The 72,089-nt window shown below is 42.5% G+C and overlaps 1 protein-coding gene across 1 annotated transcript; it reads left to right on the top strand.

Annotated features, from left to right (window-relative positions):
• Positions 1-34,560: 34,560 nt before the first annotated feature.
• LOC149432750 (B-cell receptor CD22-like) lies at positions 34,561-56,916 on the top strand. Its single transcript, XM_089665035.1, has 7 exons — positions 34,561-34,633; positions 36,170-36,523; positions 39,996-40,289; positions 42,288-42,551; positions 47,753-47,858; positions 52,461-52,560; positions 56,815-56,916. The coding sequence occupies exons 1-7, from the start codon at positions 34,576-34,578 to the stop codon at positions 56,914-56,916; spliced, it is 1,278 nt and encodes a 425-aa protein (XP_089521161.1). The 5' UTR covers positions 34,561-34,575.
• The last annotated feature ends 15,173 nt before the right edge of the window (positions 56,917-72,089 follow it).

Here is a 72,089-nt window from a genome sequence, read left to right as displayed (position 1 = left end):
TTGGAGCGAACGTGAGGACCAAAACTTGGTACTAACCCACAGCAAAACCCATCTCCACCTTCAGGAGCTCTGGTCAACACCGGTTATTGCTTAGACTCCTCACCTCAGGTAGCCTGCATCATCCACCAGGGTGGCCTGATGCTGCACTTATCCAGCTGGTTGGTGGGAGCCTCTCTACTGCTATAGCTACTGGTCTCCGAGCTGGACCACTGACCGTGGCACTTACCCTTCGGCTGCTTCAACAGATTCTATGAATCTTCCCAGTCCTGAGATTCGATAAATCTCAGGACTGGATGGACATATTTTAAAATCTTTAAAAAAAAAGCTCCCTTTTATGCATTTTATCTGTGTATTTAGGCGTTTGTCAGGAGATGACCTTTAAACTAGAGTATGAAAGTGAGACAATGACGTTTCTGACTCACTTTAGCACATTTTTTTTGGTATTCCATAAAGTGACGTTTTTATCTTTGCTTTAGATCTTCTCTACCCATATGGATCCGCTATCGACACTGTCAATCCAAAGATAGATGATGGAGGATCTTCAATGACATATTCTTTTAGAGAAATCCCACTTTTCGGAAGAAACTACTCCTACTTTTATGTGAGCATCTTGCTTGAATTTTTATGCATACATTCTCAAGCTAATTTCTAGAACGTGCTTCTAATTATGTAAAAAAAATACTCGTACCGTGTTGAAAGGAGGCTTCGTTCTTATTACATCCTGTTTTATTATGTACTGTGCATTGCTGTGGGTACAAAAAAAATCAAAATGTTCTCCTTCACAGGTGAATAATAACGGTCTGTTATCATTTGCATCACCGATCAGTGAATTTACACCACAAGCTCTTTCTGTTGCATTTGGGAACCCGTTCCTGGCTGTCTTCTGGTCTGATGTAGATAATAGCTTGGCGGGTGATATATATTACCGTCAGAGCACCGATCCCGCTCTTCTGTCCCGGGCCACCTCAGATATCAAGACTTACTTCCATGGAATAAATTTCACAGCTCAATGGGTGTTAGTAGCCACATGGCACCAAGTTGCGTATTTTGGATCCCAAACAAACAAGGTGAAGGAGCAAACAAAAAACATTTTTCTTAAATAGATTCAAGAACTTTTTTTTTGTGACTACTGATAATGTCTGCTGTCTACTTAGTTAGACCCTAAATGATCATTTTCCGTATTTACAGGTGGACACATTCCAGGCTGTTTTGACCACCGATGGCACTCAGACCTTCCTTCTGTACAACTATGCAGATATTCAATGGCCGAGTATGCAAGGAACTGGTTCCTACCAGGAGGGAAGTACAGCCCTGGTGAGTTTTTAATTCTTAATGATTAAACAAAAAATTCTTCAATGAGAACATTGAGAAATGACACAATAAAATGCTTGAACATAGTTGAGTAAATTTCCCTTGGCAGCAGAAACTAGTACCAGGTTCTTACTATGATGGACATTTGGCATTGGTGAGAAAAGCAGTCTGTGAATTATACATTTTTTAATTTTTAATGATTAAAAAAAGATTTCCTTACTGAGATCATTAACCCCTTGACACCAACATAACACAAAAAATTATGTAACTGTCATTCTGCTGGGAGAGCGCCACATGGCGTGCTTCCAGCACAAAGACCGCGGTGTCACTGAGAGACCCAAGTCCCGTTCTAACGATCAGGACCCAGGACTCCCGATTCCGGGTCACATGATTGCTGTGATAGCCTCTGACTGGCTATCACAGTGATCAGTCACTGTACAGCCCGACCCTCTTGTTTTTTTTTTTTCTCTCTATGAATGGAGGAGAGAGATACATTGTATATATCTTACTCCTGACAGAGAGGGGGAAAAATGTTTGAATAACAAAAAAAGAAAAGAAAGATAAATAAAGAAATATTAAAAAATAAAAGAAAAAATAAAGAAAAAATGCCTAGATCACGGTTTGGTCTAGTTCAGTGCCAGGGTAAGTGTTTGGGTCAAGGTCAGGGTCAAAAGGTTAAGGTCAAAGGTCAGTATTTAAAAAAAATTGGTGTTGGTGTCAGTGTGTTTTCGGTAAAAAAAAACAAAACAAAAAACAAAATGTGCACTATTGTTTCTGGGCTGTACTACAGGTACAAACAACAAATAACATACACATATATCGTATCGCTGCGATCATCAAGAGCTGGAAAATGTATTTTTGGTTGTTCTTTGGTGGTAGGTTATGGTAGTAACAAGAAACACACAGCTAAATTTTAAAAAATTACTTTTGTTTACTATTTTGGGGCAGTTTTCCTTCGATAATAAAAATAATCAGATGATATCCATTACCATTTACCACCAAATGAAAGCCCAATTTGTCCTGTAAAAAACGCGGTATAATTCACCTGGATGTACAAAGTAAGTGTGATGATATTTACGGTGATACTAACACAGGTCAAGGTTGCAAAATTTTGTTTAGGCATTTAGATTTGTTTTACCCTCAGGAGTGAAGGGGTTAAGGAAAGACGCAATAAAATGTGTATAGGGTATAGGAGGAGCTAAATACCCTCCCAATATCCAGCATCAGGTGGAATATAATTACTGGGATCTGCTGGATGCTGGGAGACACTCACTGGTGGGCACCGGAACTACAACATCTTCACAGTAAGAGCTGTTAAAATGTGGAATAGACTCTTTCAAGAGTTGGTTGTGGCCAGCTCAGTAGATTACTTAAAAAAAAGTCCTGGATTCTTTCTTGGATACACAGAATATAACATTTATAGGTAAAGTTGATCCAGGGAATATCCGATCGCCTCTCGAGATCAGGAATGCATTTTTTTCCCCTGCAGAAGCAAATTGGATCGTGCTTTGCTGGGTTTTTTTTGCCTTCCTCTGGATCAACTGTGGGTGTAGGATTATAAATTTTTTTTTTTTTTTAATGGTTGAACTGGATGGACTTTTGTCTTTTTTTCAACCCGACTAACTATGTAACTATAGACAACCTTCCACCCTGGGCAGCAAAGTGCTACCAGCAGGTGATCCAGGTCCTGACAATTTAAGATGACACTGCACAGAGTGCAGGACAGAGGGCTGTACTAGATTTCTGGCAGGATCAACTGATTTGATTTTTTTTTACACTTATCGAACAGATAAAAGAAAGCACTGAGTAATTTAACAGACCAAAAAGGAGCAAATTAGAAATGTCCATTGTTAGAGCATTCAGACACTTTAAACAGATAAGTGAATGACTGAGAGGAGTGACTTCTGCCTTAATGGATAGCATCCTCTGATATTTCAATCAGACAAATCGAGCCAAAAGTCAGGCAGTGTGCTGTCTCATTAGTTGGCCCACGGTGCTCTGGGATTTGTCTCATATAGTCCTAGTGCCTTGTGTGCTGGTAAAGCAAAGTTAAAATTACTTTTTTTGAAGCTCGCTAATTATTTTACCTTTGATAGTGTGATGAGGGTGGACAATGTGAACTGCTGATGGTTGGACGGTTGTCACCTATACAGGTTCTCAGCTATTAAACTGTATGTATAACAAATCTTTTCTTTTTAGGTTTTTCATAGAGTAGGGGGGACTTAGAACATGGAATAGTATTTGCTGTAAATGTCCTGCTGGGGAGATTCTGGAGATGCAATAGAAATCTCTCTAACACGAGGGATATTCTCATCTTAGAAAGTTACCACCAGAGCAGGGGCGGACTGACCATTTGGAAACTCAGGCACTGCCTGAGGGCCCGGGGTCAGTGGGAGGCCCTGTCAGAGCCTGGGATCAAACCTGGTCCTTCTGCAGTGGGAGGCAATGTCTCTTCTCACTGAGCTATCTGGAATGCTGGACAGCTCCCTTGACAATTCTTGGATAATCCTGCCTTGTGCCTTGATTTCTCTTGAACCTTGAACTCCTTGCTCCTCTCATGAACTTCCTTATAAAAGCCATGTCCATGCACTTCCTCCTTGCCAGATTATTGTGGTTTTCCAGCCAATATCCCGCTTATTGTTCCGGCTGCTGTCTTCATCTACGTTACCAACCTTTGGCTTGCTACTGACTACGATTCTGCCTCATTCTATCTACTACCATTGGTGACCGACCCTTGGCTTGTGACTGACTCCGCTTCTGTTTGATCCCTGAACTGTTTGATCCGCTTTTGGTTTCCAGCCTACTCATTCACTGGTGGGGTGATCCTGAGATCTGCGTCCTGGCATTCACACGCAGCCAAATCCATCTCTACCATTAGGAGCTCTGGGGAAGACCGGTGGATGCTTAGACCCTGCACCTCAGGTGAGCCTGCGTCATTCCCAGGGTGGGCAGCTGGTGTACCAATCCTGCTGGTTTCAGGTAAGCCTTGCAACTGCTGTAGCAACTGGTCTCTGAACCTGACCTTATATCGTGACCGGCCCCATGAGATGCCCCTGGTACCTTTTTCATAGGCTTTTTTGAGTTTGGACAAGGACACAGGGGCCCCATGATCCCCTATTGCCTGAGGGCCCCATGAGTTGTCAATCCGCCCCTGCACCAGAGCATGTGTCCCCATTGAAAGATTTCTCCTCACACTTCTTGTTATAATATAATGTGTCCTTATGTTTCACAGGCTGGACTGAACAATGGATATGACACAGAATACTACACACTGCCCGGGTCCCTTTCATTAGGCATTGCCAATTTAGCCAACACAAGTAACGTCAACTTTACTGGACGCTGGGCATTTAAGGTGGACCAACTACATCCCGAAGATGCCAGTGGAAATATTGGTAAGGGGTCAATTCTGCTTGGAATTGTCTGGTAGATTATGTTATAATAATTCATTATCATCAATGATATAGCAGGTTCATCACCACCATTGTTTTGGACCATTACCCTTCCTTGACTCAGTTGTTTAATTTTCATCAAGTAATGAACCCAAACTTGTCATACTTTTGTGCCCAGCTTTCATAATCTTTGCAACAAATATTACAAATAAACAAAAAATATATATTAAAAAACTGAAGACCATGACTTACAAAGTCAATGTGGTTGATTTACTATGGACAAATAGGCTGTTCACTTTGCAAGGGAAGTTTCATATTTCAAGGGAAATTTCCTAGAGCTTAGTGAATGAAGTGAAGCTCTGTTGACTTCCATTGTCTGATCATGTGCAAGCAAAAATTCATTTTTTTTTTAATTTTCCTTGCATGTGAAGTGCAACTTCCCTTGCAAAGTAAGAACCCAATTTACCTTTAGTAAATCAACCCCAATGTGATCACTTCTTACTTTCAATCAAGGTAGACTGGCTACTTCCCAAAGATGCCAAGGCAATATTGTTGGGTGGATATTCTGCACATAATTATCTAGTACATTATATAACAATAGCTTTTCATAGTCAATGATGCAGCTGGCTCATTAGCACCACTGGCTTTGACAGTCATCCTTCCTGTGCCTCAATTATTTATTTTGATAAACCAAAACTGCCCAATGTCTGATGCCTGCTGTCATTACCCATATGGAAGAAAAATATATTTGAAATATATTTTCAATATATTCTTCCCAAATATATTGCCATAAATTTGAAATGCTACAATTTTGGCCATATTCAATATATGTTAAAAAATCTGAAGAATATATTTGCAAAAAATATATTTTAAAAAATATATTCTTCAGATTTTTTTTAACATATTAAAAAGTCATTTTAACATAGTTTTACATATATCTGTAAATGCATTCCAAAAAATGTAGATTTGTATTTTTAAAGACTTACAGCATATTTCAAATGTATTTTTAAAAATATTTTTCATTTCAACGTGTGTGTATATATATGTATATGTGTATATGTGTGTGTGTGTGTGTGTGTGTTTGTGTGTGTGTGTGTGTGTGTGTATATATATATATATATATATATATATATATATATATATATATATATATATATATATATTTATTGAAATATATTGAATATGCCCAAAATTGTAGCATTTCAAATATATGGCAATATATTTGGGAAGAATATTTTTCAAATATATTTCAAATATATTTTTCTTACATATGATTAACTTTGCAACAAATATTATAAATGAACAAATATTGAATTAGCAAATCTTCAGTTTATGAATTAGAAGGTCAATATGGCCACTTAACTGATTTCCAAATTATCATTTAGTAAAATCAAAACAGTGAGACACTGGAGTTAATTTATTAAGGAGTGGAGAATGTTCATCTTTAACATGAATGCTCTCCAAGCTTGGTTAATAAGGCGACACTATATTCATGTTGCATATATCAGCCATGTGCAAGGGAAATGATATATCATTTATATGTAATAACTCCATAGATTCTTAATCCCCGGAATCATTAGCTTTATAACCTCTGGGTCAACTGTGACCTTAGGGCTCTGTAGAGTTTTCAATTTTTTTTATTTGTCTTTTGGTTGAACCTGATGGGAGTATATTTTTTTTGTTCAACTCAACGTACTATGTTACTTTGTATAAGTGAACCGTGTCTACCTCTGAGATTGGACCATTTGGAATCCTTTGGGTGAGTCTAATGAATGGCTGGACTTATGTGGGTCTGGGTGATTTTCCGATACCGCTTTTGCCCATGATCACCAATGATACATCAACAAACTATAATCCTAACAAATATCCATTATTTTAGGAAACACTGTAGAGCCATCTCTTTGATCTTTGAATTCCCAAGTACCTTTTATAATAGGAGAAGGGTTAGCTTATGTCAGTCTTTCTCAACCTTTTCGTGACAGAGGAACCCCTAAGATAACTTTCAAGCGTCAGGGAACTCCGGCTAAAAATGACTATATCTACAACTCATGGTACATTATCTACAACTCATGATACATTAGTGTGATGGTCAGCGGGAAGAATGCTCCTTACACTTGTGGTTACTGGGAAGAATTACCCCCATACAGATAGCTAAAAAAGATCAATGGTGTCAGTGGGAACTTATCTGAGAGGCAGAAATTACTCATTGCTCAAGGAACCCCTAGCAACCTCTGGAGGAACCCTAGGGTTCCACGGAATCCTGGTTAAGAAACCCTGGCTTATGTAGTTTCCTTATTTTTTCAGCTGCCTCAAATGAAACGGCAACAAACTGGACCACGGCTACACCAAACAACACAGCTGGACCTCCAACCACTTCTTCAGGTGCTAATAAAATGCTACAATTCGCCAATGCAATCTGCAATAGTAAAAAGCCAAAATATATGGAGGGAGTTAAAAATACACCAAAAATTGGGAGCTTGACAAATAAATATGCAGATTGCAGAAGACATTAAATATCTACCAGAATCCCTAGAACACAGTTGGGTAGAGTCCAGACTGATTGATAGTTCTGATTGATAGTTCTGCAACTGTCCACACAAATCAAAACCAGGCTTAGTGCTAAAAGAATATGTTGAGTTATGTGGACTCAGCCAGCGCCATATCTCAGTGCAGCCCACTCCATATCTCAGTTGATCCCACTCCATTTCTCAGTGGATCCCACTTCATTTCTCAGTGGATCCCACTCCATTTCTCAGTGGATCCCACTCCATATCTCAGTGGATCCCACTCCATATCTCAGTGGAGCCCACTCCATATCTCAGTGGAGCCCACTCCATATCTCAGTGGAGCCCACTCCATATCTCAGTGGAGCCCACTCCATATCTCAGTGGAGCCCACTCTATATCTCAGTGGAGCCCACTCCATTTTTAGTAGATCTCACTCCATATCTCTGTAGATACCACTCCATTTCTTAGTATCAAGCTTACAATCTAGGAGGGAGGGGATGGTGGTACAGGAGGAAGTGGCTGTGGGGGATGGAGTGGTAAGAGGAGTGGAGGAGATTGGCTGTTAGGTGAGGGTGGGGTAGGCTTCCCTGAAGAGATGGGTTTTCAGGGTGCGCCTAAAGGTGAGGAGGGTAGGTGACAGTCTGATGGATTGGGGTAGTGAGTTCCAGAGGATGTGGGAAGTCCTGGAGAAGTCCTGCTGTTGGGCGTGGGAGATGGAGACCAGGGAACTAGAAAGTAGGAGGTCTTGTGAGGAGTGAAGATTATGGGTAGGGTGGTATTTTGGTATCAGGCCGGTGAGGTAGTTTGGGGCAGCGTTATGAATGGCTTTGTATGTCTGTGTTAGTAGTTTGAATTTAATGCGTTAGGCAATCGGGAGCCAGTGGAGGGAATGACAGAGGGGGGAGGTGGATACGGAGCGGTTGGTAAGGTGGATGAGTCTGGCTGCTGAGTTCAGGATAGACTGAAGCGGGGATAGTCTGTGATGAGGTAGGCCGGTGAGAAGGGAGTTGCAGTAGTCCAGACGTGAGATAATAAGGGAGTGAATGAGTAGTTTAGTAGTGTCTGGGGTTAGGAACGTACGTATTTTGGAGATGTTGCGGAGGTGGAGCCTGCATGAGTTTGCCAGCGATTGGAGATGGGGTTGGAAGGACAGGTTTGAGTCTAGAGTGACACCTAGGAGTTTGGCTTGCGGGGTGGGACTGATGGTGGCATTGTTGGTCGTGATGGAGAGGGTGGGTGGGTGGGGGGGGCACAGGCTGGGGGGAAAATCAGGAGCTCGGTTTTGGGAAAGGTTCAATTTGAGGAAATGGAGAGACATCCAGTCTGATATGTCGTTCAGTAGGTGGGTGATATAAATATTGGTTTACTGGCATTTTTCCTTTCTGCCTGGAGTTCGCCATTAAGATTCACAGCTTTGACATACATCATTTGCTTAATTCAGGAAGCATTCCATTAGTGTGAAAGTATTTAAGCTATATACAAATGTCCGGAAGTACGTACACTGTGCTGGTTTCACTTCTAGACTGCAGATTGCTCACCATTAATCAGAAAAGAGAGGATGTGTGCAGTGGAAGGTCAAAGTGGTTTGCATTTATGACATCTAATACAAGTCTGTCTACATTTTCACATGGAAGTGATACCAGTCAGCACTCTTTTTCACACCATTTACTGATGGTTTACAGTGAGCTTTGAAAATTCAAAGCTTGTGAATGTACAATATATGATGGTGTGTTAAAGTTAAACATTATATTAGAATGGTATTTAAAAAATGAGCAAGGACAAACACTAGACCATGTTCAGTTTGCTCCACAGATACAAAGTATTTCAAAATAGACCAAGAAGAGCAGTTGTTTGGCCCAGCTGTACAGGGCTTGACAATGGATCGCTCATACCGTAGGCACCAGATCTTTCCCATGTGAAGCTTAAAATAAAAGAGAAGCCATAGAAATGCACACAGTTTCTAATTTTAGGCAGAGGTTGTTTAACACACTGTATGGATGGTGGGAAAAAAGCATGGACTGTCACGTAGAACCCACTCCATTTCTCAGTAGATCCCACTCCATTTTTTTTTGGATCCCACTTCATATCTCTGTGGAGCCCACTCTATTTCTCAGTAGAGCCCACTCCTTTTCTCAGTGGAGCTCACTCTATATCACAGTTGAGCCCCCTCCATTTCTCAGTAGAGCCCACTCCATTTCTCCGTGGATCCCACTCCATTTCTCCGTGGATCCCACTCCATTTCTCCGTGGATCCCACTCCATTTCTCAGTGGATCCCACTCCATTTCTCAGTGGATCCCACTCCAAATCTCAGTGGATCTCACTCCAAATCTCAGTGGATCTCACTCCAAATCTCAGTGGATCTCACTCCAAATCTCAGTGGATCTCACTCCAAATCTCAGTGGAGCCCACCTCATTTCTCAGTAAATCCAACTCTATTTCTCAGTAGATCATACTCTATTTCTCAGTGGATTCCACTCCATTTCTCAGTAGAGCCCACTCAATTTCTCAGTAGTTACCACTCCATTTCTCAGTGGAGCCCACACCATTTCTTAGTGGATCCCACTCCGTATCTCAGTGGAGCCCACTTCATTTCTCAGGAGATCCCACTGTATTTCTCAGTGGATCCCACTCCATTTCTCAGTGGATCCCACTCCATTTCTCAGTGGATCCCACTCCATTTCTCAGTGGAGACCACTTAATTTCTCAGTAGACCCCACTCCATACCTCAGTGGAGCCCACTCTTTCTCAGTGGAGCCTCCTCCATATCTCAGTGGAGCCCACTCCATATCTCAGTGGAGCCCACTCCATTTCTCAGTGGATCCCATCCCATTTCTCAGTAGAGCCGTCCGGGGAGACCAGATATAGTGAATGCAGGGTCCTGGGAGACCGGATATAGTGAATGCAGGGTCCAGGGAGAGTGTATATAGTGAATGCAGGGTCCTGGGAGACCAGATGTAGTGAATGCAGGGTCCTGGGAGACCAGATATAGTGAATGCAGGGTCCGGGGAGACCAGATATAGTGAATGCAGGGTCCGGGGAGACCGGATATAGTGAATGCAGGGTCCGGGGAGACTGGATTTAGTGAATGCGGGGTCCGGGTAGAGCGGATATAGTGAATGTGGGGTTTGGGGAGACTGGATATAGTGAATGCAGGGTCCAGGGAGAGCGGATATAGTGAATGCAGGGTCCTGGGAGAGCGGATATAGTGAATGCAGGGTCCTGGGAGAGCGGATATAGTGAATGCAGGGTCCTGGGAGAGCGGATATAGTGAATGCAGGGTCCTGGGAGAGCGGATATAGTGAATGCAGGGTCCTGGGAGAGCGGATATAGTGAATGCAGGGTCCGGGGAGACCGGATATAGTGAATGCAGGGTCCGGGGAGACCGGATATAGTGAATGCGGGGTCCGGGGAGACCGGATATAGTGAATGCGGGGTCCTGGGAGAGCGGATATAGTGAATGCGGGGTCCGGGGAGAGCGGATATTGTGAATGCAGGGTCCAGGGAGACCGGATATTGTGAATGCGGGGTCCAGGGAGACCGGATATTGTGAATGCGGGGTGCGGGGAGACCAGAGATAGTGAATGCGGGGAGACCGGAGATAGTGAATGCGGGGAGACCGGAGATAGTGAATGCGGGGTCCGGGGAGACTGGATATTGTGAATGCAGGGTCCTGGGTTTAATAAACTCAAAAATGTTTTCTTATCTTCACCACAGTGCAACTTTCCACCATTGGAGAGAGTACAAGTCCTCAAGCAAGGAACTCAACGTCTGCGGTGACAAATGCAACTTCTCAACCTATACCTCCTGGCAAGTATCTTCTCAATTTACTTTTCTTTAACAAAATAAATGGTTTATGTATTACTATGGCCTAGTGTAGAGGTCTCCAAACTTTCTCAACAAATGGCCAGTATATTGTCCTTCAAAGTTTAGGGAGCCCGGACAGTGGCCAGCAGGAGTGGAAATTTTTCTGGCATCGGTGGGAGTAAATATCACCACATTAGATTTTAGGAGGAAAAATAGTGCCCCATTGTTGTTGCCACAATAGTGTCTTGTATCATTGGGAGGAATAAAGCCACCCTCCTGCTCCCACCAGTGCCCAACAATGTCACCCACCTGTGCTCAGCAGTGCCCCCAGCAGTGCCCATCAGCCCCCCCAGCAGTGCCACCCATCAGTGCCGCCTATCAGTGCCCATCATTGCTGCATATCAGTGCAGCATCATCAGTGCCACCTCATCAGTGCCTGTCAGTGCTACCTATCCGTGCCACCTCATCAGTGCTGCCTATCAGTGCCCATCAGTGCTGCCAACGCACATCAGTGAAGAAGAAAAATTACCTGTTTGCAAAATTTTATAATAGAAACAAGGAAAAACTTTTTTTTTTTCAAATTTTTTTGCTCTTTTATTGCTTATAGCGCAAAAAATAAACACCCAGAGGCAATTAAAGACCACCAAATAAAAGCTCAATTTCTGTGAAAAAAATGCTAAACATTTCATATGGGTACAATGTTGCATGATCGCGCAATTATCATTCAAAGTGCAACAATGCTGAAAATTGGCTTGGGCAGGAAGGGGGTATAAGTCCCCAGTAGGCAAGGGGTTAAATAAGGTACATCTGCATTAAAATATTATTGCGCAATAGATGAAAATCTTTTTGTAAATAAAGCAAATTATGAAAAAAAGGCAAGCTGACTTGTGAACGCTACTGCATATCGATATACAATCTATACGATAGTCACATAATAATCCATGTATAAATTCTGCTTTTCCAAATATCTGACAACACATAATAATGGGTACATCCTTTGGCTCAATGCGTTTTGCGCCAATCTCATCTGCTCCTGAAGAAGCGAGAGTATTGTCACGAAACGCATAGAGCCATTATTATGTTTTGTCAAATACTTGGAAAAATTGAATTTCTACATGTTTGATTATGTGACTATCGTATAGATTGTATACCGATATATGGTAGTGTTCACAAATCAGCTTTGCCCACTCCATTTCTCAGTAGATACCACTCCATATCTCAGTGGAGCCCACTCCATATCTCAGTGGATCCCCTTCATTTCTAAGTGGAGACCACTTCATTTCTCAGTAGAGCCTGTAAGGGTGTGGGGCGTGGATAAATACTGATGTGCAATGTTAAACTGCAATATGCTGTTTGGTCAGTAGATGGCAGCAAAGTACAATAATCGATTTTGCATTGAGGTTTACTAAGACAAAAAACTAATCCTTATTTACCTTATAAAGTTTAATGAATGCTAATTTAGGGGCTGAGTAGGACCCTCAGAAGGGTCATAGTGAACTGAAAATGTAGGTTTGAGGCTGCAATTAGGAAATTACTTACTGCATCACAAACTCTCTGGGAAGGGGAGGAGTTCTGGTGCAGAGCAGGAAGTGACAGGGAGTCTGTGCCTGGCTGGGGTATGCTGAGGATGTCTGGAGAATCTGTGTGGAGCCTGGAAGAGGATTTACGGCTCACAGTGGAGTCTGGCGACGGCACCTAGGGAAGATTCACCACAACGAGACCGGGAAACAAGTGACTGTATGGTCCGGTTCTGGAGTGGACCAATGGATCAGGAAAAAGCACCAAGAGCCTGCCAAAGAACTGTAAGTGCGGCTTGTGTTCAATGACATTTTGGATATACCAGAAAGCTACAAGAGATATACTCCACTTTCTTTTGGATTACAAATAGTATTGCGCAATACTTAGGGTGCACCCCAACGTTATATTTTGCTCAGGAACATTCAGGCGCAGCCAGGCTGCTTTCTGGACATTGGGGGAAAGTCCGCAAGTACGGGGTTAGTGTTAGACAGTATTATTCTTACTGTATGGTTTGCGCTGTTATCATTCTGTTTATATATGCTCAACTACTTGTTCACTATAACTGTTCAGTAAACGTAATTGTTGTAAAAGAACCGCTGTCTGTGTCTGTGTGGCATTGTGTACCCTCTGAATCTGTGGGCCCAGCCCTTGGTTCTCTTTCAAGCCCATTCCATTTCTCAGTAGATACCACTCCATTTCTCAGTAGATACCACTCCATTTCTCAGTGGAGCCCACTCCATATCTCAGTGGAGCCCACTCCATATCACAGTAGATACCACTCCATTTCTCAGTGGAGCCCACTCCATATCACAGTAGATACCACTCCATTTCTCAGTGGAGCCCACTCCATATCACAGTAGATACCACTCCATTTCTCAGTGGAGCCCACTCCATATCTCAGTGGAGCCCACTCCATTTCCAGTGGTAATAATCTCATCTGCTCCTGAAGAAGCGAGAGTATTGTCACGAAATGCATTAAGCCATTATTATGTTTTGACAAATACTTGGAAAAATGGAATTTCTACATGTTTGTGACTATCGTATAGATTGTATACCGATATATGGTAGTGTTTACAAATCAGCTTGCCTTTTTTTTTTATAAATTGTTTTATTTATGTACAGAAAGATTTTCATCTATTGTGCAATACATTTTTTTTGCAAATGTTGTACCTCAATAAAGTCCCATCAAATATTTTCCTGCTCTTTGCTCTATGCAAGTGCAGAAAAATGTGTGTTGATCCTGATGGAAATCTAATGTCCTCTCAAATCTCAAACAATGTTATCAGATTTCTCAGATATTTTTGTGTAGATGTAGATTTGGTGTAGATTCGCTTTAATTTATTTAACTCTAAAATATTTTCTATTTTTGGCACAGTGCCGCATTCTACCACCAGAGTGAGCACAAGTCCTCCCAGCAGCACAAGTCCTCCCAGCAGCACAAGTCCTCCCAGCAGCACAAGTCCTCCCATCAGCACAAGTCCTCCCATCAGCACAAGTCCTCCCATCAGCACAAGTCCTCCCATCAGCACAAGTTCTCCCATCAGCACAAGTCCTCCCATCAGCACAAGTCCTCCCATCAGCACAAGTCCTCCCATCAGCACAAGTCTTCCCATCAGCACAAGTCCTCCCAGCAGCACAAGTCTTCCCATCAGCACAAGTCCTCCCAGCACAAGTCCTCCAACAGAGAACTTAACGTTTGCCGTGACGGATGTGACTTCTCCACCTACAATTCTTGGTGAGCACCTTCTCAAAATATACTTTTCTTTAACAGAAACGTAGTTTACTATAGCTTAGGAGTACTCGTTGCTCCATGTGTTGCTGAACAGTTGGAGCATCTAGTGTCCGGTGTCTATAGACCCGAACGGTGAACTCCTCTTTTTGCTCCTTTTCAATCTGTTAAATTTAGCATTGGAAGCATTTTGTTATCTGTCATCTGTGTGCAAAGAGATACCTGTTGGTCTTGCCAAAAAATTATAGCTGTCCTTTCTCTTCTGCATTTCTTCTCTTCATTTCTCCGTAGAGCCCACTCCATATCACAGAGGAGCCCACTCCATTTCTTAGTGGATCCCACTTCATATCTCAGTGGAGCCCACTCCATCTCACAGTGGATCCCACTCCATTTCTCTGTGGATTCCACTTCATATCTCAGTGGAGCCCACTCCATTTCTCAGTGGATCCCACTCCATATCTCAGTGGATCCCACTCCATATCTCAGTGGATCCCACTCCATATCTCAGTGGATCCCACTCCATATCTCAGTGGATCCCACTCCATTTCTCAGTGGATCCCACTCCATTTCTCAGTGGATCCCACTCCATTTCTCAGTGGATCCCACTCCATTTCTCAGTGGATCCCACTCCATATCTCAGTGGATCCCACTCCATATCTCAGTGGATCCCACTCCATATCTCAGTGGATCCCACTCCATATCTCAGTGGATCCCACTCCATATCTCAGTGGATCCCACTCCATATCTCAGTGGATCCCACTCCATTTCTCAGTGGATCCCACTCCATTTCTCAGTGGATCCCACTCCATTTCTCAGTGGATCCCACTCTATTTCTCAGTGGAGCCCACTCTATATCTCAGTGGATCCCACTCCATATCTCAGTGGATCCCACTCCATTTCTCAGTGGATCCCACTCTATATCTCAGTGGAGCCCACTCCGTTTCTCAGTAGAGCCCACTCCATTTCTCAGTGGATCCCACTCTATATCTGAGTGGATCCCATTCCATATCTCAGTGGAGCCCAGCTGATTTCTCAGTAGATCCCACTCTATTTCTCAGTAGCTCCCACTCTGTTAGTGGAGCCCACTCTATTTCTCAGTGGAGCCCACTCTATTTCTCAGTGGAGCCCACTCCATTTCTTAATGAAGCCCACACCATTTCTCAGTAGACCCCACTCCATATCTTAGAGGCGTCCACTTCATTTCTCAGTAGATCCCACTATATCTCTCAGTGGATCCCACTCCATTTCTCAGTGGATCCCACTCCATTTCTCAGTGGATCCCACTCCATTTCTCAGTAGATACCACTCCATTTCTCAGTGAAGCCCACACCATTTCTCAGTAGATCCCACTATATCTCTCAGTAGAGCCCACTCCATTTCTCAGTAGATACCACTCCATTTTTCAGTGGAGCCCACTCCATTTTTCAGTGGAGCCCACTCCATTTTTCAGTGGAGCCCACTCCATATCTCAGTGGAACCCACTCCATTTCTCAGTAAAGCCCACTCCATATCTCAGTGGAGCCCACTTCATATCACAGTGGATCCCACTCCATTTCTCAGTAAAGCCCACTCCATATCTCAGTGGAGCCCACTTCATATCACAGTGGATCCCTTTCCATTTCTCAGTGGATCCCACTCCATTTCTCAGTGGATCCCACTTCATATCTCAGTGGATCCCACTTCATATCTCAGTGGATCCCACTCCATATCTCAGTGGATCCCACTCCATATCTCAGTGGATCCCACTCCATATCTCAGTGGAGCCCACTCCATATCACAGTTGAGCCCACTCCATTTCTCAGTGGATCCCACTCCATTTCTCAGTGGATCCCACTCCATTTCTCAGTGGATCCCACTCCATTTCTCAGTGGATCCCACTCCATTTCTCAGTGGATCCCACTCCATTTCTCAGTGGATCCCACTCCATATCTCAGTGGAGCCCACTCCATATCTCAGTGGAGCCCACTCCATATCACAGTTGAGCCCACTCCATTTCTCAGTGGATCCCACTCCATTTCTCAGTAGAGCCCACTCCATTTCTCAGTGGATCCCACTTCATTTCTCAATATATCCCCCTCCATATCTCAGTGGAGCCCACTCCATTTCTTAGTAGATACCACTCCATTTCTCAGTGGATCCCATTCCATATCTCAGTTGGACTAAAATTCATACTCCTTTGTTTTAAAACTCAATAAGATGTACACTCCAAGCGCTGTTCAAAGTTTGAGTTGCATAATCCCAGAGATGTATCTATGCTATTCATACTACATGGACGATACACAGAGCTAATTGTTAGAATAAAGGGACTTTTTTTCTTTTAGGTCTGTCATCTGCAAAAACAGAGTCCACCGTGGCTCCTGGTACGACAAGTGCCACAACGAACGGGTCGTCCACTGTCCCCAGCGGTGAGACTTCAAGGACAATGTCTACAGCGTCCAAGCTTTCAACAGCTGGATTCTTTTTTTATTTGTTTTACTGCTTTTGTTGTATTGTTCTAAGTTGGATGTAATCAGATCATCAATTTTAAGAAAATCTTTCTATTTTCTAAATCACAGTGTGAAACTTATACTTTTATAAATATACAAAAAATGCAGCGCAATACTATATATTCAAATAATAAATATACAAAAATCTTGCTCCGTGACAATTATAAAATACCGTATATACTAAATCATATCACCTTATAATAAGCATCTAAACATGCTCCATCCCATAATAATGTCCATAATATCCATGCGTTTTCTGAAAGATATTCACTGTGTGTTTATATATTAACAATGTCCCGATAACAATGAATACTTCTTAATCAACCATCCCTTTAAGACTCAGTGCTCCAGGTGATAGTGTGCAATCTCTCCTCAATATATATATATATACATCCGGTGATTTCTTGTGACCCCCAGTGTTATATCCTCCTCCTTTCTCCACTTCATATGTCATGTCAGCTGGTACAACTAAGACTTTGTGTTCAAAAGTCTTTTCTTGTGGACTTCATCTCTTAACCACTTCCAGACCGGACACTTTTACCCCCTTCCTGACCAGGGCAATTTTCAGCTTTCAGCGTTATCACACTTTGAATGACAATTGCGCGGTCATGCCACACTGTACCCAAATGAATTTTTTACCATTTTTTTGAGACAGATAAAGCTTTATTTTGGTGGTATTTATTCACTGCTGGGATTTTTATTTTTTTTGCTATGTAAATGATAAAGTCCAAAAATTTTGAAAGTGTTTTTTTTTTTAATTTTGCAAATAAATAATATTTCATCATAAATCTTGGCCAAAATTTATTCCGTTATCTTTTTAGTACAAAAAAAAATCCAAATTAGTTTATAACCAAAACTTATAATTTTTAATTTTTTTTTACATTTTTATTTTATTTTTTTATATTATTTTTTATTTTTTTTTTTTTTTTCTACATACTGTCACCCTAGCAGTACAGTGTCACCATGGTGACACTGTACTACTTGTGGGGGGTGATGAAGATTTTTTTTTTTTTTTTTAACACTGATTGCTTTTACACCCATATAGGATGTAAAAGCAATCATTTCTCTCTCTCTCTGTCTGCATTCTTGCAGTCATTGAGAAATACAAAGTGAGCTGTGATTGGTCACAGCTTGTCACATGGTACAAGGCTGTTGTGAATAGCCTTGTACCATGTGACCTCTGTGATCATTCACAGATTTCACACGTAGTAAGCAATGATGTCACAAGTGACATCTTGCTTGCTACTTTGCATGTGATCACTGATTGGCCAATCAGTGACCACATGATCGGGACCTCGTACAGAGGTCCCGTCCGACGATCGGTGTTTCTCTGTGTCCGGAGGACACAGCGGGCACCGGATCGCGGTGCTGCGCGCTCCCAGGGAGCGCGCACAAGCAGGGTGTGGGAAGGCCGTTTATAAACGGCCACCGACCCTGCAGTGCCACCGCCCTGCCGTTTATATACAACGGCCAGTCGGGAAGGGAACTACTTACAAGCAATATGAGACATTACTAATATATTACATGGATGTCTATGTATAAACCAGTCATAATGTATGTTTTTGTATCATTTATTTTAAAAAAATGTCATTTTTAACTGTACTACTTTCTTGCTACTACATTTTTTGTGAATGTGCCTTGAAAAGTGCCTGCTACACATATGCCTGTTGAGGTCATTGATTGTTCGGGATGTTGACACTTGAATTCCTAGATTACACATCTAGGCCTAATATTCCTGCTTGTTACCTCTAATTTTTGCAAAACTGTAAAATAATTCCAATAAAGAAGTGTGAAATGTAGAAAGGTTGTCCTTCATCACTGGTTCTTGCTGCGGTGGAAAATGAAAGTCGATTTTACCTTGGGAATTGAACAATCATTCATGAAAGGATAGTTTTTGAAGCAACTTTTTCTGGTACATGGCCGGCTTTATTTGATAGATTTTTCCAGGTCTGACGCTAACCCGCCGCTGGAGAATCGGAGGGACCGCAAACTATGCAGCGATAATTTACCTCTGTTTAGTAAACTGATCTTTTACTGTAATCTCGCAAGATTATAGTAAAATCAGCCATTTGCAGCGTTTGGCGACCGTTCTCCCTTCGTTCGGAGAACTGCTTCATAAAAGGCATTCACAGGACAACTGTGTTCTCCGAGCATGCCGGACAACTGAGCAGCGATCTATTACTGCTGGTTCATAAACGGACACCAAAATCCATTGGACCAGAACTTTTCAAGTGTTCCATAAGAGCAGCTCAAGTAGGCAGACTTTTCCGTTGCAGACATCTCACACAACGGCGGCAATAGTCCACAACAGCTTCTCTCATTCGTGGCCAAAAGAAACGATCCCTGCATTCACTATATCTGGTCTCCCCGGACCCTGCATTCACTATATCTGGTCTCCCCGGACCCTGCATTCACTATAAATCATATAAATGCTGCGCTACATTCAAAACTTAAAGTGAATGTGGAATCCAATGACATAAATCAATATATTGACAATAAAAACCATATAAATGCTGCGCTACATTCAGACTAATTAAAGTGAATGTGAAATAAAATAGCTCAAATAAAATAATAACAGTAATGATAAATAAAAGATGTGCTAAGTGATAACACAAAAATGATGGCAAAACACAAACTTAAATCAATACGCATATGCATGAAAATTTAAATCAATACGCATGTGCATGAAAAATGCACATACATATATTACATCACACGTGCAAAAAAGTGAAGTGAAATTACATCTAAATAATACACGCAAACTCAAAGTCCAATAATGGAATCTTAAGGTGAAAAAAGTCCAATAATGGAATTATAAAGGTGAAAGAAAAAAAATTTTTTTGTTTTGGTAAACTGTGTTTCCAATAGGCTGTAAAGTGACCACAAGTGAAGCAAAACGTGCAGGTATCTGGGTGTAGATAACTTGTGAATCCAACCACCTTCTGGATTAGCCTCTCACCTCATCTCTTCGACCCTTGCGGGTCAAAGAGCAGTATGGATCCCTCTCACAGATCCTCCAGGCACCAAAGCACTCCAAAGCCACTTCTCAGGATACAATATTCCCACTCAGCTCTTCTCCAAGTGTAGATGAAATATTACTTTCCCAGAATAAAACAAAGGGATCCTCCCATAGTGTAGTAAGTTTATTATACCATAGGAACATCAAATGTATAATAAAAAAGCACTCACGTAGCAGCCAGTCCACATTAAACCCTCATGCTCTCAAATGAGGATATGTGTATGTAAGTTGGGTGTACAGCTGAATCCACAGGTGTACCAAGATGGCCGCCACGCCGGAAATACGTCACCGCGCTACGCCGACGCGTTACGTCACAATATCACGTGACTTCATCAGGGCTGTCAATCACAGTGACGATAGCTCTTTATATACCCGGCCAGGATAGAAGTAACCACCCACATCAAACCATTCAGCCTAATCGCAACGATACTTCCTGCAGCCATTAAACTGAAGACCACTGGGGACTATTTTGCAAGGATGCCAGACTTACATCTACAATGGGCACATTTACACAGAAAAACGAAGAGTGTATAATGATGCACCAGAGAAACATAACAAAAATATATATACCGATTCTGCAGCAGGCACATTTACACAGGGAAAAATATAATAATGTACCAACCTGCAATGTAAGTAATATTAAACAAAAACAACCTAATGCCCATTCCCTTTTGAAAATATTTTAATTGTTATTAAAAAATGAAAATAAAAATATATAAAAAGGACCATATCTCACATAATTATAGACCAAAATATAATGATCTCTAACCATGTATGCCAATAAAGCCCATACCTATTATTGTATAAATATAATTGTCACAAAACGGAAATTATACATATACTTCTGCGTATAAGGACGCATACGTATATATATAATCCTACAAATTAAATAATCATAAAAAATTAAAATTAAATTAAAAGAAATATTTTAATATTTCATTAATGAGAATATTTTAATAGTTTTTTGAAATATTTATATATATAGAACAGAGAATATTGCTTTTAGTTGGTAACTACATCCTTCACCAGCTCATAAAGGACAACTCCGAATAAACTCACACACAAATATACTATCTGAAAGCATGAGTTTACATAATCAAAATTAAAAATTAAAAAATTAAAAATCTATACCCATAGCACCATCTCAAATTGCCTCAGAAATCAGAAATAAAACAATTTACATCAAACTCGATATTCAAACCATTAGGGAAATAAGTATGCATACTATAAATCCACTTGGATTCTAATTGGCTCAGAGTACGCACCTTATGACTGCCTCGCCAATGTCTCTTGTATTTTGTAATACCCCAAAATTTTAATTCACTAGGGTCTTTGTTATGACACTTGGCAAAATGCTTAGAGACGCTATGCTTCGGGAACCCCTTCTTAATATTTTGTACGTGTTCCCGGAGCCTGACCCAAAGTGGTCGTTTAGTTCTCCCTATATATTGCATTCCGCAACTACATTGCAGCGCGTACACAACTCCCTCTGTCCTACAAGTAATACATTCTTCAATTTTAAATTCTTTCTTGCTCGCAGATGAAGAAAAAGTCATCAATTTCTTATTCTTGCCTTTTGTAGCTTTGCACGCATAACAGGTTCTACATGGAAAAAACCCCTTTATATCCAGAAAGGTGACATTCTTTTTATTAGGTGGATCAAGAACGTTTTTAACGATTTTATCTCTTAATGAAGGGGCTTTTCTATATCTGAAACTGGGGAAATCTGATATTAACTCTTTCAGGGCCGGATCAGCTTTCAATAATGACCAATTTTTTCTAAAGATAGTTTCCACTTTCTTATAATGGACATTGAAGTCTAAACATATTACAAGCTGATCTTTCTGTTCCTCATTTTTCTCATGATCTACCAGCAACACGTCTCTATTAGTGTTCCCAACTTCTTGGATCGTGTTACTAATAGAATCTTGCTGATAACCTTTGGCTTTAAACCTCTGACCTAAATTCTGTGCTTGACTCATAAAGTCCTCCTGCATCGTACAGTTTCTCCTGAGTCTGATCATTTTACCTTTAGGTATGTTTAATAACCACGGCGGGAAGTGGCAACTGTCTCGAGGAATGTATCCATTCCTATCAACACTCTTAAAGAATGTCTTAGTGATAATTTTGTTTTGTATGATGTTAATATCTAAATCTAGGAAGCTAATCCGCTCACGGCTATGTTCCCATGTAAGAACAATATTTTTATCATTCCTATTTAAATTCTCACAGAAACATAATAAATCCTCTTCTCTTCCCTTCCATATTAATATGATATCATCTATATATCTTTTAAACAAAATAAGTTCTTTCGGAGGACTCAAATAAACTGCCATCTCTTCCCAATGTGCCATGAACATGTTTGCCACACTGGGAGCAAAACGGGCTCCCATGGCCACACCCTTAATTTGATTATAAAACATGTTCATATGCCAAAAGTAATTATGTTTTAAACAAAATTCTAAACAGTCCAAAATATATTTTCTCTGCCCTCTTTTCAGATTTCCATATTTTCTTAAACCCCATTCCGTAGCTTCCATCCCTTCTGTATGACCAATGATCATGTATAACGATGAGACGTCAGCTGTTGCCAAGATCACATCATTACCATCTACATTCTCCAACAATTGGATTAGGTGCTTGGTATCTCTCAGATACGACCTAGTCAATCTCACCAATCAATTAGGATGGCAGGGACCACGGTATGAAGGGAGGAGTCCCATCCCGGTTTATAATAGATATGAACCATTGGACTATGATTACCAACAGAGGAATTTTTTAGGGAAGGAGGGTGGGGAGAGAAGTCCCCGGAAAGAAGTATGTGCCAATTCAAGTCCCGGAAGACAAGAGGATGTAGAGCAGGACGGAAGGTCCAAGCGAAAAAGAGAGTAGTAGGAGAGGGTATTTTTAATATTAGTGGTACTACACTCACCAAGGAAGAAATTCTCGTATTGGATAAGGGATTGAAGTTTGCCCCTCCAAAACCAGCTAACAAATTTGATATTTTCATAGACTTACAGAAATTCATCAGAAAGGTTAACATCAAAAAGTACTTTATGGGTCTGTCTAGTACTAAGAATGTGACTAAAAATGCACCAGTTAGTGATATTCAACATACTCGATTAAGGAATAAATCCTTATTTAACCCTCAGATCAGCAATAATTGTCAAATAGAATCTTTTAAAAAAATGGTAAGCCAAGATTTGGAATCCCTCAAACTCCCTAGTTTTCGGCCTAATATAGACATGCAAAAAGGAATTAAGATGTTAACACAAAGAAATGACATAGTGGTCAGGCCGGCAGATAAGGGAGGGGGTATTGTGGTCATGTCAAAGAATTATTATTTGGAAGAACTGGGTACCCAATTAAGTGATAATAATACCTACGAAGTAATTAAGAAGGACCCCACGGTTAAATACAAGAAAGATCTAGAAAGGTTGATCAAAAGAGGATGTGAGAAGGAGTATCTGAGTAAAAAAGAAGCCAGATATCTTGTTCCTGAAATGTGTAGAATTCCCATTATCTATACTATCCCGAAAATCCATAAAAATAGTATTTGCCCTCCGGGACGTCCTATAGTTAATGGGATTGGATCTTTAATGGCACGATTAGGGCAATACGTGGATATGTTTCTCCAACCATTGGTGAGATTGACTAGGTCGTATCTGAGAGATACCAAGCACCTAATCCAATTGTTGGAGAATGTAGATGGTAATGATGTGATCTTGGCAACAGCTGACGTCTCATCGTTATACACGATCATTGGTCATACAGAAGGGATGGAAGCTACGGAATGGGGTTTAAGAAAATATGGAAATCTGAAAAGAGGGCAGAGAAAATATATTTTGGACTGTTTAGAATTTTGTTTAAAACATAATTACTTTTGGCATATGAACATGTTTTATAATCAAATTAAGGGTGTGGCCATGGGAGCCCGTTTTGCTCCCAGTGTGGCAAACATGTTCATGGCACATTGGGAAGAGATGGCAGTTTATTTGAGTCCTCCGAAAGAACTTATTTTGTTTAAAAGATATATAGATGATATCATATTAATATGGAAGGGAAGAGAAGAGGATTTATTATGTTTCTGTGAGAATTTAAATAGGAATGATAAAAATATTGTTCTTACATGGGAACATAGCCGTGAGCGGATTAGCTTCCTAGATTTAGATATTAACATCATACAAAACAAAATTATCACTAAGACATTCTTTAAGAGTGTTGATAGGAATGGATACATTCCTCGAGACAGTTGCCACTTCCCGCCGTGGTTATTAAACATACCTAAAGGTCAAATGATCAGACTCAGGAGAAACTGTACGATGCAGGAGGACTTTATGAGTCAAGCACAGAATTTAGGTCAGAGGTTTAAAGCCAAAGGTTATCAGCAAGATTCTATTAGTAACACGATCCAAGAAGTTGGGAACACTAATAGAGACGTGTTGCTGGTAGATCATGAGAAAAATGAGGAACAGAAAGATCAGCTTGTAATATGTTTAGACTTCAATGTCCATTATAAGAAAGTGGAAACTATCTTTAGAAAAAATTGGTCATTATTGAAAGCTGATCCGGCCCTGAAAGAGTTAATATCAGATTTCCCCAGTTTCAGATATAGAAAAGCCCCTTCATTAAGAGATAAAATCGTTAAAAACGTTCTTGATCCACCTAATAAAAAGAATGTCACCTTTCTGGATATAAAGGGGTTTTTTCCATGTAGAACCTGTTATGCGTGCAAAGCTACAAAAGGCAAGAATAAGAAATTGATGACTTTTTCTTCATCTGCGAGCAAGAAAGAATTTAAAATTGAAGAATGTATTACTTGTAGGACAGAGGGAGTTGTGTACGCGCTGCAATGTAGTTGCGGAATGCAATATATAGGGAGAACTAAACGACCACTTTGGGTCAGGCTCCGGGAACACGTACAAAATATTAAGAAGGGGTTCCCGAAGCATAGCGTCTCTAAGCATTTTGCCAAGTGTCATAACAAAGACCCTAGTGAATTAAAATTTTGGGGTATTACAAAATACAAGAGACATTGGCGAGGCAGTCATAAGGTGCGTACTCTGAGCCAATTAGAATCCAAGTGGATTTATAGTATGCATACTTATTTCCCTAATGGTTTGAATATCGAGTTTGATGTAAATTGTTTTATTTCTGATTTCTGAGGCAATTTGAGATGGTGCTATGGGTATAGATTTTTAATTTTTTAATTTTTAATTTTGATTATGTAAACTCATGCTTTCAGATAGTATATTTGTGTGTGAGTTTATTCGGAGTTGTCCTTTATGAGCTGGTGAAGGATGTAGTTACCAACTAAAAGCAATATTCTCTGTTCTATATATATAAATATTTCAAAAAACTATTAAAATATTCTCATTAATGAAATATTAAAATATTTCTTTTAATTTAATTTTAATTTTTTATGATTATTTAATTTGTAGGATTATATATATACGTATGCGTCCTTATACGCAGAAGTATATGTATAATTTCCGTTTTGTGACAATTATATTTATACAATAATAGGTATGGGCTTTATTGGCATACATGGTTAGAGATCATTATATTTTGGTCTATAATTATGTGAGATATGGTCCTTTTTATATATTTTTATTTTCATTTTTTAATAACAATTAAAATATTTTCAAAAGGGAATGGGCATTAGGTTGTTTTTGTTTAATATTACTTACATTGCAGGTTGGTACATTATTATATTTTTCCCTGTGTAAATGTGCCTGCTGCAGAATCGGTATATATATTTTTGTTATGTTTCTCTGGTGCATCATTATACACTCTTCGTTTTTCTGTGTAAATGTGCCCATTGTAGATGTAAGTCTGGCATCCTTGCAAAATAGTCCCCAGTGGTCTTCAGTTTAATGGCTGCAGGAAGTATCGTTGCGATTAGGCTGAATGGTTTGATGTGGGTGGTTACTTCTATCCTGGCCGGGTATATAAAGAGCTATCGTCACTGTGATTGACAGCCCTGATGAAGTCACGTGATATTGTGACGTAACGCGTCGGCGTAGCGCGGTGACGTATTTCCGGCGTGGCGGCCATCTTGGTACACCTGTGGATTCAGCTGTACACCCAACTTTCATACACATATCCTCATTTGAGAGCATGAGGGTTTAATGTGGACTGGCTGCTACGTGAGTGCTTTTTTATTATACATTTGATGTTCCTATGGTATAATAAACTTACTACACTATGGGAGGATCCCTTTGTTTTATTCTGGGAAAGTAATATTTCATCTACACTTGGAGAAGAGCTGAGTGGGAATATTGTATCCTGAGAAGTGGCTTTGGAGTGCTTTGGTGCCTGGAGGATCTGTGAGAGGGATCCATACTGCTCTTTGACCCGCAAGGGTCGAAGAGATGAGGTGAGAGGCTAATCCAGAAGGTGGTTGGATTCACAAGTTATCTACACCCAGATACCTGCACGTTTTGCTTCACTTGTGGTCACTTTACAGCCTATTGGAAACACAGTTTACCAAAACAAAAAAATTTTTTTTCTTTCACCTTTATAATTCCATTATTGGACTTTTTTCACCTTAAGATTCCATTATTGGACTTTGAGTTTGCGTGTATTATTTAGATGTAATTTCACTTCACTTTTTTGCACGTGTGATGTAATATATGTATGTGCATTTTTCATGCACATGCGTATTGATTTAAATTTTCATGCATATGCGTATTGATTTAAGTTTGTGTTTTGCCATCATTTTTGTGTTATCACTTAGCACATCTTTTATTTATCATTACTGTTATTATTTTATTTGAGCTATTTTATTTCACATTCACTTTAATTAGTCTGAATGTAGCGCAGCATTTATATGGTTTTTATTGTCAATATATTGATTTATGTCATTGGATTCCACATTCACTTTAAGTTTTGAATGTAGCGCAGCATTTATATGATTTATATTCACTTGATCACTGGTATATGATTTAATGCTAGCAGCTGTTTGGGGTTCATATATTTTATTTGTTAATTGTTTAAAACACAATATTTGGAGCGCAGGAGGGTCACACCACACCTGCATTCACTATATCCGCTCTCCCCGGACCCTGCATTCACTATATCCGCTCTCCCCGGACCCCGCATTCACTATATCTGGTCTCCCCGGACCCTGCATTCACTATATCTGGTCTCCCCGGACCCTGCATTCACTATATCCACTCTCCCAGGACCCTGCATTCACTATATCCACTCTCCCAGGACCCTGCATTCATTATATCTGCTCTCCCCAGACCCTAACAATACACACCAAACTGAGCATGTGCAGAGTGACTGCACACCAGGGCTCTTTTGCTCTCGGGGATCGTGGGGGAGCGCAGTTCCACCCCCTCCTGCACTGGATGTATATAATGGCAAGAGGTGCTGGGGGTCTATTGATGCTTGCTGCTAGGGGGTGTATTGTTGCTGGTGGGGGATCTGTTGTTGCTAGACAGGATCCTTTTTTTCTGGGGGTCATTTGTTGCTGCTGGGGGTCCTATCTTTCTGGGGGTCATTTGTTGCTGCTAGGGAGGTCCTATCTTTCTGGGGGTCATTTGTTGCTCCTAGGGGGGTCCTATCTTTCTGGGGGTCATTTGTTGTCGCTAGGGGGGTCCTATCTTTCTGGGGGTCATTTGTTGCTGCTGGGGGGATGTCATATCGTTCTGGGGGTCATTTGTTGCTGCTAAGGGGGTTCTATCTTTCTGGGGGTCATTTGTTGCTCTTAGGGGGGTCCTATCTTTCTGGGGGTCATTTGTTGCTGCTGGGGGTCCTATCTTTCTGGGGGTCATTTGTTGCTGCTAGGGAGGTCCTATCTTTCTGGGGGTCATTTGTTGCTCCTAGGGGGGTCCTATCTTTCTGGGGGTCATTTGTTGTCGCTAGGGGGGTCCAATCTTTCTGGGGGTCATTTGTTGCTGCTGGGGGGATGTCATATCGTTCTGGGGGTCATTTGTTGCTGCTAAGGGGGTTCTATCTTTCTGGGGGTCATTTGTTGCTCTTAGGGGGGTCCTATCTTTCTGGGGGTCATTTGTTGCTGCTAGGGGGTACTATCTTTCTGGGGGTCATTTGTTGCTCCTTGGGGGTCCTATCTTTCTGGGGGTCATTTGTTGCTCCTAGGGGGGTCCTATCTTTCTGGGGGTCATTTGTTGCTGCTGGGGGGGTCCTATATTTCTGTGGGTGATTTGTTGTTGCTGGGTTGGTCCTATCTTTCTGGGGGTCATTTGTTGCTGCTAGGGGGTCCTATCTTTCTGGGGGTCATTTGTTGCTACTAGGGGGGTCCTATCTTTCTGGGGGTCAATTGTTGCTGCTAGGGGGGTCCTATCTTTTTGTGGGTCATTTGTTGCTGCTAGGGGGGTCCTATCTTTCTGGGGGTCATTTGTTGCTGCTAGGGGGTCCTATCTTTCTGGATGTCATTTGTTGCTCCTAGTGGGGTCCTATCTTTCTGGGGGTCATTTGTTGCTGCTAGGGGGTACTATCTTTCTGGGGGTCATTTGTTGCTCCTAGGGGGGTCCTATCTTTCTGGGGGTCATTTGTTGCTCCTAGGGGGGTCCTATCTTTCTGGGGGTCATTTGTTGCTGCTAGGGGGGATCCTATCTTTCTGTGGGTGATTTGTTGTTGCTGGGTTGGTCCTATCTTTGTGGGGGTCATTTGTTGCTGCTAGGGGGTCCTATCTTTCTTGAGTCATTTGTTGCTGCTAGGGGGTCCTATCTTTCTGGGGGTCATTTGTTGCTGCTAGGGGGTCCTATCTTTCTGGGGGTCATTTGTTGCTGCTAGGGGGTCCTATCTTTCTGGGGATCATTTGTTGCTGCTAGGGGGTCCTATCTTTCTGGGGGTCATTTGTTGCTGCTGGGGGTCCTATCTTTCTGGGGGTCATTTGTTGCTGCTAGGGGGTCCTATCTTTCTTGAGTCATTTGTTGCTGCTAGGGGGTCCTATCTTTCTGGGGGTCATTTGTTGCTGCTAGGGGGTCCTATCTTTCTTGAGTCATTTGTTGCTGCTAGGGGGTCCTATCTTTCTGGGGGTCATTTGTTGCTGCTAGGGGGTCCTATCTTTCTGGGGGTCATTTGTTGCTGCTAGGGGGTCCTATCTTTCTGGGGGTCATTTGTTGCTGCTAGGGGGGTCCTATCTTTCTGGGGGTCATTTGTTGCTGCTAGGGGGGTCCTATCTTTCTGGGGGTCATTTGTTGCTGCTGGGGGTCCTATCTTTCTGGGGGTCATTTGTTGCTGCTAGGGGGTCCTATCTTTCTTAAGTCATTTGTTGCTGCTAGGGGATCCTATCTTTCTGGGGGTCATTTGTTGCTGCTAGGGGGTCCTATCTTTCTGGGGGTCATTTGTTGCTGCTAGGGGGTCCTATCTTTCTGGGGGTCATTTGTTGCTGCTAGGGGGGTCCTATCTTTCTGGGGGTCATTTGTTGCTGCTAGGGGGTCCTATCTTTCTGGGGGTCATTTGTTGTTGCTAGGGGGGTCCTATCTTTCTGGGGGTCATTTGTTGCTGCTAGGGGGGTCCTATCTTTCTGGGGGTCATTTGTTGCTGCTGGGGGTCCTATCTTTCTGGGGGTCATTTGTTGCTGCTAGGGGTGGGTCCTATCTTTCTGGGGGTCATTTGTTGCTGCTAGGGGGGTCCTATCTTTCTGGGGGTCATTTGTTGCTGCTGGGGGTCCTATCTTTCTGGGGGTCATTTGTTGCTGCTAGGGGGTCCTATCTTTCTTAAGTCATTTGTTGCTGCTAGGGGGTCCTATCTTTCTGGGGGTCATTTGTTGCTGCTAGGGGGTCCTATCTTTCTTAAGTCATTTGTTGCTGCTAGGGGGTCCTATCTTTCTGGGGGTCATTTGTTGCTGCTAGGGGGGTCCTATCTTTCTGGGGGTCATTTGTTGCTGCTAGGGGGTCCTATCTTTCTGGGGGTCATTTGTTGCTGCTAGGGGGGTCCTATCTTTCTGGGGGTCATTTGTTGCTGCTAGGGGGGTCCTATCTTTCTGGGGGTCATTTGTTGCTGCTGGGGGTCCTATCTTTCTGGGGGTCATTTGTTGCTGCTAGGGGTGGGTCCTATCTTTCTGGGGGTCATTTGTTGCTGCTAGGGAGGTCCTATCTTTCTGGGGGTCATTTGTTGCTGCTAGGGGTGGGTCCTATCTTTCTGGGGGTCATTTGTTGCTGCTAGGGAGGTCCTATCTTTCTGGGGGGGTCATTTGTTGCTGCTAAGGGGGTTCTATCTTTCTGGGGATCATTTGTTGCTGCTGGGGGTCCTATCGTTCTGGGGGTCATTTGTTGCTGCTAAGGGGTCCTATCTTTCTGGGGGGTCATTTGTTGCTGGGAGGGATCTACTGTTGAGGGAGGGAATCTATTATTGCTGGCTGCTGGAGGGTTTAGAGGTTTAATGTTGCTGACTGGAGGGTCTATTGTTGCTGGATAATTATTCTTGCCGGGGGGGGGGGGGTGAATTGTTGCTGGCAGCAGAGGATCTATCTTACCGCTTTATCTTTAACAAATTCCAAATTACTTAACACAACAATATGATACTTGGTTCTATAGTCTCTAAAAGGGGCAGTCCTGGGAGGTGGGTAGGAGGGGGAACCAAGGGACGGTGCTCGGAGGTGGGTAGGGGGCGGAGACAAAGAGATGACACAGAAAGGGGGAATTCATGCAACTATTCTCTGAGAAAAAAAAAGCCCTGCTGCACACGATATGTCTTTTCAGGAGATAAGAGGGGGACACTGGAAGAAGGGGAGGATCAGAGAAGACAGGATCAAACAGCCTTTTTACACAGTGCAGAGGATTATCCCCTTAGGTTCCACAGTGAGTACTTACTTTACTGCATCTACAGACTGATTGTACTGTTGTGGGTTTAGTAACACTTTAGAGGAAGCATTCAATGCTTGTGACTTGAGCAATTAATACTTCGTGAATTTCCTGTATAGCCTTATGGGAAATTTTCCAATTTCTCAACTTGCTTTCTAAACATCGGCCGTGTTGTGAGAGGCACAGATGAGATGTTTCAACATGGAGCCCAATCAGATGCCCCCTGTAATGTGACCCATTGTGGGTGTAGATATACCAATAGTGACCATTCTTTTCATGTCTTCACATAGGGCCACGTCTTCCTTTAAGGTGCAAAGATGCAGATTCATCAATCTACGTGTTTTCGGTGCAGTGCCATTAAAAGATAATGAACGGGGACTACTTTCCCTGTGTTTCTGCGGGTAGGGAAGATCAGTGAAATGAATGAACTGGCCTACACACAGATATAAGCACTTTGGGGTGCTCACCTCCACACTTCAAACCTCTTCTGCTCACCCCCACACCCTCCTCTCTGTTCACCTCTGTTCACCTCTGTACCCCAAAACCCTCTATCTGCTCAACTCTATACCAGAACCCCCTTGTCTTCTCACTTCTGTACCCTAAACTCCCTGCTCACTCCTGTGAGTCAAACCCCCTCCTCTGCTGTCACCCACACCCTCCTCTCTGCTCACCTCTGTACCCCAAAACCCCCTATCTGCTCAACTCTATATCAGAACCCCCTTGTCTGCTCACCTCTGTACCCTAAACTCCCTGCTCACTCCTGTACCTCAGACCACCTCCACTGCTCATCCCCACACCCTCCTCTCTGTTTACCTCTGTACCCCAAAACCCCTTATCAGCTCAACTCTTTTCCAGGACCCCCTTGTCTGCTCACCTCTGTACCCTAAACTTCCTGCTCACGCCTGTACGTCAAACCCCCTCCGCTGCTCACCCCCACACCCTCCTCTCTGTTTACCTTTGTACCCCGAAACCCCCTATCAGCTCAACTCTATACCAGAACCCCCTTATCTGCTCAACTCTGTACCCGAAACTTCCTGCTCACTCCTGTGAGTCAAACCCCCACCTCTGCTGTCACCCCCACCCTCCTCTCTGCTCACTTCTGTACCCCAAAACCCTCTATCTGCTCAACTCTATACCAGAACCCCCTTATCTGCTCACATCTGTACCCAAAACTTCCTGCTCACTCCTGTACGTCAAGCTGCCTCCACTGCTCATCCCTACACCCTCCTCTCTGCTCACCTTTGTACCCCAAAACCCCCTATCTGCTCAACTCTTTACCAGAACCCCCTTGTCTGCTTACCTCTGTACCCTAAACTTCCTGCTCACTCCTGTATGTCAAACCCCCCTCTCTGCTCATCTCTATATCCCTAACCCCCTGCTCAACTCTGTACCCCAAAACCCCCTCTCTGCTCACCTCTGTACCTCAATCTCCCCGCTCACCTCTGTGCCCCAAACTCCCTGCTCTCTGATCACCTCTGTGCCCCAAACTCCCTTCTTTCTGATCACCTCTGTCCCCCAAACTCCCCACTCTCTGCTCAGCTCTGTACCCCTAACCCCCTGCTCACCTCTGTACCCCAAAACATCCTCCCTGCTCACCTCTATACTCCCAACCCCCCTCTCTGATCTAGTGATCCTGTGGATGCATGATCAGGCCAGAATGTTCTGCTGACTTGTAAACCTTGGTCTAGAACAGTGGTCTCCAAACTGCAGCCTGTGTGCTGAATTCGGCCCTTTGCTTGCCTCTATCCAGCCCTTGGGGAAGGATTCCTCCCATTGATACCAACAACGAGGCACCATTTCTTCCACTGGCAACAACTATGAGGCATTTTTCCTTCTACTGAAACCAATGATAGGGCACTATTCCTCCCACTGATATAAACAATTAGGCACTATTCCTCCAACTAATACCAATGATGGGATAATATTCCTCCAACTAATACCAATGATGAGATAATATTCCTCCAACTAATACCAATGATAGGATAATATTCCTCCCACTGATACCAATGATGGGGCACTATTCCTCCCACTGATACCAATGATGGGGCACTATTCCTCCCACTGATACCAATGATGGGGCACTAGTCCTCCCACTGATACCAATGATGGGACACCATTCCTCCCACTGACACCAATGATGGGGCACTATTCCTCCAACTAATACCAATGATGGGGCACTATTCCTCCTACTGACACCAATGATTGGGCACTATTCCTCCCACTAATACCAATGATGGACACTATTCCTCCCACTGACACCAATGATGGGGCACTATTCCTCCCACTGATACCAATGATGGGGCACTATTCCTCCTACTAATACCAATGATGGGGCACTATTCCTCCCACTGATACCAATGATGGGACACCATTCCTCCCACTGATACCAATGATGGGGCACTATTCCTCCCACTGATACCAATGATGGAGCACTATTCCTTCCACTGACACCAATGATGGGGCACTATTCCTCCTACTAATACCAATGATGGGGCACTATTCCTCCCACTGATACCAATGATGGGACACCATTCCTCCCACTGACACCAATGATGGGACACTATTCCTCCCACTGATATTAATGATGGAGCACTATTCCTCCCACTGACACCAATGATGGGGCACTATTCCTCCCACTAATACCAATGATGGGGTACTATTCCTTCCACTAATACCATTGATGGGACACTATTCCCCCCACTGACACCAATGATGGGGCGTTATTCCTCCCACTGATACCAATGATGGGGCACTATTCCTCCCACTGATACCAATGATGTGGCACTATTCCTCCCACTAATACCAATGATGGGGCACTATTCCTCCCACTGACACCAATGATGGGGCACTATTCTTCCCACTGATACCAATGATGGGGCACTATTCCTCCCACTGATACCAATGATGGGGCACTATTCCTCCCACTGACACCAATGATGGGGCACTATTCCTCCCACTGACACCAATGATGGGGCACTATTCCTCCCACTGACACCAATGATGGGGCACTATTCCTCCCACTGACACCAATGATGGGGTATTATGCCTCCCACTGATACCAATGATGGGGCACTATTCCTCCCACTGACACCAATGATGGGGCACTATTCCTCCCACTGACACCAATGATGGGGCACTATTCCTCCCACTAATAACATTGATGGGGCACTATTCCTCCCACTGATACCAATGATGGGACACTATTCCTCCCACTGACACCAATGATGGGGCACTATTCCTCCCACTGACACCAATGATGGGGCACTATTCCCCCCACTGATACCAATGATGGGACACTATTCCTCCCACTGATACCAATGATGGGGCACTATTCCTCCCACTGACACGAATGACTGGACACTTTTCCTCCTTCCACTGACTACAAGCACTATGCCCTACTGACGCTGGGACATTTTCTACTCCCACTGGCCACCTCGGCCCTCCTAAAGTCTGAAGGACAGTAAACCGGCCCTTTGTTTAGAAAGTTTGGAGATCCCTGATCTAGAAGTACTTTATATGTTACATTGAAAGAAATGAGCTCTTTGTTTCTATTTGTTTTGTTGAAGTTTTTAAGTGGAAAATTGACATTCAGTAAATAGTTCTTGGACATCTAGGGTACCTTGTGTGCTTTTTGTGACCGTGAATCCCCCCCGAATGTCACGAATGAAACACCAATGCATAGACATCCCCATTGAGGCATCATTATTATTGTACTTGCACATTCAGAATACATAAACACATTACATACAGGAAGATCAATGTATAAAGAATGGGAATTTGACCTTTTTTTTACGTTCTGCTTCCATCCCCACCTCCTAATTTATTTACTTATTTATTTATTTGACCGTTGTGCCAGTTGCTTTTTGTTCATCCATACACTGTAGAGGTTCCATGAATACATGTTTATGAAACTGGTAACCTGTGGAGCAATCAGCAAGATTGCAACAACTTCCTTTTCGTGACGGTGAATATCGCAACACGTCTGAAGAAACTATTGTCTGAATAAGGAGACAGGAGAGAGATACCTTTCATGGAAGCATCAGCCATGGACCTGATCGCAGGACTGCTGCTAGGACTTCTCCTAAAAGGTAAAAAAATATATTCAGGTTGGCTACCAATATCAAAGCCGCACCACCTTTTTGTAAAGAGCTAAATATCAAGATTGTCTAGGTGGTGTCGGTTTTAGGAGGTGTTGGATGGAGCTGGATAACTAGCTCAGATCAGGGGTCTCCAAGCTTCCTAAACAAGGGTCCAGTATACTGTCCTTCAGACTGTAGGGGGGCCGGACTGAGGCCAGGGTGAGTAGAAAATTTCCTGGTGTAAATAATGCCCCATCCTTGGTGTCAGTGGTAGAAATAGAACACCATCCTTGGTTTCATTAGGAGAAATTTAGCCGTTTCATTGCTGTCAATGGGAGGATATATGCTTAACTGATGGCAGTGGGAGGAATAATGCCCCATTGTTGGTGTCAGTGGGAAGAAATGTGCCCTATCTTTGGTGTCATTTGGAAGAATTGTGCCTCATTTTTGGTGTCAATGAAAGGAATTGTGCCCCATTGTTGGTGTCAATGGGAGGAATTGTGCCCCATATGTAGTGTCATTGGGAGGAATTGTGCCCCATTGTTGGTGTCAATGGGAGGAATTGTTCCCCATAATTGGTGTCAATGGGAGGAATTGTGCCCCATAAATGGTGTCATTGGGAGGAATTGTGCCCCATTGTTGGTGTCAATGGGAGGAATTGTTCCCCATAATTGGTGTCAATGGGAGGAATTGTGCCCCATAAATGGTGTCAATGGGAGGAATTGTGCCCCATTGTTGGCTTCATTGGGAGGAATTGTGCCGCCTCATTGCTGTCAGTGGGAGGACATGTGCTCAACTGTTGGTGTCAATGTAAGGAATAGTGCCCTATTGTTGGTGTCAGCGAGGGAAATTGTGCCCCATTGTTGGTGTCAATGAGAGGAATTGTGCCCCATAACGGTTGGCATTGGGAGGAATTTTGCCCCATTGTTGGTGTCATTGGGAGAAATTGTGCCCCATTGTTGGTGTCATTGGGAGGAATTGTGCCCCATTGTTGGTGTCAATGAAAAGAATTGTGCCTCATTGTTGGTGTCAATGAAAAGAATTGTGCCTCATTGTTGGTGTCAATGGGAGGAATTGTGCCCCATTGTTGGTGTCAATGGGAGGAATTGTGCCCCATAATTGTTGTCAATGGGAGGAATTGTGCCCCATAATTGTTGTCAATGGGAGGAATTGTGCCCCATAATTGGTGTCAATGGGAGGGATTGTGCCCCATTGTTGGCTTCATTGGAAGGAATTGTGCCGCCTCATTGCTGTCAGTGGGAGGACATGCGCTCAACTGTTGGTGTCAATGTAAGGAATAGTGCCCTATTGTTGGTGTCAGCGAGAGGAATTGTGCCCCATAATGGTTGTCATTGGGAGGAATTGTGCCCCATTGTTGGTGTCATTGGGAGAAATTGTGCCCCATTGTTGGTGTCATTGGGAGGAATTGTGCCAATAGACTGATTTCACTGTTGTGGGTTTAGTAACATATGAAGTGTTGGGAGTTTTCTAAAACGTTGCTGTTGTATTGTTATCTGCATGTTTTGTGTTGAAATTCTATTTCAGATAATATGTTGAACTCAGCAGAAGCCCAGACATATAAACTGCCAAAAACCATAAAAACTGTGGAAGGTTCCTGCGTTGTCATCCCCTGCGAGTTCACCTCCGCAGAATCAAAGCCGGTCCTCAAGTGGCTCCGGTACACCGAAAGCAACAGGGGAGAAATCTATAACAGCAACAATTCGGTGTCGGTGCTGCAGCCATTTTTGGGACGCGTATCTTTAGTGGGCGATCCGGCCAAAGGCAACTGCACCGTGAAGATCAACAATGTCAACCTGCTGGACGGTGGCCCTTACTTCCCCCAGATTGGCTCTGATCCACCAACAGCAGAAGGTGATGGGGTGCTTCTTTCTATTACGGGTGAGTAGAAAAGTCCAACCTGACTCTCAGTTCACACCTTAGCGTTTTTTGCAGCGTTTTACAGAAACGCACAGCAGTCCATTTAACATGGTTTCCTATGGGACACGTTCATATCTACGCGTTTCACCCGGTGCGTTTTTTGGAAAGGATCAGGGACTTTTTTGAACGCGGTTTTGGTTATATAGACTTCAATGGAAAAGCTGCAGAAAGGCATGTATTGTTTTTTTGCTGCATTTTTGCTGCATTTTAAATCTGCCTAGCAACAAGAAAAATAAAATGTAAAATATAAACGCAAAATGCACTAAAACGCAACGCAAAACGCAATGCAGAATCGGCTCCAACGCAACCTGCATAGGCGTGAACCTAGCCTGAATAAAGATGTGAAATCACAAAGGGAATCTGCCTCCATCATGTCATATTCACAGGGAGTTGTCACATGAGGAATACGCAGGGCTGCCATGATGACCTCATGAAACAGGTAACGCCCCTTTCACACGGGCATTCCATTGTTTCATCAGTTCATTTCCTTTTTTTTTCAAGGAAAAAACTGATCATTTTACATCAATTTTTCATCAGTTTAGGTTTTTCATCTGTTTACATGCTTTTTTCATCCGTTTTCGTCCATTTACATCAGTTTTTCATCCGCTTTCATCCATTTTGTCCATTTACATCCGTTTTTCATCCGCTTTCATCCATATTCGTCCATTTACATCCGTTTTTCATCCGCTTTCATCCATTTTTGTCCATTTACATCCGTTTTTCATCCGCTTTCATCCATTTTCGTCCATTTACATCCGTTTTTCATCCGCTTTCATCCATTTTCGTCCATTTACATCCATTTTTCATCCGCTTTCATCCATTTTTGTCCATTTACATCCATTTTTCATCCACTTTCATACATTTTCCTCCATTTACATCCGTTTTTCATCCGCTGTCATCCATTTTGTCCATTTAGATCTGTTTTTCATCCTCTTTCATCCATTTTCGTCCATTTACATCCGTTTTTCATCCGCTTTCATCCATTTTCGTCCATTTACATCCATTTTTCATCCACTTTCATCCATTTTCCTCCATTTACATCCATTTTTCATCCGCTTTCATCCATTTTCGTCCACTTACATCCATTTTTCATCTGTTAACATCCATTTACATCCAATTTCCGTCCGTTTACATCTATTTTCATCCGTTGTCCGTTTTCATCCGTGCAGATCTGCTTACATCTGCTTTTCATCCGTTTTAGTCCATTTACATCTGTTTTAATCTGTTTACATCCATTTACATCCATTTTCTGTCTGTTTACATCCATTTCCCTCCGTTTTCCATCCATGCACATCTGTTTACATTCGTTTACAGCTGTTTTTCATCCGTTTTAATCCAGTTACATCTATTTACATCCATTTTCCATCCATTTTGTCAGTTTTCATCAGTGTACATCCGTTTTTCGTCCGTTTCTCATCCACTTTCATCCATTTTCATCCATTTACGTCTGTTTATATCCATTTTTCATCTGTTTACATCAATTTTCCATTGGTATGGAAGCACTCATGTGGGCTTGGTCCTGAGCCTGCATCCATAGACACAGAAAACGGGGCATTGCTCTACCCTAGGGTTGCCATCCCTTTAAACCCGAACACATTTTAATTACACAGATGAGGTGGCAACCCTACTGCATCCATAGACACAGATAGCGGGGCATGGCCATGAACAGATACCCTCCCCACCTCCTGGTTCTTGCTGTACTTACCTCCAGGGATGCCAGCGGCCTGCTCTTCTCCCTCTTCTCTGTGCTGGTGTCATGGGGAGGAATTGTGCCCCATCATTGGTGTCAGTGGAAGGAATTGTGCCTCATTGTTGGTATCTTGGGGAGGAAGAGTGCCCCATCTTTGGTGTCAGTGGGAGGAATAGTGCTCCATCATTGGTGTCATAGGAAGGAATTGTGTCCCGTCATTGGTGTCATTCGAAAGAACTGTGCCCCATCATTGGTGTCATTCAAAAGAATTGTGCCCCATCATTGGTGTCAGTGGAAGGAATTGTGCCCCATCATTGGTGTCATTGGGAGGAATTGTGCCCCATCATTGGTGTCAGTGGAAGGAATTGTGCCCCATCATTGGTGTCATTGGGAGGAATTGTGCCCCATCATTGGTGTCATTGGGAGGAATTGTGCCCCATCGTTGGTGGTATTGGGAAGAATTGGTTGGGGTTGGGTGGGGAGAGTGGTGAGCCCAAAGTTGTGATTAATGCTTGAAACACATATAATGAGATGTGGTTTTAATCTCCTTCCTTCTTATTTCTTTCTTTCCTCCAAGCCTTCCTTCTTCCCTCCCTCCCTTTATTCTCTCCATTCCTACTTCCCTCTCTCCCTTTATTCTCCCCATTCCTCCACTATCTCCATTCCTTCTTCCCTCCTTCCCTATTTTCTCTCCATTCCTACTTCCCTCGATCCCTGTATTCTCTCCATTCCTTCTTCCCTCCCTCCCTTTGATCTCTCCATTCCTTCTTCCCTCCCTCCCTTTGATCTCTCCATTGCTTCTTCCCTCCCTCCCTTTACTCTCTGCATTCCGTCTTCCCTCCATCCCTCCCTTTACTCTCTCCATTCCTTCTTCCCTCCCTCCCTTTGATCTCTCCATTCCTTCTTCCCTCCCTCCCTTTACTCTCTCCATTCCGTCTTCCCTCCCTCCCTTTGATCTCTCCATTCCTTCTTCCCTCCCTCCCTTTACTCTCTCCATTCCGTCTTCCCTCCATCCCTCCCTTTACTCTCTCCATTCCTTCTTCCCTCCCTTTATTCTCTCCACTCCTTCTTCCCTCCCTCCCTTTATTCTCTCCATTCCTTCTTCCCTCCCTCCCTTTATTCTCTCCATTCCTTATGCCCTCCCTTTATTCTCTTCATTCCTTCTTCCCTCCCTTTATTCTCTCCATTCCTTCTTCCCTCCCTCCCTTTATTCTCGCCATTCCTTCTTCCCTCCCTCCCTTTATTCTTGCCATTCCTTCTTCCCTCCCTCCCTTTACTCTCTCCACTCCTTCTTCCCTCCCTCCCTTTACTCTCTCCATTCCTTCTTCCCTCCCTCCCTTTACTCTCTCCACTCCTTCTTCCCTCCCTCCCTCCCTTTATTCTCTCCATTCCTTCTTCCCTCCCTCCCTTTATTCTCTCCATTCCTTCTTCCTTCCCTCCCTTTATTCTCTCCATTCCTTCTTCCCTCCCTTTATGCTCTCCATTCCTTCTTCCCTCCCTCCCTTTACTCTCTCCACTCCTTCTTCTTCCCTCCCTCCCTTTACTCTCTCCACTCTTTCTTCCCTCCCTCCCTTTACTCTCTCCATTCCTTCTTCCCTCCCTCCCTTTGATCTCTCCATTCCGTCTTCCCTCCCTCCCTTTATTCTCTCCATTCTTTCTCCCCTCCCTCCCTGGCATTGGTTCCACATGCTAATGTAATAGAGATGTTTCTATGTGTTCCTCTCTCTCCCATGTCTTGTACAGACACCCCAGACCCCATTACAATATCTGGTCCTGAAACACTGATAGAAGGAAGTAGCGACGTATTCACATGTGTAGCCCGACACACATGTCCTGCTCTGCCACCAACACTCAGATGGAACTTCAGGAATCTGTCTACCAAAACACATCACCGGGAGCTGTCCAATGGAGTGTGGGAGACGGTTTCAAAGTTAACATACAAAGCAGACTCCGCGGACGATGGGAAAATCCTCAAATGTTTAGCAGAGTACACTAACAGAAAAAGAGGAGAATCGCTACGGACGCTGAGGATATTGTGTGAGTGTCTTTAGAAGATTGCAGATGTGTTATTTACATGTAATACAAGATACGCCAACAGCAAACTACTAAGTGATATCTGAATGGAGGAGGCGGACCTTTCCACTCCTCCTCCATTCATAGACTGCTTTTCATTTATAGAAGGTAAAGTACAGCTTTTATGAATGGAGGGGGGGGGGTGGAAAGGGCGGACATAGTTGACACTCTTGGAGGTGGACTTTTCATTCATCTGCCTGTTCTCCAGTCATAGATTGCTTTTCATTTATGGAACCTATGGTATAGCTTCTGTGAATGGAGGGGGTGGGCGGAAACGGTCTTGACAAGTGCCTATGACAGGTGCCTCAGCAGCACCAGGAACACTTTGCATTGAATGTATAGTAAATACATCCCTTGTGCTGATTTTTTTTTTTAATATTGAGTAAAGCTAGGCGAGTGCAAAATCTGCATAGAAACCAATCAGCTTCCAGATTTTATTGGCAACGTTTAATTGAATGAAGATAGAAACTGATTGGCTGCCATGCACAGCTGCACCAGATTCTGCACTCTTCAGTTTTAGTAAATCAACCCCTTGGGCCAGGGGTCTCCAAACGTTCTAAACAAAGGGCCAGGAATAATTCCCCATTGTTGGTGTCAGTGGAAATAATTTTGCCTCATTGTTGGTGTCAGTGGAAGGAATATTGCCTCATTGTTGGTGTTAGTTAAAGGAATAGCATCCCGATGTTGGTGTCAGTGGAAGGAATAGCATCCCGATGTTGGTGTCAGTGGAAGGAATATTGCCTCATTGTTGGTGTTAGTTGAAGGAATAGTGCCCCATTGTTGGTGTCAGTGGGAGAAATATTGCCCCAATGTTGGTGTCAGTGGGAGGAATAGCACCCCATTTTTGGTGACAGTGGAAGGAATAACACCCCATTGCTGGTGTCAGTGGGAGGAAAATTGCCCCATTGTTGGTGTCAGTAGGAGGACTATTGCCCCATTGTTGGTGTCAGTAGAAGGAATAGCGTCCCATTGTTGGTGTCAGTGGGAGGAATATTGACCCAATGTTGCTGTCAGTGGAAGGAATAGCGGCCCATTGTTGGTGTCAGCGGGAGGAATATTGCCTCTTTGTTGGTGTAAGTTGAAGGAATAGTTCCCCGATGTTGGTGTCAGTGGAAGGAATAGCATCCCATTGTTGGTGTCTGTGGGAGAAATATTGCCTAATTGTTGGTGTTAGTTGAAGGAATAGCTCCCTGATGTTGGTGTCAGTGGAAGGAATAGTTCCCCATTGTTGGTATCAGTGGAAGGAATAGTGCCCCATTGTTGGTGTCAGTGGAAGGAATAGTGCCCCATCATTGGTGTCAGTGGGAGGAATAGTGTCCATTGTTGGTATCAGTGGAAGGAATAGTGCCCATTGTTGGTGTCAGTGGGAGGAATAGAGCCCATTGTTGGTGTCAGTGGGAGGAATAGTGCCCATTGTTGGTGTCAGTGGGAGGAATAGAGCCCGATCATTGGTGTCAGTTTGAAGAATAATGTCCCATTGCTGGTGTCAATGGGAGAATTGGCCCCATTGTTGATGTCAGTAGCAGGAATTATGCCTCATTTTTGGTGTCAGTGGGAGGAATAGTGTCTGGTATCAGTGGGTGAAAAAGTGCCCCAAGGGCAGGATAAGGGCAGACAAAGGGCGACGTCTGGCCTCTGGGCCGCAGTTTGGAGGACCATTACCTTAGCCTTTAAATATGCAACTTAACAAACTAACCTTGCAAAGAAGGTCCTGCGTTCATGGTCCTGGTCTTCCAACTGAGTTCCTGAGGTGTCGCTCTAGGGCCCCTGGTTGAGCGAACATGCAGCTGTGCATATACACACTACACAGGCATGGTCCACTGGTGTCATAAGAAGGTTAAAAACAAAAGAAACCTGCAATTCATAAAAAAGGCAATGGTTTATTATACACAGTGCTTTAGCAAACATCCAGGCAGATTTAATTCTGCTCCAATATTATCTGCCACTATTTTTTTTCCCTAGATCCTCCAAAAATGGTGTCTGTCCAAAGCACCCATGAGACTGGCCAGGTGAGGAAAGGTGACAAGTTTGTGCTGATTTGTCAGGGAAATGGAAACCCGAATATTACCAATTATACCTGGTACAAGAACAATGAGACCGTCCTCTTCCAGGAACCAATCCAAGACCTTTACATCGATGGGATGACCGAAGACAAATCTGGACAGTATTATTGTGTGGCCGGCAACGAAGTCGGGGAGACCAAGTCTGAGCCAATCACACTGCTTTGTAAGTATAATGGGGATATATATATATATATATATACATATAAGTTTATATATTACAAAACATATGAAAAATATTTCAAAAAATATATATATTTTTTAAATATATTCTTCAGAATTTTTTTAACGTATAAAAGTCATTTTTACATATATTTGTAAATGCATTCCAAAAATGTAGATTAAATGTATTTATAAAGACATACAGTATATTGGAAAATGTATTTCATATCAATATTTTAAAAAATATATTTAAAATATATTTTTCTTCCATGTGGGCAGAAGTATTGGTCTGCCGGCCTTTACATACGCATGAATGTTTATGGCCTCCCAGTCTTAGTCCATAGGGTTCAATATTGAGTTGGCCCCGCCCTTTCCACACACATGACCTTTAATGGCCTCCCAGTCTTAGTCTGTAGGGTTCAATATTGAGTTGTCCCCGCCCTTTCCACGCACATGACCTTTGATGGCCTCCCAGTCTTAGTCCATAGGGTTCAATATTGAGTTGGCCCCGCCCTTTCCACGCACATGACCTTTAATGGCCCCCCAGTCTTAGTCCGTAGGGTTCAATATTGAGTTGGCCCCGCCCTTTGCAGCTATAACCGCTTCAACTCTTCTGGGAAGGCCGTCCACAAGGTTTAGGAGGGTGTCTATGGGAAGGTTGGACCATTCTTCCAGAAGAGCATTTGTGAGGTCAGGCACTGAAGTCGGGGGAGGAGGCCTGGCTCGCAGTCTCCGCTCTAATTCATCCCAAAGGTGTTCTATGGGGTTGAAGTCAGGACTCTGTGCAGGCCAGTCAAGTTCCTCCACCCCAAACTGGCTCCCCCATGTCTTTATGGGCCTTGCTTTGTGCACTGGTGCACAGTCATGTTGGAACAGGAAGAGGCCATCCCCAAACTCTTCCCACAAAGTTGGGAGCATGAAATTGTCCAAAATGTCGCCTTAAGAGTTCCCTTCACTGGAACTAGGGGGCCAAGCCCAACCCCTGAAAAACAACCCCACACTATAATCCCCCCTCCACCAAACTTTACACTTGGCACAATGCAGTGAGACAAGTACCATTCTCCTGGCAACCGCCAAACCCAGACATGTCCATCGGATTTCCAGAGAAGTGTGATTGGTCACTCCAGAGAACACGTCTGCATGCTCTAGAGTCCAGTGGCGGCATGCTTTACACAACGGCATCCGACGCTTTGCATTGCACTTGGTGATGTAAGGCTTGGATGCAGCTGCTCAGCCATGGAAACCCATTCCATGAAGCTCTCTACGCACTGTTGTTGGGCTCATCTGAAGGCCACACCAAGTTTGGAGGTCTTTAGCTATTGACTCTGCAGACAGTTGGCGACTTCTGCGCACTGTGCGCTTCAGCATGCGCTGACCCCGCTCTGTCATGTGACGTGGCCTACCACTTGGTGGCTGAGTGGCTGTTGTTCCCAGTGGCTTCCACTTTGTTATAATCCCACTAACAGTTGAGCGTGGAATATTTAGTAGCCAGGAAATGTCACGGATGGACTTATTGCACAGGTGGCCACCTATCACGGGACCACGCTTGGAGTCACTGAGCTCCTGAGAGCGACCCATTCTTTCACCAATGTTTGTAGAAGAAGTCTGCATGCCTAGGGGCTTGATTGTATACACCTGTGTCCATGGAGGGGATTGGAACAAATCACATGATTTGCATGTGATTTGGGTGTCCCAATACTTTTGGCAATATAGTGTATTTATATCTGGAATTCATCTTTAGGAATGTAATTGAGCTCCTCCTCTTGCGGTGTCGTATTCCTTTCTTGGCATGCTTCATCGTTCTTCGTAATGCTCAACACTCGGCACGGTTGAATGTTCCTATCCCCGCTGTAAGGAATTGTCGCAATGTTTCCATGTAAAGTAACTAGGGTCCATCCATCTTCATTCATTGGTCTCCCTCTAGTGGCCATCCATGATATCACCTGTATTTACTGAACTATACGCTTGTCACTGCTGGAGAACTGCGTTGTCGCACGAGGCCACAAATTCATGTAATTGCTGCTAGAGTGTGTTTTGGTGTCACAAATGGTTTTAAATGTTACTGATTGGAAAAGCACTATACCAGGACATGAGCAGCTTATATATGTGTATATCTGTATCTATCTATATATTACAAAATATATGAAAAATATTTTTTAAAAAATATATTTTTTTTAAATATATTCCTTAGATTTAACATATAAAACTGTCATTTTAACATATATTTGTAAATGCATTCCAAAAATGTAGATTTGTATTTTTAAAGACATATAGTATATTTGAAATGTACTTTTAAAAATATTTTTCATATATTTTGTAATAGAAATGCATTTCAACATGCAGTATATATATATATATACACACACATATATATATATATATATACACACACATATATATATATATATATATATATATATATATACACACATATACACACACACATATATATATATATATATATATATATATATATATATATATATACAGTTGCAAGAAAAAGTATGTGAACCCCTTGGAATTACGTGGAGTTTTGCATGAATTGGGCATAAAATGTGCTCTGAAAGTCATCTAAGTCACAACAATAGAAGAACACAGTCTGCTGAACATATTACTACACAAACATTAGATGTTGCCATGGTTTAATTGCACATAACATGTAAATATTCACAGCGCAGGGAGGAAAAAGTATGTGAGGCCCTAGCTTAATGACTTCTCCCAGAGCTAATTGGAGCCAGGAGTGAGCCAACCTTGCCTCCAATCAGTGTGATGATATTGGATGTTTTGCTGACAGCTGTCCTGCCCTTAAAAAAACACACACCTGTTTTAGGTTTACTGGTTTCAAGAAGCACTGTCTGATGTGAACCATGCCTCGCAGAAAAGAGCTCTCAGAAGTCCTACGATCAAGAATTGTTGACTTGCATGAAGCTGGAAAGGGTTACAAAAGTATCTCCAAAAGCCTTGATGTTCATGTGTCCACGGTAAGACAGACTGTCTACAAATGGAGAAAGTTTAGCACTGTTGCTACTCTCCCTAGGCACGGTCATCCTGTAAAAATGACTGCAAGAGCACAGCGCAGAATGCTGCATGAGGTAAAGAAGAATCCCAGAGTGTCAGCTAAAGACCTACAGAAATTTCTGGCAAATGCTAACATTTTTGTTGACACATCTACAATAAGGAAAACATTAAACAAGAATGGAGTACATGGGGGGACACCACGGAGGAAGCCATTGCTGTCCAAAAAGAATATTGCAGCACGTTTGAAGTTTGCAAAAGAGCACCTGGATGTTCCACAGCACTACTGGCAAAATATACTGTGGACAGATGGAACCAAGATTAAGTTGTTTGGGAAGAACACACAACACTATGTGTGGAGAAAAAAAGGCCCAGCACACCAACATCAAAACCTTATCCCCACTGTAAAACATGGCGGAGGGAGCATCATGGTTTGGGGCTGCTTTGCTGCCTCAGGGCCTGGACGGATTGTTGTCATTGATGGGAAAATGAATTCCAGAGTTTATCAAGACATTTTGCAGGAAACCGTACGACCATCTGTCCGCCAACTGAAGCTCCACAGAAGATGGGTGATGCAACAGGACAATGACCCAAAGCATACAAGTAATTCAACAAAACAATGGCTGCAACAGCACAGAATACGCCTTCTGGAGTGGCCCAGTCAGAGTCCTGACCTCAACCCGATTGAAATGCTGTGGCATGACGTTAAGAGAGCGATTCACACCAGACATCCCAAGAATATTGCTACACTGAAACAGTTTTGTGAAGAGGAGTGGTCCAAAATTACTCCAGATCGTTGTGCAGGTCTGATCTGCAACTACAGGAAACATTTGGTTGAGGTTATTGCTGCCAAAGGAGGGTCAACCAGTTATTAAGTCCAAAGGTTCACATACTTTTTCCTCCCTGCACTGTGCATGTTTACATGTTATGTGCAATTAAACCATGGCAACATCTAATGTTTGTGTAGTATTATGTTCAGCAGACTGTGTTCTTCTATTGTTGTGACTTAGATGACGTTCAGAGCACATTTTATGCCCAATTCATGCAAAACTCCACGTAATCCCAAGGGGTTCACATACTTTTTCTTGCAACTGTATATACACACATATATATATATATACACACACACACACACATATATATATATATATATACATACACATATATACATACATACATATATATATATATATATACACATATACATATGGGCAAAATTATAGTGTTTCAAATATATGTCAATATATTTCGGAAGAATATTTTTAAAATGTATTTTAAATATACTTTTCTTCCATAAAAATATATGTTAAAATGACTTTTTTTATATGGAAAAAAATCTGCAGAATATATTTTAAAATATATATATTTTTAAATATTTTTCATATATTTTGTAATAAAAACGCATTTCAACATACAGTGTGTATGTGTATATATATATATATATTTAATTAAATATACTGAATACGGCCAAAATTGCAGCATTTCAAATATATGTCAATATATTTGAGAAGATTATTTTTAAAATATATTTCAAATATATTTTTCTTCCATGTGGGCAATCACAGGGATTACATGGTACCCAGAGCCTCAGATCAGCTGGGTACAGGGTCTCCACGTACCAAGATGTCAAATGACAGGCCCGTACACAGTGATCACTGGGTGGATAGGCCAGTTGTTGGCTTTCTTTTCAGTGCCGTTCATACCGGGTAAATGATGGGCTGTTGATGGACGTACAATGGGAGAAAAGGGGTTAAATGACCGCGACAAACCAAGTATTAAAGCGTATGTAAACCCCAAAATGAATAGGTTTGTCATCATGTCTCACTGTAAAAAAATTTTTTTTCTAGGATTCTGTTACAAAGTTTTTTTTTTTTACCTGAAGATCCTGAATGTAACATCATTTCCTTTTTCTGGCTGACAACACTAAGCCATTGCTTCACTATCTGAAGCAGCGTGGTCAGCATTCTGTATGCACTTCTACATTCACCTACTGAGCTGCCAATCAGCTCTACCAGTAAGGAAGACCAATGGCCAACAGAACCTGCCATGTCTTCTCCTGCCATCCGCATCTTTATTCAACAGATTTCTACTCACTACCTATTTCGATTTTGTTGCGGTCCCACTTTAATAATAGGCAGAATATGCCGGTTCGGTCAGATGTGCATTAAAGATCGATTTCTTTTTCCTTAGGTATAAACTGTGAGACTTCAGACAAGTCCCACGTCAAAGGAGCGGTGGGCGCGGCTGTTGTGGCATTGCTCATCATATTGGCAGTAGTCCTGGTGATATGGTATAGGTAAGTACTATGACTTCCCACATGGAAGAAAAATATATTTTAAAAATATTCTTCCCAAATATATTGCCATTTATTTTAAATGCTACAATTCTGGCCGTATTCAATATATTTCAACATATATATATATTATATGTTGAAATGCGTTTTTATTACAAAATATATGATAAATATTTGAAAATATATATTTTTTTAATATATACCTCCGATTTTTTTTCCATATAAAAAAGTCATTTTAACATATATCTTTATGGAAGAAAAATATATTTTAAATATATTTTAAAAATATTCTTCCCAAATAGATTGCCATATTTTTAAATGCTGCAATTTTGGCCATATTCAATATATTTATATATATATATATATATATATATATATATACTGCATGTTGAAATGTGTTTTTATTACAAAATATATGAAACATATTTAAAAAAAACTAATTTTAAATATTTTGTATGACTTTAAAAATACAAATCTCCATTTTTGGAATGCATTTACAAATATATGTAAAAATATACCGTATTTTTCGCTCCATAAGACGCACCTAGGTTTTAGAGGCAGAAAACAGGAAAAAAAAATTCTGAACTAATGGACTGCAGACACAGTACATGAGATGACCAGAGACTGTGGACACAGTAGAGGAGATGAACAGAGACTGCGGACATAGTACAGGGGATGACCAGAGACTGCGGACATAGTACAGGAGATGACCAGAGACTGCGGACATAGTACAGGAGATGACCAGAGACTGCGGACATAGTACAGGAGATGACCAGAGACTGCGGACACAGTACAGGAGATGACTAGAGACTGCGGACAGTACAAGGATGACCAGAGACTGCAGACACAGTACAGGAGATGACCAGAGACTGCGGACACAGTACAGGGGATGACCAGAGACTGCAGACACAGTACAGGAGATGACCAGAGACTGCAGACACAGTACAGGGGATGACCAGAGACTGCAGACACAGTACAGGGGATGACCAGAGACTGCGGACACAGTACAGGAGATGACCAGAGACTGCGGACACAGTACAGGGGATGACCAGAGACTGCGGACACAGTACAGGAGATGACCAGAGACTGCGGACACAGTACAGGAGATGACCAGAGACTGCGGACATAGTACAGGAGATGACCAGAGACTGCGGACATAGTACAGGAGATGACCAGAGACTGCGGACACAGTACAGGAGATGACCAGAGACTGCGGACACAGTACAGGAGATGACCAGAGACTGCGGACATAGTACAGGAGATGACCAGAGACTGCGGACATAGTACAGGAGATGACCAGAGACTGCGGACACAGTACAGGAGATGACCAGAGACTGCGGACATAGTACAGGAGATGACCAGAGACTGCGGACATAGTACAGGAGATGACCAGAGACTGCGGACATAGTACAGGAGATGACCAGAGACTGCGGACATAGTACAGGAGATGACCAGAGACTGCGGACACAGTACAGGAGATGACCAGAGACTGCGGACACAGTACAGGAGATGACCAGAGACTGCGGACACAGTACAGGAGATGACCAGAGACTGCGGACATAGTACAGGAGATGACCAGAGACTGCGGACATAGTACAGGAGATGACCAGAGACTGCGGACATAGTACAGGAGATGACCAGAGACTGCGGACATAGTACAGGAGATGACCAGAGACTGCAGACATAGTACAGGAGATGACCAGAGACTGCAGACATAGTACAGGAGATGACCAGAGACTGCAGACATAGTACAGGAGATGACCAGAGACTGCGGACACAGTACAGGAGATGACCAGAGACTGCGGACATAGTACAGGAGATGACCAGAGACTGCAGACAGCACAGGGGATGACCAGAGACTGCGGACAGCACAGGGATGACCAGAGACTGCGGACAGCACAGGGATGACCAGAGACTGCGGACAGCACAGGGATGACCAGAGACTGCGGACAGCACAGGGATGACCAGAGACTGCGGACAGCACAGGGATGACCAGAGACTGCAGACATAGTACAGGGATGACCAGAGACTGCGGACAGTACAGGAGATGACCAGAGACTGCGGACAGCACAGGGGTGACCAGAGACTGCAGACATAGTACAGGGATGACCAGAGACTGCGGACAGCACAGGGATGACCAGAGACTGCAGACATAGTACAGGGATGACCAGAGACTGCGGACAGTACAGGAGATGACCAGAGACTGCGGACAGCACAGGGGTGACCAGAGACTGCAGACATAGTACAGGAGATGACCAGAGACTGCGGACACAGTACAGGAGATGACCAGAGACTGCGGACAGTACAGGAGATGACCAGAGACTGCGGACAGTACAGGAGATGACTGCTAACCTTTGGGGAGGGGGGGGGGGAGCAGGTACCTGAATTTGACAGGTACCCACTCTTACTTCCGCGGAGTTGTTCTTTGATCTTACCTGTTCCTCTATCCAGCGGCGCGCTGTCTTCCCGGCTTCTGTAGTGTCGGCGCTCGGCGGACAGCCGGATGCCCAGTGCGCATGAGCGAGAAGCGCTGCGCTTTGTGATTGATCCGGCGGCTTCTGGGATCTGTCATGTGTCCCAGGTACCACCTTACCATTCACAAATAGACCTCTTCTTGCGCATGCGCACTTGGGACCCAGCTGTCACGCACACTACAGAAGCCGGGAAGACAGCGCGCCGCTGGATAGAGGAACAGGTAAGGTCCCACTGCAGAGCTGAGCGGCTGGCCCGGTATTCTGACACGGCGGTGGAAATACCGGAACGGCCGCTCCATATTCGCTCCATAAGACGCACTGACATTTCCCCCCCTTTTTTGGGGGGAAAAAAGTGCGTCTTATGGAGCGAAAAATACGGTATGTTAAAATGACATTTTTATATGTTAAAAAAAATCTAAAGAACATATTTAAAAAAATATATATTTTTAAAGCAGTAGTCCCCAAACTGTGGCTCAGGTGGCTGGATGTGGCCCTTTGCTTGCCTTTCTCAGGCCCCTGGGACACTATTCCTTCTATTGATACAAGGTACCATTTCTTCTACACCAGCAATGGGGCATAATTCCTGTCACTGATAACGACAATAGGGCATTATTCTTCCCACTGACACCAACTGCAGCGCCCTATTTTTCCCACTGACAGCATTGATGGAACACTATTCCTCCCACTCAGGCCCCTGGGACACTATTACTTCTACTGATACAAGACACCATCTCTTCTACACCAGCAATGGGGCATCATTCCTGTCACTGACACCAACAATAGGGCACTATTCTTCCCACTGACACCTTTGATGGGACACTATTCCTCCCACTAACACCAACTACAAGGCCCTCTTTTTACCACTGACACCTTTGATGGGACACTATTCCTCCCACTAACACCAACTGCAGGGCCCTAATTTTCCCACTGACACCATTGATGGGACACTATTCTTCCCACTCAGGCCCTTGAGACACTATTCCTTCTACTGATACAAGACACCATTTCTTCTACACCAGCAATGGGGCATTATTCCTGTCACTGACACCAACAATAGAGCCCTATCTTTCCCACCGACACAATTGATGGAACACTATTCCTCCCACTATCACCAACTGCAGGGCCCTATCTTTCCCACTGACACCATTGATTTTTCCCACTGGCACCATTGATGGAACACTATTCCTCCCACTGACACCATTGATGGAACACTATTCCTCCCACTGACACCATTGATGGAACACTATTCCTCCCACTGACACCAATGATGGGGCACTATTCCTCCCACTGACACCATTGATGGAACACTATTCCTCCCACTGACACCAATGATGGGGCACTATTCCTCCCACTGACACCAATGATCGGGCACTATTCCTCCCACTGACACCAATGATGGGGCACTATTCCTCCCACTGACACCAATGATGGGGCACTATTCCTTCCACTGATACCAATGATGGGGCACTATTCCTCCCAGTAATACCAATGATAGGGCACTATTCCTCCCACTGACACCATTGATGGGACACTAGCAGCAGTGTACATGAGGCCTAATCCTGGTATTCCTACGCGCATTGCGTTCAGCTGCAGATAGTCGACCGCGGACACAGCACTTTCCTTCTTTTCCTAAATGCAGCTAAACGTTGTTAATCGTCCTGTAGCCATAAATTCCTCTGCACCAGTGCAGTAACCATTGATACCACTGTGTGGCAGCACAGAGGCAAATGGTTATATCTCCCACCTGGCAGTACTGGGGTTGTTGGTCCAAATCCCAACCATAGCACCACCTGCCTTGAGTTTGCATGTTCTCCCTGTGCCTGCGTGGGTTTCCTCTGGGTGCTCCAGTTTCCTCCCACACTCCAAAGACATGATGGTAGGTTAATTGGCTCCTGTCTAAATTGTCCCTAGTATGTGTATGTATGAATGTGAGTTAGGGACCTTAGATTGTACGCTCCTCGGGGGCGGGGACTGATGTGAATGTACAATATATATGTGAAGCGCTGTGTACATTGACGGTGCTATATAAGTACCTGAAATAAATCAATCAATGACAATACACAAACCATGCTATCCAGGATCAGCACATATCTGCATTATAGTAAATACAAACTCCAATTTCTTTTCACAGAAAAAAAAAAAATGCTTCAAGGCAAAAAAATGCTTCAAGGCCACCGAAACCAACAAATGAAGTCGCCTCCATGGATACCAATACCTATGTGAATGTGATGGTCGGTATTTTTCGTTTAGAACATTTATGACCTTTTGCAGGTTTTGTTTTCTTTTTCAAAGTCCATAAAATAACAGAATTCTGTAAATGATGGTTGTGAAGAAAGTACAGATAATGTCCAAACCTGGTTTTTTTGTGTATTATTTTTTTTTTTACATTTCTGAAGAGTAGGTCACGGGGAAATGCCTCTTTTTGGTATCTGTGTCCCATTGGGGGACATTGCTCTTTAATTCTTGTCTTGTGAACACAACAGGAAATGAGAGGGAATCCCCTCTAAGGCCGGCCATACATGGCTCGAAATTCAAACGATTTTTCATCCGAAAATCAGACCTAAGAATAATCGGCCGATTTTCGCTCTGTTAGTGGGGTCAATGGCACCGGCCGATTTTTGTGGTTCCTCCCCTTTTCGGTGATCGGACATGTTGGAAATCCCCTCTAAGAACGGCCATACATGGGTCGAAATTCAAACGATTTTTCATCCAAAAATCGGACCTAAGAATAATCGGCCGATTTTCGCTCTGTTAGTGGGGTCAATGGCACCGGTCGATTTTCATGGTTCCTCCCCTTTTTGGTGATCGGACATGTTGGAAATCCCCTCTAAGGCCTGCTCTAAGGCCGGCCATACATATGTCGAAATTCGACCGATTTTTCATCCAAAAATCAGACCTAACAATAATCGTCCGATTTTGGATCTGTTAGTGGGGTCAATGGCACCAGCGATTTTAGTGGTTTCTCCCCTTTTTGGTGATTTGGCATGTTGGAAATCCCCTCTAAGGCTGGCCATACGTGGGTTGAAATTTTACCAATTTTTTTGTCCAAAAATCAGACCTAAGAATAACCGGACAATTTTTGCTCTGTTAGTGGGGTCAATGGCACCGGCCGATTTTAGTGGTTCCTCCCCTTTTTGGTGATTGGGCATGTTGGAAATCCCCTCTAAGGCTGGCCATACGTGGGTTGAAATTTGACTGATTTTTCGTCCGAAAATCGGACCTAAGAATAATCGACCGATTTTCGCTCTGTTAGTGGGGTCAATTGCACCGGCCGATTTTCGTGGTTCCTCCCCTTTTTGGTGATCTGGCATGTTGGAAATTCCCTCTAAGGCCGGCCATACATATGTCAAAATTTGACCGATTTTTCATCCAAAAATCAGACCTAAGAATAATCGACCGATATTCGCTCTGTTAGTGGGTCAATGACACCGACCGATTTTCGTGGTTCCTCCCCTTTTCGGTGATCGGGCATGTTGGAAAATTCGTGAAAAACTTCAGATTTTCGACTCGATGGTCAAATCGTACGATCGTTTTTTCCAAAAAGAATATGCGCAGGAGCCGTGACCTGGAAGGAGCAGAAGTTTCGCCTGTTATACGGGGTGAACTTTATGACTCGGTTGGACGATTTTCCAAATCATTGATGACACCATCGGATTACCGAGCGAACAACGTTTTGGATTTTCGTACAAAAAAATCGGACCTAAGAATAATCGGCTGATTTTCGCTCTATTAGTGGGGTCAATGGCACCGGCTGATTTTCATGGTTCCTCCCCTTTTCGGTTCAGGCATGTCGGAAAATTTGTGAAAAACAACCAGTTTTCGACTCAATGATGGTCAAATTGTACGATCGTTTTTTTCCGTAAAGAATATGCGCATGAGCCGTGACCTGGAAGGAACAGAAGTTTCGCCTGTTATATGGGGTGAACTTTATGACTCGGTCGGACGATTTTCAAAATCATTGACGGCACCATCAGAACGCGAACTACGTTTTCAATTTTCGGCCGAAAAATCGTTCGGAATTCGACCCATGTATGGCCTGCATTAGGCTAGGTTGGGGGTGCTGGAATTAATGGGATTCCTGCACCTGAAACCCCATTGTGTTTCTCTTGCATCTCACGCCGCAGCGTGACCGCGGGTGCTGGAACCGCATGGAAACCGCATGATCAAAAATATCATGTGTGAAACGCGGACACAGCAGCCCGTTCAAACGAAGCGCTGTTTGTGTTTTTTTTTTACATGTATTTTTAACCGCTTTCCCGCCACCCTATAGCAGATATAATGCTACAGAGCGGCGGGGGGGGCGCAAAATCACATGTATATATAACTAACACAGCACACAGTTAACCCTTTGATCGCCCCAGATGTTAACCCCTTCCTGCCCAGTGCCACTAGTACAGCGTCAGGGCTTTTTATTAGCACTGATCACTGTATTGGTGTCACTGGGGATGTCAGTGACACAAAGTTAGTCCCCCCCCCCCCAGTGTCAGAATACCTGCTGCAGTCCCGCTGTAAGTCACTGATCGCCGCCATTACTAGTAAAAAAAGAAAAAAAATCCCAGTATCTTTCCCGCCATTTGTAAACGCTATAACTTTCACTTAAACCAATTAATTTACACATTTCGGGATTTTTTTTTTTATGTAGCAGAATCGGGGCAGACTGACCATTTGGAAACTCGGGCACGGTGCAGACTGACAACTCATGGGGCCCCCGGGCAATAGGGGATCATGGGGCCCCTGTGTCCTCACCCACACCCAAAAAAGCCTATGAAATAGCCAATGAAAGGTACCAGGGGCATCTCATGGGGCCCCCTACTGACCCTGTGCCCTCGGGCAGTGCCCAAGTACTCGAATGGTCAGTCCGCCCCTGCACGGGAACTGCCCGAGTGCCCAGGGTCAGTAGGGGGCCCCATGAGATGCCCCTGGTACCTTTTTCATAGGCTTTTTTGAGTTTGGGCAAGGACACAGGGGCCCCATGATCCCCTATTGCCCGGGGGCCCCATGAGTTGTCAGTCCGCCTCTGAGCAGAATACATTTTGGCCTAAATTTAAGACAAAATATGAATTTTTTATAAATTATTTACTGGACATGTTTAATAGCAAAAAGTCAAAAATATTGTTTTTTTTTCTCAAAATTGTTGGTCTTCTTTTTTTGTTTATAGCACAAAAAATAAAAAATACAGAGGTGATCAAATACCACCGAAAGAAAGCTCTATTCATGGGAAAAAAAGGATGTAAATTTCATTTGGGTGCAGCGTTGCATGACCGTGCAATTGTCAGTAAAAATAACACAGCGCCATTACACAAAAAAATGGCCTGGTCAGGAAGGGGGGAATCCTCTGGAGGGCGAGGGGTTAATACTACAATTAGTTGAGGCCCCCTGGTGCTTAATTTTCATTCTGTTGCTGAGCTACCTCCTGCACTATGGCATGCACTTAGAATTCTGATGGTAGAGCCAAAAAGACTAATGCAGGCCATAGATGGGGAGAAAACCGATCGATTTTTCTTTAAAAAAATGAAAAATCGGTCGTTCAATCGGCCGACGTTACCAGGAACGGTAAAAAAAAATCGGACGATTTTCATCCCGTCTACAGCCGGCAAAAAGTGTCCCTGCAGAGAACTCTGCTATTTCTTTGACAGTTCTTTGACATTTATAGCGGTTGCAACAATGTATCTATTTGTATCCATTTCAGATACAGATGTTTTTATTTGGAAACAGATACATTGTTGCAACCGCTATAAATGTCAAAGAACTGTCAAAGAAATAGCAGAGTTCTCTGCAGGGACACTTTTTGCCAGACTGGAATTCTTCTTCTTCATCCTCTTCTTCTTCATCCTCTTTTTTTTCTTCCTCTTCTTCTTCTTCCTCTTCTTCTACTTCCTCTTCTTCTACTTCTTCTACTTCTTCATCCTCTTCTTCTTCATCCTCTTCTTCTTCTTCATCCTCTTCTTCTTCTTCATCTTCTTCATCTTCTTCCTCTTCTTCTTCATCCTCTTCTTCTTCTTCATCCTCTTCTTCTTCTTCATCTTCTTCCTCTTCTTCTTCTTCTTCTTCATCCTCTTCTTCATCCTCTTCTTCTTCATCCTCTTCCTCTTCTTCTTCATCCTCTTCTTCTTCATCCTCTTCTTCTTCTTCCTCTTCTTCTTCTTCCTCTTCTTCTGCTTTATCCTCTTCTTCTTTTTCTTCTTCTTTTTGTCTTCCTCTTGCAGGTCACTGCTCATGCGCAGATTTTTTATCGGTAAAAAGATCGTCTGATTTGCCCATAATTGCCGCGAAAATCGGCCGATCTTTTTCCAACTTTACTGATGAAAAAAATCTGCCAAAATACCGAAAAACGGCAGACCTATTAACCCACTAACGATCCGAAAATCGTCCGATTTTATTTTCGGCCGAAAAATCGGCCGATTTTCGACCCATCTATGTCCTGCATAAATGATAGCTGGCCGTGACTTTGCAGTCTTATAATGTTTGTACCCTAAAATTTCTAGGCACCCCATAATCCGAGACCTTTCATTGAAAGTCCTTACGCAGCGCTGCAGACAGACAACAGATGCCCGGACTATGAACAACTACAGGTAACAACATCCTAACAGCCAGAATTCTTGTACAGGCGTGCCTCGGTTTACGAACGCCTCGGTTAACGTAATTTTCAGTTTACGAATAAAAATCCATTGAAAATAACGCCTCGGTTTATGAAATTTTTTCGCAATACGAACGGATTAATTGGTTTTCAATGCATTTTCGATTTTTTTTTTTTTAATCATGTCCCTGTACAGTATTTATGCCTTTAAAGTGCACTTTTAAAGAGTTTTGAGCAGATAAAAGACTTTTTTTTTACTTTTTTCTAACCTCCGGAACGGACTATTTGGTTTCTAGCGCATTCCTATGGGAGTCCCGCAGAACGCATTAAATTCGTAAACCGAGGTACGCCTGTAGTTGTTTTCTTTGAAGAGAAACCCATACCAATTAAAGGGAATGTTTCTAGATAAATGACTCAGAGAATATTACATTGAGGCAGAAAAATACAATGACAATTTCATGAAAATAGATAACAGGGTCGTTAAAGTGTTACTAAACGAATTTTCTTATTAATTACATTGCTCAAAAAAAATTAATGGAACACTTTGAAAAGCCATCAGATCTCAATGGGGAAAAATATCATTCTGGATCTCTATACTGATATGGACGGGGTAATGTGTTGGGAATGTAAGGATTCCCCATCGTTTGATGGAAATGAAAATGATCCCATGAGAGATCCAACATCCGGCCATATGAATAGATAATTTCATTTCACTTTACCTCTGGTGGCCCCACAACCCAGACCCAGGCGCTTTAGGCGTTCTCTTCTAGATCTTATCTTGTTTCTTTTCCCTTCTCACTTATTTTTTTTTTAACCTCTTCCCGTCTGGCCCATGTCGATAAACGGCCGATACAGATGGACGTTTTTAAAAACGACCCCGCATGCACTTCCTGTGCGCGCTCCCTGGGAGCGCGCGGCACCTATTGAACACAGATCGCTGTATGGAACCTCTGTGTTAGGTCCCGATTCATGTGATCACTGATTGGCCAATCAGTGATCGCATGAAGATTAGTAAATGATACAGCGCTGAGCAAACTGTTGGCGCTATATAAATCCTGTATAATAATAATAATAATAATAATAATAAACAAGATGTCACTTCTGACATCATTGCTTACTACATGTGAAATCTGTGAATGATCACATGGTACAGGGCTATTCACAACAGCCTTGTACCATGTGACAAGCTGTGACCAATTACAGCTCTCACAGTATTTCTCAATGACTGCAGGAATGCAGCCAGAGAGAAGGAGAAATGATTGCTTTTACAGCCTTTATGGGTGTAAAAGCAATCAGTGTAAAAAAAGAAAAAAAATCTTCATCACCCCCCACAAGTAGTACAGTGTCACCATGGTGACTCTGTACTGATGGGGTGACAGTATGTTAAAAAAAAAAAAAACATAAATAAGAATATAAAAAAAAAAATAAAAATGTTTTGAAAAATTAGAATTTTTGGTTATAAACTAATTTGGGTTATTTTTTTTTTTTACTAAAAAGATAACTGAATACCTTTTTGGCCAAGATTTATGAAGAAATATTATTTATTTGCAACATTTTATAAGAAAAACACTTTTTTTTTCAAAATGTTTGGACTTTTTCATTTATATAGCTAAAAAAATGAAAATCCCGGTGTTGAATAAATACCACCAAAATAAACTTTTATCTGCCTCAAAAAATTGCTAAAAGATTCATATGGGTACAGTGTTGCATGACCGTGCAATTGTCATTCAAAGTGTGATAGCGCTGAAAGCTGGAAATTCGCCTGGACGGGAAGGGGGGTGAAAGTGTCCGGACTTGAAGTGGTTAAAGTGGAATTTTTTTTGTTGCTGGGCAGAATAAAAATGCAAAACATGACAAAAACGCACTACCATGCATTTCAGCAGATTCCCCATTGAACTCTATTGTAGCAAAAACGTGGTTTTTGCTTTTAAAAAAAGTCCTCGGCCATTTCCAAAAACGCAGCAGCTCAAAAAAGCATAAATATGAACATTTTCCATAGGAATCCATGGTAAATGGACTGTAGTGCGTTTCTGCAAAAATGGGCACCTTCTTCTTCCTTTTCTTTACAGGAGGTCAGGGGTGATAGGGCCCCCGGGCAATAGGAGATCATGGGGCCCCTGTGTCCTTGTCCAAACTCAAAAAAGCCTATGAAAAAGGTACCAGGGGCATCTCATGGGGCCCCCTACTGACCCCGGGCCCTCGGGCAGTGCCCGAGTTTCCAAATGGTCAGTCCGCCCCTGCAGGAGGTATAAATGATGATCTCTCAACCACAACCTGCCTCTACTCAAAATCTGAAGGACAGTTAACTGGCTCTGAGTTTAGAAAGTTTGGATACTCCTGACCTAAGACATGGACACATGCCAACAAGCACTTCCAGTAATTGTGCCGAAAAATATTTGTATCCGAAATAGTAGGATAATGAGCGCGGCCTAGGTTAGTTAAATATTATTATTACTGAAGACGTGTTCCATTGGGATAATTTAGGGATTAAAGTTTAGTTCCTTGTAGTCAATGCCATTTAACCCTTTCATACGGAGGGTCAACTAAATGTTAAAGCCAGGTTTGCAACTTTGACATGTTGGTAAACTGTACATATCATCCCAACTACTCTGGGTGAACCATATCGTGTTTTTTTCAAGACATATTGGGCTTTCATTTGGTGGTAAATGGTAATGGATTTCTCCTGATTTTTTTTATTAACCACTTCCCGTCCGGCCATTGTATATAAACAGCCGGACAGTGGCAGTGCAGAGTCGGGTGGCCGTTTACAAACAGCCTCCCCGCACCTTGCTTGTGCGCGCTCCCTGGGAGCATGCAGCACAGCGATCCGGTGCCCGCTGGGTCCTCCGGACACAGAGAAACACCGATCGTCGGACGGGACCTCTGTACGGGGTCCCGATCATGTGATGCAGAGTAGTAAGCAAGATGTCACTTGTGACATCATTGCTTACTACGCGTGAAATCTGTGAATGATCACAGAGGTCACATGGTACAGGGCTATTCACAACAGCCTTGTACCATGTGACAAGCTGTGACCAATCACAGCTCTCACAGTATTTCTCAATGGCTGCAAGAATGCAGCCAGAGAGAAGGAGAAATGATTGCTTTTATAGCCTTTTGTAAAAGCAATCAGTGTAAAAAAATAAAATAAAATCTTCATCACACCCCACAAGTAGTACAGTGTCACTATGGTGATACTGTGCTGCTAGGGTGACAGTATGTAAAAATACCATAAATAATAATTTAAAAAAATAAAAAAAATGTAAAAAAAAATGTAAAAAAATTATATTTTTTGGTTATAAACTAGTTTGTTTTTTTTTTTACTAAAAAGATAACGGAATAAATTTTGCCCAAGATTTATGATGAAATACTATTTATTTGCAAAATTTTATAAGAAAAACACTTTTTTTTCAAAATTTTTGGACTTTTTCATTTACATAGCAACAAAAATTAAAATCCCAGCGGTGAATAAATACCACCAAAATAAAGCTTTATCTGTCTCAAAAAAAATGCTAAAAAATTCAAATGAGCACAGTGTTGCATGACCACGCAATTGTCATTCAAAGTGTGATAGCGCTGAAAGCTGAAAATTGGCCTGGGTGGGAAGGGGGTGAAAGTGTCTGGACTGGAAGGGGGTGAAAGTGTCTGGACTGGAAGGGGGTGAAAGTGTCTGGACTGGAAAGGGGGAAAGTGTCCGGACTGGAAGGGGTGAAAGTGTCCGGACTGGAAGGGGGGGAAAGTGTCCGGACTGGAAGGGGGGGAAAGTGTCCGGACTGGAAGCGGGTGAAAGTGTCCGGACTGGAAGGGGGTGAAAGTGTCCAAACTGGAAGGGGGGGGGGAGTGTCCGGACTGGAAGGGGGTGAAAGTGTCCGGACTGGAAGGGGTGAAAGTGCCTGGACTGGAAGGGGGTGAAAGTGTCCGAACTGGAAGGGGGTGAAAGTGTCCGAACTGGAAGGGGGTGAAAGTGTCCGGACTGGAAGGGGGGGAAAGTGTCCGAACTGGAAGGGGGTGAAAGTGTCCAAACTGGAAGAGGGTGAAAGTGTCCGGACTGGAAGGGGTGAAAGTGTCCGGACTGGAAGGGGGTGAAAGTGTCCGGACTGGAAGGGGGGAAAGTGTCCGGACTGAAAGGGAGGGAAGTGTCCGGACTGGAAGGGGGTGAAAGTGTCCGGACTGGAAGGGGGGAAAGTGTCCGGACTGGAAGGGGGTGAAAGTGTCCACACTGGAAGGGGGTGAAAGTGTCCGAACTGGAAGGGGGTGAAAGTGTCCGGACTGGAAGGGGGGGAAAGTGTCCGAACTGGAAGGGGGTGAAAGTGTCCAAACTGGAAGAGGGTGAAAGTGTCCGGACTGGAAGGGGTGAAAGTGTCCGGACTGGAAGGGGGTGAAAGTGTCCGGACTGGAAGGGGGGAAAGTGTCCGGACTGGAAGGGGGGGAAGTGTCCGGACTGGAAGGGGGAGAAAGTGTCCGAACTGGAAGGGGGAGAAAGTGTCTGGACTGGAAGGGGTTAACAAAGGAAAACTGGCAAAAATAGTAGAGAAACAAATTAAATGTAGATGTATATTTCTAGTTATTACCAAAATCTACCACCAAAGAACAGCCCCAAATAAATTCTCCTGCTCCTGTGATTGCAGTCATACCACATACAGTACATATAGGGCCCAGAAACAATAATGCGCATTTTCCTTTCTACCTAAAAAATGCTTTTTCCTCCTTTCAAGAGGGGAAAACACAGCCAGGCTGTACAGTGAAGAGGCTATTACAGCAATCGGGTAATTGGTTCCTGATCGTTTTTTTACAGGATGCAGTGCCGTCAATGATAAAACCGGACAGAAGGGGGCGCCAATCTAAGTGTAGAGGGTTAATAATTTATTGGTAACATAAGGTGTAAAACTAATGACAAACGTAAGAAGTTAAAAGGCATGGTAAAAGAAATCCTTTGGTAAGCCTTCAGTCAGCCAGCGATGTGTTAATGGGTCCTGGTCATTCAGGAGGAGCGGAGATGGAGCCGTCAGCTGTCAGCAGTGCAGAGAGATTTGAAAATGGCGCCGAAACCAGCATGGACAGCAAGGAAGTCCGGACCCGGCGGGTGGCCAATGGCAGAGCGGGAAAAAGTCAGGTGACGCGTTTCAAAGCACTTGCTTCTTCTTCAGACCGTCAATGACAGTTCAGCCTCTGCACTAGAGGGGGTGCTGTGCAGCATGCTCTCATCACAAACACAGCAGCCTATATATGTGGCCCCACAGATAAAGACCCACATCAGAATGTGAAGTAGTGATACAGATAAAATATTTTTTTTTTTTACTTTTTTCTGACCTCCGGAACGGATTAATTGGTTTTCAATGCATTTAAAAATTAATTTTTAATCATGTCCCTGTATAGTATTTATGCCTTTAAAGTGAACCTTATATAAAGTGTTTTGAACAGATAAAATACTTTTTTTAACTTTTTTTTCTGACCCCCGGAACGGATTAATTGGTTTTCAATGCATTTACGATTTTTTTTTTTAAATCATGTCCCTGTACAGTACTATGCTTTTAAATTGCACTCTATAAAGATTAATTGGTTTTCAATGCATTTACAAATACATTTTTAATCATGTCCCTGTACAGTATTTATGCCTTTAAAATGCACTCTATAAAGAGTTTTGAACAGATAAGACTTTTTTTTTTTACTTTTTCTGACCTCCGGAACGAATTAATTGGTTTTCAATGCATTTACAAAATTTTTTCGCAATACGAACAAATTAATTGGTTTTCAATGCATTTACAAAAAATTTTCGCAATACGAACGGATTAATTGGTTATCAATGCATTTACAAATACATTTTTAATCATGTCCCTGTACAGTATTTATGCCTTTAAAGTGCACTTTATAACGAGTTTTGAACAGATAAAAGACTTTTTTTTTACTTTTTTCTGACCTCCAGATTGAGTTAATTGGTTTTCAATGCATTTCCAAATACATTTTTAATCATGTCCCTGTACAGTACTATGCTTTTAAATTGCACTCTACAAAGAGTTTTGAACAGATAAAAGACTTTTTTGTTTACTTTTTTCTGACCTCTGGAACAGATTAATTGGTTTTCAATGCATTTAAGAATTTTTTTCTCAATACGAACGGATTAATTGGTTTTCAACGTATTTACAATTTATTTTTTAATCATGTCCCTGTACAGTACTATGCCTTTAAAGTGCACTTTATAAAGAGTTTTGAACAGATAATACTTTTTTGACTTTTTTCTGACCTTCAAAATGGATTAATTGGTTTTCAATGCATCTATGAATTTTTGTTCGCAATACGAACAGATTAATTGGTTTTCAATGCATTTACAAATTAATTTTTAATCATGTCCCTGTACAGTATTTATGCCTTTAAAGCAGGGGCGGACTGACCATTTGGAAACTCAGGCACTGCCCGAGGGCTCAGGGTCAGTAGGGGGCCCCATGAGATGCCCCTGGTACCTTTTTCATAGGCTTTTTTGAGTTTGGACAAGGAAACAGGGGCCCCATGATCCCCTATTGCCCGGAGGCCCCATGAGTTGTCAGTCCACCCCTGCTTTAAAGTGCCCTTTATAAAGAGTTTTGGACAGATAAAAGACTTTTTTTTTCTGACCTCCAGATTGGATTAATTGGCTTTTAATGCATTTTGAATTAATTTTTAATCATGTCCCTGTACAGTATTTATACCTTTAAAGTGCACTTTATAAAGATTTTTGAACAGATAAAAGACTTTTTTTTACTTTTTTCTGACCCCGGAACGGATTAATAGGTTTTCAATGCATTCCTATGGGAAACCGCAGTCCTGCAGAACGCATTAAATTCATGAACCGAGGTACGCCTGTATATGTAAAGCGCTGCATTGATTGACAGCACTATATAAGTACCTGAAATAAAAAATAAATAATAAATAAAAAAAGCTGTACTGAGCTTCTTCAAGCTGCAGTGTGCAAGAGGCCTAAAATAAAAGGCCTAAACTGTATTTTTACTTTGCTTTTCCAAACAGCGTCATCCTCTGGTCACAACCTTCAAAAAAACTGGAAATGACTGAACTATTTGAAAACTGGGGGATTTTGTTACATAAAAATGAAATATTTAGAAGATGTTTTAAAGACCGACGTTAAATCAACAGTCACATCCTAAAATAATCACAGTGGCATCCTAAAAGATTTATGTATTCAGGAATATGTCAGGAATATGTTAGGAAATCCCCCATTCTGATGAATCTTTGACTTGGTTTCCTCTTCGGATTCAATTTATGTCCATTCTTTGGATTTCCCCTATTTATTTACACCATTTTCCTTTTATATTTCAATTAAATTACAGTAAAAAAAAAAAGAACAAAAGTGTAACTTTCAGCTTCCTAAATATTTATTTAGGAAGCTGAAAGTTACACTTTTGTTCTTTTTTTTGTAACATTATTACAACATGTATTGTAACATTAATGGGGGTTTCCAGAAAGTGCTATATTTATATATTTATAGCACTTTCTGGAACCCCCCACCCCCATTAATGTTACAATACAATAGATTTTACTTTGGAAAGTTTAAAGTGGATCTTTACCCATAACAACTCGATAAAAAAAATAATGTTCTTTAGCAAGGAACATACAGTCCGCATTAATAATTATGCTACCATGATTGTGGTCACTTACCGTCAGGGGTGGACTGACCATTTGGAAACTCGGGCACTGCCCGAGGGCCCGGGGTCAGTAGGGGGCCCCATGAGATGCCCCTGGTACGATTTTCATAGGCTTTTTTGAGTTTGGGCAAGGACACAGGGGCCCCATGATCCCCTATTGCCCGGGGGCCCCATGAGTTGTCAGTCCGCCCCTGCTTACCGTCATTGGCTAGTTTATGGAGAGTAAGTGGAACTGCTGGGGGTATACAGGAAGGAGATCCAAAGCAGCAAATTCCTTGGAGCAGAGGACATGAAGGGATCTTCCCACCCTCCTACCCTGCAGTTGTTTGTTTTCATTTTTGGCTCTAGGGCCTTTGCAGGTTGGGGTCTTTGGAGGCGTTAACATTTTCAGAACAGTTCATAGCAGTGACTCATCTAAGGTATGGTGTCCTCTGTTGGATCCCAGTTAATGGGGTATTATCTGGGAAGTGGTAACAAGTAGGTATCCACAGAGAAGTGGGTTTGACCCCGAGCCGGTTACTAGTTTATGAGGATGGTTTCTGTTTTAAGGAATGTGATCTTTGGTTATTTGTTGATAAATGGCCAAGCTGGTCAATTTTCTCCAGATTGGGTCCTTACCATCACTGGCGGTCACTTACCATCATTGGCTAGTTTACGGAGAGTAGGTGGAGCTGGCGGGGGGAATATGGGAAGGAGATCTAAAGTGGCAAATCCCTTGGAGCAGCGGTCGTGAAGGAATCTTCCCGCCCTGCAGTTGTTTGTTTTCATTTTTGGCTCAGGGGGGCCCTATGAGTTGTCAGTCCTCCCCTGGTAACAGGTTACAGAAGTGAGGGAGTAAATGAGTGCATACATGAAATGTGCGCTATGTACACAGCGACACCTCATTCTCCTATTGGGCGTATGTGTACTGACATGGAGCAGCACTTATCGGAGGAACTCTGTATGCTTTACTACTTGACACAGTGAAGGCTCATCTCTAAGTCGAGATCTGCCTTAAAGTGGACATGAAAGACATGAAATATGAACAAAGTATATCCCTCTATAGTGTGTCCTTGTTTGTCATGTTTGTCTGCTGCCTCCTTCCTTTCATGAATCACATCTGACAAGTTTTCCTGACACCAAGAGAAAAATGGTGACAGGGGAGGGACCTCCCGCAGATTGACAGCCTCAGCTCTGTTCCTGTGAGCTGTATGGAGGAAGGGGGGTGTCTCTTCCCTCCAATCAGCTCTCAGGCTAGGTTTACACCTATGCAGTTTGCATTTGATCTGTTTCTGCAGTGCATTTCGATTTTTTTTCACATGCATTTTTGCTGCTTTTTTTTAACTTGTTGCTAGGCAGATTAAAATGCATAAAAAATGCATCAAAAGCGCACTACATGCTTTTCTGCAGCATTTCCATTGAAGTATATTGAGCCAAAAACGCAACATTTTGCGTTTAAAAAAGTCCGGGACCCTTTCCAAAAAACACACCGGGTGGGTTTAGAAACACTGTAGCAGACCTAAGGCTCGGTTCACACCAATGCAGTTTCATTTGATCCGTTTCCGCAGTGTGTTATTTGCTGCATTTTTGCACATGCATTTTGATGCGTTTTGGGGTTTTATTTTTAACTTTTTTTCTTTTTGCTAGGCGGATTTAAAATGCAAAAATGCATCACAAACACGGCAAAAACACAGTAAAAATGCTGCAAAAACACACTACATGTTTTTCTGCAGAGTTCCTTTGAAGTCTATAGAACAAAAATGCAACTTTTTGAGTTTAAAAAAGTCTCTGACCCTTTGCAAAAAACGCAGCCGGTGAAAACGCAAACCTGTTCCATAACAAATCATGTTAAATGGACTGCTGTGCGTTTCCGTAAAATGCAAAGCGCAGCAGAAAACGCATAGGTGTGAACCTAGTGTCAGAGTTCTCCTCATTAAGCTTTGCAGAATGTAACCTCAAGCTCTCCACCTCCCTTTTTTTTTAACTCTCAGACAAGCTTTATAATTCTGCACTTTAAATAAATGTAGTGAAAAGACATCTGTAGATAAAAAGGTGCAACTTATGTAGGAGGATTTGTTTTGTCTCTGTGTATCACCTGAGGCCAGTCACTTCACCGGATATATGGAAGGGTTTAAAACCACTTTAATTTTAGATTTTTCCGCAGTCTCCACCTGATCCCAGGCATTGATGAGCGCGCTCTGCGCAAAAGGTACCCCGCGTGCATGGCGAGTAGGCCACGCCCACAAACCTATCACATTGATTTTCTAATGCTGGAATAAGCATACATTCAAAAATATTTTTTCAGTTTCACATTTTGTTTTAGAACTGCAAAGGCAGGAAACTCAGAGGGTGGGCACTTGGGGGGGGGTAATGCTCTTCACCTTGGCTCCAACATCACACAAGTGCTGTGGCTGAGCTCCTTGAAGCTGTGGGAATTCACTGCAGGAATTGCTGGAGAGAAGCTTCCAAATTGTTCAGGAAACCAGGTAAAATAATTCACATTTGCAGAAATCACTTGGATGGCTTATGAGCTTTTTTTTTCTCATGCAAGAAAAAATGATGATAGCAAAGTACTACAAGCTGTAATGATGATGTGCTGTAAGGGCATAGCAACCAATAGGATTGAACCTTGCCTTGGTTTGGAGCAGGGAGAACACTGAGAGTAAAATCCTGATTGGTTGCTATGGAGCAGGACACTTTGTACATTCACAGGTATTAGTTCTTCCAATATTTATCCTATGACAGACACACATATATATATTATTATTATACAGGATTTATATATTATTATTATTATACAGAATTTATATATTATTATTATTATACAGGATTTATATATTATTATACAGGATTTATATATTACTATACAGGATGTATATATTATTATTATACAGAATTTATATATTATTATTATTATACAGGATTTATATATTATTATTATACAGGATTTATATATTATTATTATTATACAGGATTTATATATTATTATTATTATTATTATACAGGATTTATATATGATTATTATACAGGATTTATATATTATTATTATTATTATTATACAGGATTTCTATATTATTATTATACAGGATTTCTATATTATTATACAGGATTTCTATATTATTATACAGGATTTATATATTATAATTATTATACAGGATTTATATATTATTATTATTATACAGGATTTATATATGATTATTATACAGGATTTATATATTATTATTATTATTATAATACAGGATTTATATATTATTACTATTATACAGGATTTGTATATTATTATACAGGATTTATTTATTATTATTATACAGGATTTATATATTATAATAAAGGATTTATATATTATTATTATTATTATACAGGATTTATATATTATTATACAGGATTTATATAGCGCCAACAGTTTGTTCAGCACTTTGCAATATAACGAGAGACAATACAGCAACAATACAGTTCAATACAAGAGGGATAGGAGGGCCCTGATCCTTGGAGCATATATGTATATATATATATATATATATATATATATATATATCTTGTTATATACAAATTGATTGAAAGTGTGTTGATGATGCTTTAGTGGTGATTGCATTATTGAAAATAATAGGTTTGGAAATACGAGATATCTAAAATGTAAATCATTGCGGCACCCGAAAATTTAGAGATTTATGTTAATAATATTGTTTATTATATACATTGTTTTACTAAGTAGCTAGCAAGAGCGACCTTTGTGACCTTGGTAGTTCCGCCACTGGTGTCAGTAGGTTTTTACCTTTATTTTATTTTTTATATAATTTATTATTTTTTGTATGAGCCCCATTGGGAGAGGGAGAAGAAAGAAAGAGAGAGAAGGAGAGTGCGAGAGAGAAGAAAAGAAAGAAAGAAAGAAAGAAAGAAAGAAAGAAAGAAAGAAAGAAAGAGAGAGAAGGGGAGGGAAAATAAAGAAAGGGAGTGAAGGGGGGAGAGAGATAGAGAGAGAGAGAGAGAGAGAGAGAGAGGGAGAGAGAGAGATGAAAGAGAGAGGAGAGAGGGAGGGGGGAGAAAAGAAAGAAAGAGAGAGGAGAAAAGAAAGAAAGAGAGAGAAGAAGAGAGAGAAGAAAAGAAAGAGAGGAGAGAGAGAGGGGGGGGAGAAAAGAAAGAAAGAGAGAGGAGAAAATAAAGAAAGAGAGAGAAGAGAGAGAGAAGAAAAGAAAGAGAGAAGGAGGGAGAGAGAGAGGGGTGGAGGGAGAGAGAGAGAGGGGGGGAGATGAAAGAGGGAGGAGAGAGGGAGGGGGAGAAAAGAAAGAAAGAGAGAGGAGAAAAGAAAGAAAGAGAGAGAAGAAGAGAGAGAAGAAAAGAAAGAGAGGAGAGAGAGAGGGGGGGGGAAGAAAGAAAGAGAGAGGAGAAAAGAAAAGAAAATAGAGAGAAGAAGAGAGAGAGAGAAGAAAGAGAGAAGGAGAGAGAGAGAGGGAGGGAGAGAGAGAGGGAGAGAGAGGGAGAGGGGGGAAGAGAGACGAAACAAAAGAGACAGAAGGGGGGAAGAGAGAGTGAGAAGGGGGGGGAGGGAGAAGAAAGAGAGTGAAGGGGAGAGGGGGGGGGAGAGAGACTAAACAAAAGAGACAGAAGGGGGGAAGAGAGAGAAGGGGAGAGAGAGAGAGAGAGGGGGATGAAAGAGAGAGGAGGGAGGGAGGGAGAAGAAAAGAAAGAAAGAGAGATGAGAAAAGAAAGAAAGAGAGAGAGGAAGAGAGAGAGAAGAAAAGAAAGAGAGAAGGGGAGAGAGGGAGGGATGGAGAGAGAGAGGGAGAGAGAGGGAGAGAGACGAAACAAAAGAGACAGAAGGGGGGAAGAGAGAGTGAGAAGGGGGGGGGAGAAGAAAGAGAGTGAAGGGGAGAGAGGGGGGGAGACTAAACAAAAGAGACAGAAGGGGGGAAGAGAGAGAGAGAAGGAGAGAGAGAGAGCGATGCAAGAGAGAGGAGAGAGGGAGGGAGAAGAAAAGAAAGAAAGAAAGAAAGAAAGAGAGACGAGAAAAGAAAGAAAGAGAGAGAGGAAGAGAGAGAGAAGAAAAGAAAGAGAGAAGGAGAGAGAGGGAGGGAGAGAGAGGGAGAGAGAGAGGGGGGGAGAGAGACGAAACAAAAGAGACAGAAGGGGGAAGAGAGAGAGAGAAGGGGGGGGGAGAGGGAGAAGAAAGAGAGTGAAGGGGAGAGAGGGGGGATAGAGATGAAACAAAAGAGACAGAAGGGGGGAAGAGAGAGAGAGAAGAGAGAGAGAGAGAGAAAGAGAGAGAGAGGGGGGGGGAGGGGGGATGGAGAAGAAAAGAAAGAAAGAGAGAGGGGAAAAGAAAGAAAGAGAGAGAAGAAGAGAGAGAGAGAAGAAAAGAAAGAGAGAAGGAGAGAGGGAGGGAGAGGGAGGGGAGGGAGAGAGAGAGGGGGGTTGGGGTGAAAGAGAGGGGGGAGAGAGAGAGGAGAGAGAGAGAGGGGGGGTGAAAGAGAGAGGGGGGTGAAAGATGAAAGAGAGAGGAGAGAGGGAGGGAGAAGAAAAGAAAGAAAGAGAGAGGAGAAAAGAAAGAAAGAGAGAGAAGAAGAGAGAGAGAGAAAAAAAGAAAGAGAGAAGGAGAGAGAGAGAGGGAGAGAGGGTGCGAGACGAAACAAAAGAGACAGAAGGGGGGAAGAGAGAGAGAGAAGGGGGGAGAGGGAGAAGAAAAAGAGTGAAGGGGAGAGAGAGCGAGAGAAGAAAAGAAAGAGAGTGAAGGAGAGAGAGAGGAGAAAAGAAAGAAAGAGAGAAGAAAAGAAAAGAAAGAGAGAGAAAAAGAAAGTAAGAAAGAAAGAAAGAAAGAAAGAGTGGGAGAGAGGAGAGAGAGAGAGAGTGGGAAGACACATTTTTTTATTCAATACAACCCAATCTGTTCTATTTTACCAACAATGGGTATAATATTGTGTTTGCACTTAAAGTCATTATAGTCTATTTTCTTCTGAAAATATCCATTTGATAAATAGCTGTGGAAATAATGTGCAACATTTAAAAAAATTCAGCCACCACCATTTTATTGTCCAGAGCCTGTTTTCAGAAAATATATATTTTTGGGGGGAGTTTACAGCAATTCCTAGCAAAAAATGCAGATTTTTACATGCAAACATTTTTTTAAAAATTGCCCCGGTAGACAAGTGGTTGATATATTTGCAGCAGTACTGAGGCGTTTGTAACAGATTTTATCAGGAGACATGAGGCCCATTAATGCAGCCTTGTTGTGGTAATACAGCGATTGTGTGGCACTGCCATTTATTCTGAATTCATTCTGAATGGCACCCCAGAGCACCTTGCCGACAAAGTAATTCTGCAAATGTCGAATGCACCTCTTTTGGGGGGGGCTCTCTGGTGCATTAGGCAGCTCATTCAAATGTTACATGTTACCAGACGGAATGATATACTGTCCTAGCATATATGGGCCATCCATGATAGATCCGTGTCTGCTTTATATATCGCTTGTTGCGCCAAATAGCCAGAAGCACACTTTTGATGTAGGTACACTTGGCCACTTTTTATCAACATACACTATATTGCCAAAACTATTGGTCGGCCTGCCTTTACACAAACATGAACTTTAATGGCATCCCAGTCTGGTCCAGATCTGAGAGGAAATCTCCCAGGACACCATCCGTGGTCTCAGTAGGAGCCTCCCCCGACGTTGTCAGGCATGCATACAAGCACGTGGGGGCCATACAAACTACTGAGGACCATTCTGAGTTGCTGCAATGACATTTCAGCAAAATGGACTCGCCTGCTGCATCATTTTTTCACTTTGATTTTCTGGGTGTCTTTGCATTCAGTCCTCTGTAGGTCGATCATTTTCATTTCCATCAAACGATGGGGCAACCTTACGTTCCTCACACATTACCCCATCCATGTCAGTATAGAGATCCAGCAGGAGATTTGTCCCCATTGAGATCTGATGGGTTTTCAAAGCGTTCCTTTAATTTTTTTTGAGCAGCGTACTTTTGATAATATAGTGTAAATAAAAAACATATCACTGGCCAATGACCTATAACATACCCCAGAAAGCTGCTTCTGAACAGGAAATAAAGATGGAGCCAAGTGGACAATTACAGTCAGACAAGTAACATCTGCCATCCCGTAATATATTTTATCTGACATCTTGCGGAAAATCCGGTTTGCTATCAAAGTTTCTTGCCAAGGTTGAAGTTTTTAGCTATCTTTTATTTCTTTTGTGGCATGCATGAGGATTACACAGATTTGTTCTGCGGACAGATACAAATCCGTGGATTAGTTGTATGTCATAGAGGACCTGTTATGTAAAGGAAAACAGAGGGCAAAGGGTCAGTATTACCTGTTGGTCTCCCCTGCAGCTGATCTTTTCCCAGTTACTAATTGAACATCCCTTGTTCTGAACTGTGTCTGTATGGTGTTGTCCATCTTGGTAGATAAGCAGGACTTTGCTTCCTCACGTGGCAGCTTCTCCCTGATGACTGGTGATCCAATGACTAGTGGGGTATTCCAGAAGTAGCAGAAGTGGAGGAAGATCTAAAGAATGGATGAAAAAGAAGCAGGTGCAGCTTCCTCTCCAGCAAGGAGAACA

The sequence above is a fragment of the Staurois parvus genome, unplaced genomic scaffold (assembly GCF_062004578.1).
Source record: "Staurois parvus isolate SC_StPar_1 unplaced genomic scaffold, SC_StPar_1.0 ptg002113l, whole genome shotgun sequence".
Taxonomy (NCBI): Eukaryota; Metazoa; Chordata; class Amphibia; order Anura; family Ranidae; genus Staurois; species Staurois parvus.
Note: the sequence above shows the minus strand (reverse complement) of the source record. Positions and strands in the feature narration are given on the sequence as shown.

Excerpts from the sequence above, each read along its gene's own strand:
- LOC149432750 (XM_089665035.1), top strand. The coding sequence starts at position 34,576 with ATGGAAGCATCAGCCATGGACCTGATCGCAGGACTGCTGCTAGGACTT. Across the intron at positions 34,634-36,169 it reads GCTAGGACTTCTCCTAAAAG|ATAATATGTTGAACTCAGCA; the intron begins GTAAAAAAATAT and ends ATTCTATTTCAG. Across the intron at positions 40,290-42,287 it reads ACGGACGCTGAGGATATTGT|ATCCTCCAAAAATGGTGTCT; the intron begins GTGAGTGTCTTT and ends TTTTTTCCCTAG.